The sequence below is a fragment of the Pholcus phalangioides genome, unplaced genomic scaffold (genome assembly GCF_987345545.1).
Source record: "Pholcus phalangioides strain wild (caught in Gottingen) unplaced genomic scaffold, Ppha-v1.0 ptg000028l_1, whole genome shotgun sequence".
Taxonomy (NCBI): Eukaryota; Metazoa; Arthropoda; class Arachnida; order Araneae; family Pholcidae; genus Pholcus; species Pholcus phalangioides.
Genome location: NW_028301618.1, coordinates 11578193 through 11636595, shown reverse-complemented (window position 1 = coordinate 11636595; position 58403 = coordinate 11578193). Strand labels below are relative to the sequence as shown.

At 40.0% G+C, this 58403-nt stretch overlaps 1 protein-coding gene across 2 annotated transcripts; it reads left to right on the top strand.

The window, feature by feature from the left end:
* Window positions 1–23426: 23426 nt before the first annotated feature.
* LOC149067964 (uncharacterized) lies at window positions 23427–39960 on the top strand. Of its 2 annotated transcripts, none has more exons than XM_089252293.1 (2): window positions 23427–23673; window positions 37642–39960. In XM_089252293.1, the coding sequence occupies exon 2, from the start codon at window positions 37684–37686 to the stop codon at window positions 39850–39852; it is 2169 nt and encodes a 722-aa protein (XP_089108419.1). In that variant the 5' UTR covers window positions 23427–23673; window positions 37642–37683; the 3' UTR covers window positions 39853–39960. The 2 variants fall into 2 exon arrangements, with proteins under 2 accessions (XP_089108419.1, XP_089108420.1); XM_089252294.1 differs by lacking the exon at window positions 23427–23673 and adding an exon at window positions 25053–25439.
* The last annotated feature ends 18443 nt before the right edge of the window (window positions 39961–58403 follow it).

Below are 58403 nucleotides of genomic sequence, written 5' to 3'. Positions count from 1 at the left end.
GTTGGTAAGCGTAATATGTATCATTCTGGAAAAAACCGGTTCTCAGGCGTAATTGTTCTTTCGTGTTCGGTTTCAAGTCTATCAATAGGTTTCCATGCATCGTTAAAAACCTCTTGAAAAAATGCCTGTCTACCCGGATACATCTGCCTAGTTAAATGTTGAACTTGGCTTCTATCTCGCGGATTTTTGAACAATACGAGATAATGTGCATTCAAAGATATTTCTCGTATCTGACTGCCTTTATGAAAGAAATTTTGAACGATGAATATCACGGAAAGGTTTCTGTGGTGGCTTCCGCGATTAAACAAATTAGTTAATCGCTTGTCGTTGCCTAGCTCGGACATCAGATCATCGATAACAAATAACGTTCGCGAACCTATGTAAGATTCGTAATCTGTAGGTAAACCTTCTACGAATGTGACACCTGAAATCTGTTCATAAAACGATTGATAAATACCATAGAACCAGACAATTTCCGTAGGAAATGGATCAATCATTTTTTCGGCTATGAGTCTCGAAACAAATCGAGTTTTTCCCGAAGAAGTCGGTCCAGACACTATACATCCAAAAGGATGTTTAAGCTTTAGCTCCTCCATCGCAAATGACAGTTAATTCTGTTTGCATAACATTAAATACCAAAAAAACACACAAGAACGAGAGTAACAAAAATAAATAATTTATTCATGAAATAGGCGTATTTACATAAGGGACTTTGCGGTAAGAAACATGTTCTGACGTGAAAAAAAATTAATACTCATAAGGCAGCGTCGTGAAATCGAGCAGAAGAACCCTCTTGTCGTATACAAGACCGTATTTTTTCTCCTCTCGTCTGGTCAGTATCCGCCTTCTCATAGCCTCCCTCACTATCTTGTGGGTATCGACGATAGCGATCTTCGTTGCAAAATCCATGGACTGGACCAGGGCCTTCATCGTGTCGTAGTTGAGCTCTAGCGAGTTTTTGAAGTTGAGTGTGAAGCCTCGAATCTTACAGAAAGTCCTGCCATCTGACCTCCTATAGGCATAATTCTTGGCTCCACCTGAAAATAAGCATTTTTTCAAAAACAAATATATAATGAGAAACGTCTCAACCTGTGAAATTAAAGGATGAATTAAAGTTTGATAATGAGAAAAATACCTGACACAAACTCCGTAATGTGATGACCATCGAGCTGATCTGTGAATTGGCCCAAGAAATCGCCCAATGGTGGATCGTTGGTCCCATTGCTAGCATAGATGATTCTGAAATTTAAAAAACCAATAAGTCAAGTGATAAAACATTGAAAAATTAAATGAAACAAAAAAAAAAAAATTCTGCGAACTTACGAGTCGGTGTCAAAATAGAGCAAGGCATCGCCTAGCTTCTCCATCTCGGAGTACAACTTCAAACAGGCCCATGTTGTCGTGAAGGCAGCCAGAAAAACGTTGGTCCGGTCGGTCTGGGGTATGAAATCTGTTTTGTAGTGCCATTCTATTGCAGCTATGTTGTCACTGGGGAGATACAAATCCTTGACCTGAAAAATAAATTGTTTTTTAGTTTGATGAAATCAAATATTATTTAAAAAAAAAAAAAGTACCTCAATAGAAGGATCGTCCATCATTTTGTGAAAATCGGAAGTTTTAGTGACGTACGACAGTTGCGTCTTGTTTTCCTGCATACCCCAGCGACCCCAGAAGCTGGAAAAAAAGCGATCATTGAGTATATATGAACGTTTAGTATATACGGTCATTAAAAATCATAAAAAAGCATGGGTTTTCAAAAATTTTCAATCGTTAAAAATGATAATTACCTATTCAGACAAAGTTTCGCCACTTGACGTCGACCTGGATATTTCCAGGCTCCAATTTTATGCCTTCAACTTGCTGATACCGCTTCAGGTACGAGTCTTTATCATTATTCGTGACGCAGTTTGACGGCCATCCCGAGGACTCTTGCTTGATCTTGAGGAAAGCATTGATGTATGGAGCAAAAAGACCCTCTCTAGATTCAGCGAAATGATAAACCTAGAAAAAACAATCCTAATTAAAAACAAAAGTAATCGTAGAAAACACCAAAATAATTATGGATTAGAAAAAAAATACCTCGTATATTTTTTCCACCACATAGCCTTTTTCTATAGCCTTCTTGAGTTCCTCAGTCACCCAGGTGCCTGTGATACATCTTTCCTCGTCGTTGTGATGACATTGTCTCGAGCGTGTTTCCACACACGAACGAAACAGGGGAAAGGTCAATTTTCCACCGGATCTATAAAAAATGAAATATTTTATGATAAAAATAATAAAAAAATTTTATGAAAAAATATGTCAGATTGGAAATACGTGAAGATCACTTTATAAGAAATTATAATAATACCTGTATGGGAGAACGGGTAGGTATAATGCTCTTGGTGGCAGAACTTTGCATTTAATGATGCCAAAATATGAATTCAACTGTCCAAAGTTCTCGGTAATTACTTGGGGATGTCCAACCGGATATCTGCAATAACAAAAACTTGTGAAAAAAAGTAATGGTAGCCATATTTTTTAAGTTATATAAATTTTAAAGCACTTACTTGCAGTATTTATTGACCCACGGATACAAAGACGTGAAGTCGGTGTATTTTGCGGTGCCTTGATAGAAAAGTTTAGTGGCATTAGTTCTTCCGCCATAGAAAGCATCCCGTGAATTGAGCCTATCGACATAGTGGAAGTCCACCAGGAAGCATTTGAGAGCTTGATCCGTTTTCTTCAGAGCATTGAAATCATGTTCCCACATGACTTCGAGATTGTATCCGCCTTGACGAATCTTTTGTTCTAGCTCTAGTGTCTTCTTGTGAAGCTCCCACATGCATGTCTGGGTGCTGGGGTTCACCATATCTTTCTCGAAACACTGCGGGCAGCCGTGCCAATAACATCCTGAAAAAAAGAAACAAAACATATATAAATAAAATCACGGAACATAAAAATAATAATATATTAATTCAAAAATAATAATCGATGACGCTTACCGTGAAATAAAAACACGGTGTTTGTTTCCTCACAAAACCCGTCCACGCTGAGACCAAGCACTCTCTTTTCTCCGGTCCCGTTTCTGGAACGTTGAATGTTCAGTCCTAAGTATGACAGCCATTCAATGCTAAGACGACTGCTATTGGTGTTGTTGACGTAACCATTAATGGGCACCATCCCAATAATGCCTTCATCGATGTATTTTGACCTGTAGGTCGCCATACAGGCCGAGGCAATGGTGAGGTACTGGAATGGGTCGACGCCGGTTAATCCCAAGAACTCTTTCCGAAACTGCAAGCAGCATCGACGAAGAATATCAACGTCTGACCTAAAAACATTAAACATAGTGAAGAAATGTTAAAAGAATGGAAAAAATAATCTAAACGAATAAAACAATAATGAATAAAATATACTCAATATGGAGGAGAAAACAACTTACTTGCAGTATTCGTACATTTCGTCTTGGAAGACGAAACTCTCGTTTTTCTTCTGCTCGTACCACTTGTCGAATTTCGCCTTCGTTTCGACGGTGAAAGCTTCCGGATTAAAGAAGTTCATGGAAGGGAGGGGTCCATTGTAGTCTTGGTTTTCCGGTCGGTTGAAGAGATGGGGAAAGAAACCCTTCTTCAACTCATCTAAACCGAATGTTTTCGGCAGTTTGGACAGAGCCATCGGGAGAAAGTTAAGGCTGTCGATAACCCGGATGTTGACGGTGTCCACCCGCAAAGCCATTATTTTGGATCCACACGGGACAACAGAAGGTTTGACTCCTTGCTCTAGGAGATATCTGTAAAGAAAAAAAAAATACATATATTATAAAATTACAAAATGCATGCATAATAAAACAGTAACATGCTATTTATGTAAACATTTTCAAAAAAACTTACTTGAGCAGGAACTGGCCATCGAACCCCTTCATGTTGTGTGCGATGGCGGTGTACCCATTTGTCGTGTGACACATATGGATCCACGTTCAGAAATTTACAAGATAACGAAACTTTCCCAAGTAACTGAATATATACAAATTTAGGGACATAAATTTCGAATAATAATAATATAAAATACTTCTGTGCCATATGAGTATAAACATCATTTTACGATACAAGAATATACAACTCAAGCTGTCTGTACAAAACCAGCAGCATCACGTGGTCTCACATTATATGCTACTTCCCTTTGACTTGAACTTGTGTAACTAATCCCTTCACTGTCAGGAGGTTGACTATTTAACTGAGAATTGTCCATAGATGATGTGTTATATATATATAGGAATTCGTATTATTCGGTCAACATGAACTCTAAGCTTCTTCGTGGGATCACCTACAAGTGCAATTTCGTAGTTGACCGGACCAAATTTGCGAAGAATGACGTAGGGACCCTTATTTGGTTTATTGAATTTTTGAGAGGCATTAGGGCCAATATGAGGAGTATTCAACAAAACCAGGTCACCAATATTGAGATTTTTGACTTTTGCTACCTTTAATCTGGCATTTTCCTGAAGTTCTGCAGATTTTATTAAATTTTCTTTCACCAGTTTAAATGATGTTGATAGTCTATAATGTAAGTCCTGCACAAATTCCTGTGTGTCTGAGTATGAACGAGAAGGAGGCTGAGTTAACAATTGATGGGGAATATTCAGGTCTCTTCCGTACGTTAAGAATGCAGGTGTTTCACCTGTGTATTGAAACACGGTAGGCCAAAAAAGCAGTCATTTACAGTTTGGTTGAGTCGTTCCAGTCGGAATGAGTTTGGTTGACCAAATGGCTTAACGAATTTATGAGTTTGGCATTCGTGCGTTCACAAACAGCATTACTTCGAGGTCGATAAGCGGTGGGGGTTAATTTATGAATTACCAATTTCTCGTATACTTTTTGCATAGCCTCACAAATGAAATTTGCGCCACGGTCAGTGACAATGGACTCGGGTGCACAGTGAGTGCAAATATATTTTTCTAAAATCTCAACCACAGTGGCTGAATCAATAGACTTCACCGCATACGCCTCTGGATATTTGGTGAAAGCATCACAGAAGCATAAAATGTACTTATTACCATTTGGTGTCACTGGGAGTGGCCGATTGCATCGAACCCAACCCTTTGATTAGGCCGCTCACAAACTTCTAGGCGCTGAAGTGGTGCCATGGGATTGGTCACATGTCCTCGCATTTATAAACAAAAGATTTAATTTGAAAATACACATCCCCTGCCAAAAGTATGATTTTATCCTAGATAGTGTTTTGGTTAAACCCAAATGAGTTACATCTGGCGAAGAATGATTCATATCCAAAATATGTTTGGTCAGTTCTGAAGGAACGACAATTTTTGTTAATCGGTCCAACCTATTTTTAGTTTTCCTAGCAGTACAATATAAACAATTGTATTGGATGAAAAACAACATCTTGTTTGGTTTCGGTGTTTTTCCAGACTTCAAATCGTCCATAATTCTGGAACATTTGGCATCGGAAAATTGTAAGTTAATAATTCTTTGTCGCAAGATATGTTCGACTTCAATGTTAGTGATATTTATATTATTAACTTCTCTTGACAAGTAATCTGCCGCAGTATTCAGCTTACCGGGGTGGTGGACTATTTCGTAGTCGAATTGTGCCAAAGCCATGATCCAACGAGCAATTCTACTAGTGGGATCTCGCAAATGTAAGGTTTTACTGAGGGATGCTTGATCCGAAATAACTGAATTTTCGTGCCATCAAATAGTATTTAAAGTGATAACAAGCCCAAACCACAGCGAGCATCTCTTTCTCAAAGGTGGAATAATTGAGTTAGGCGCCCTTTAACTTCCTACTAGCATACGCTATAGGGTGTAAGTGACCCAACGCATCTGGTTGTGATAGAATCGCACCTAAAGTGTGTTGAGAGGCGTCGGTTGTCAGTGTGAAATTCTTTGTGAAATCTGGTAACATGAGTACTGGTTCTTTCACACAAGAGTGCTTCCTTCAAGGTTTCGAATGCGTTTTGAGCTTCTTCGTTCCAATTGAAGGAAGTCGTTTGTTTTGTTAAATTGGTCAAGGGCAAGGCTTTTTCTGTATAGTTTACTATAAATTTTCGATAAAAATTGGTAAAACCGAGGAAATTGTCTTACTTGTTTCTTAGTTTCGGGGCATTTAAAAGCTTGTATAACTGAATATTGGTTGGCCTTATCTGGGGACACCTCACCCTTAGAAATATGAAACCCCAAAAATGTAATATTTTGTTTCGCATGGATGCACTTGGAAGGCTTTAATTTTAGCTTGTGTAGTGTAAGTCTGTCGAATAAGATCTTGAGCTTTTCGAGATGGGATGACGATATCATCTAAATAGCAAGCAATTTTGAATGAAGACAAATTCGCTTAAATATTGTCTTCTCAATCGAATACACATCGTTTCAATGGTAACCAATCACTTTTATTCATTATAATTAAATCAGTGTTGGGGTAATTAATTGACAACAACTACATATTCGTAAAGAACATATTTCCATGTTTCGAGTGGGGTTATTCATCTCTCTCTGACGCCCACTCACACAAAGGGAAAACATTCTCCCTTTCTTTCCAAGGTTGCCAAAGCAACTTTCTGTCGAGATTGGTGTGGTGGTGCGTCTTCTGTAGCGATTCACCACAAATTCTTCTTTCTCGAACAACTATGCGAGACATGACCCAGGTATCCACACGAAAAACATCTGGGCTCTCAGTCTTGCCGCGTATTGTCTCTCGGAATCATTGCCCTGACATGTTTTCCCTCGCCGTCACGCACAACTTCACTCATACGAGGTTGATTGTTCCAGTTCAAGGTCCTTTCCATCATCGTGCTCTCCTTGGATCCACGTGCACAATTCTATCCTGAGCAACAGTTCATCGGAAAACATCTACTTTTCGATCATCCCAAAACCCGGATCTTCGTTCATCAGTCCCGGCGATGTTGTGACTTTTCACATCCTTGATCTTGGATCTCACGCTTTCATATGCATCGAGCTTCTTCGCCAATTCTTCAGGGTCGACAAAGCTAGACCACTGATCGGTGAAATGTTATTTATTTATTTATACAATATTGTTGGCCCTTGGGCCTATACAAGAGGATGTGATTGAAAATGACAAAGATATTGTTTAATATCCGACAAAAAACTAGTGATAGTGGGAGATTCAACAATAGAGCTTGGGAGTTTGTTCCATTCACCAATGGTATGAGGAAAGAAGCTGTATTTAAAGTAATCAGTGGAAGAAAAAATAGGTTTCATTTTAAGGGAATGGTTGAGTCTTCTAGAGATGTAGGATGGTTTGGCTAAGATATCAGAAGTATCTATGTTGAATTGACCAAGCAAAATTTTATAGAACAATGTTAATCGGGAAATGAGACGCGAAGAGTAGAGAGAGGGAGGAGATAAAAGTTCGTTTTTAAGTTCGGACACAAACGAAAGGTGACCAGCAGTCGTGAACAAATCGGGCGGATTTATTTTGGATTGATTCGAGTTTGTCTATATTAGTGGAGGTGTAGAGATCCCAAATTTCAGCGGCGTAGGAAAGGACGTGGGAGATATAAGTTCGGTAACAGAGAAGTCTGATATCCCGAGTGGAGTGTTTAAGATTGCGGCGGAGGAAGAAAAGTTAAGACACCTCTAGTAAACGTAGTCAACGTGTTTGTTCCAACGTAGGTCGGCTGAAATTATGACACAGAGGTATTTGGTATGTGAAACTTGGGATAACGTTAAATTATTGATGGAGTAATTTACGGGTAACTTTCATGTGGATGGTTTTTGAGATATTGATTGGCATTTGCCATAAAGAACACCAGTCAGCGATGGAAACCAGGTTATGTTGGAGAACTTCTTGATCAGATTGATGGTGAATGATACGGTAAATTACACAGTCATCAGTAAATAGTCTAGTGGTGCAGTTGAGGGATTGTGGAAGGTCATTGATGTAAATTAAGAAAAGTAACGGGGAGAGGACCGATCCTTGAGGGGTCCCAGACTTTACGAGGGCGGATGGTGAGTTATGATGATTAAAATGGACAAACTGTTTGCGGTGTTTTAAGAAAGCCTCCATCCAATTAAGTAATTGTACGTTAAGGCCAAGGCATGAGAGTTTGAGAAGTTTATCATGGGGAACTTTATCAAAGGCTTTAGAGAAATCTAGGAAAACGATATCAGTTTGTAGGTTTTATCAATGGCTCCTGTGAGAGGTCGTGGATGAAGAGGGCCAATTGGGAGGTAGTAGAGAGAGATTGTCTAAAGCCGTGTTGGTTGGGGAAAAAAGTTGATGGAGTCCAGAGTGGATACGGATTTCCTTTGCTACAATATGTTCGAAGATTTTGCAGCAGGAGGAGGTGATTGCTATTGGCCTGAAGTTAAGGGGATTGGAAAGTGAACCCGATTTGTGGATAGGGATGATTTTATTGATTTTCCAGTCGTTCGGGAGGATAGCAGAATTTAGTGAAACATTGAACAGGATCAAAAGATAGTCGGCGATTTCATCAGCACAGAATTTAAGAATAAAAATTTGGGATGTCGTTGGGCCGACAAAATAGGGTTTCAGTTTTTTCAATAGTTTTATGATACCTTGTTTGGAGAAGGATATTGGGGATGAGTTGTGGATAGAATAAAAAAAAAGTATTGGGGAGGAGAGGGGTCTATTGAGAAGACTGAGCAGAACGCTAAATTGAATTCGGCAGCTATCTCTGAAGGAGAAGATGTATATTTATTTGAACTTCTGAGGGAAGTGGGACCAACAGATTTAGGTCTAAGGTAACTCCAGAATTTTGTTGGATTAGTTTTTAAGTAATGGGGTAGAGAATGAGAGAGGTATCTGGACTTAAGGACGGAAATGAGGTTTCTGAGGTCTCGGGTGGAGGCTGAAATTACGGATTTGAGTGAATTGGATTTGTTGGTTTTATATTTGAAAGCGATACGGCGAATTATCTTCTTTAGATGAATAATGTCTCTGGTGATCCACGGATTAAAAAAATACTCAGAAGAAACTTTTTTAATTGATACTGTAGCTAAGCATTTGTCTATTATACATTTAAAAGAGGTCCAGAGGATGTGAATATTGATAGAAGAAGATATGGATAGGAAATCATTGAAGTGAGAGCGAAGAATATTTTGCATAAGTGGATAATTTGCTTTGTTGAAATTACGTTTAGGGGCGAGTGTGGAGGAGGGAAAAGTTAATGACTGGGATTTTATGGTCGGAGCAATCCTCAAAGATGGAAGTAGAAAGGATTGAAATTCGATTGGAGGTAGCGATGAGATCTAAGGTAGAGCTGACGTCATTGTTTTTGCATATTTGTACTCATACCCTTCACTTTCAATAGCCCAGATTACATTATAATTTCTGCACACTTTTCAGTTCTTGTCTAACGTCGTGTTCGATCCTGTATAGATAATGTGTTTGTCTTGTATGTGCAACCGCTCATTGTGGGCCCCGCATGTTCACACAGGTGGGGAGGGGTTCTTCCAAATGGGGCATTGCCTCTAGCTTATACCCTATCTGCGACGCTGTCTACTCGCGTGTTTGCGGAAAGGCAGAAGATGGGGATGTACATGGATGGCGTCAACAATCAACAAATAGCTCGTGAATGACAAAGGCCAAATGTTGGCCGAATCTAGTGGTACTCGCCGAAAACTAGACCGGAATAAATATAAAGACCTTGAACTGTCTAATTCTACTCAATTTATGGCCAACATAATTCAATGGAACATTCGTGGTCTTAGATCCAACTATGAAGATCTCAAGTATTTGATCAATCGTTATCATCCTGCTTGCGTGGCACTCCAGGAAACTTTTACGAAGCCCTCGGAGACATGGGACATCAGGCGACATTCCCTGTTCCGTATTGATTACGATGACGGGAGTAGGGCTTGCCGCGGTGTTGCTCTGCTGGTTCCACATCATGTGTCGTCGCGCGTTTTAACGCTGCTCTCGAACCTGCGAGACATCGCAGTAGATCTCTACACGATTATGAATTACCATCTGTTCTATTTATTTGTCACAAAATGACACCACATTACAGAGAGATCCAGAAGATTAGAAGATTTGATCAGCAAGTGGGCTCATGATAACGACTGTCGCTGAGCAATTTTATCGGTGTAGAGACCTTCATGATGACCCATAGATACTTTGCAACAACAATTTAATAAAGTAGAAAACACAAAATTCCTCAGCATTACATTTGAAGGGAAACTTACAAACTTCATATTGCATAGTTAATAGCTCGTTACATGAAGACTATGAACCTCTTGAAAGCCATCTCTTTTACATCATGGGGGAGCGAACCGTAAATCACTCCTTCACTTATATGAAGCTCTAGTGAGCTCGAAGCTTGACTATAGCTTCATTGTATACGAGTCAGCATCTCGAAGCTATCTGTATTTGCTTTACCCAGTCCATCATCCCGCCCTCCGGATTTTGCTCTGGAGCCTTCCGGACGTCTCGAATGAAGAGCATGTCGAATGCAATGAGCCATCACTGATGTCACGGTGCGCCAGCAACTTTCCCAAATGAAGTCTTTACCAGATCATCCACTTCATCGTGTCATTTTTAATCCCTCATTTCATAGACTTTTTGCTGCTCCCCTTCATGTGTTCCATCTTACGGTCTTCGTATGAGGGCACTTGTGGAAGAACTACAATTAGACATTAGTCGTGTGGCCCCAGTTGCTTGGTAACTGACACCATGGGAGCAGTCTCTGCCAGATGTCTCTCTTTCATTATCATCATATCCTAGAGCCACCACAGCAGAGGTCGTATATCGACAGATATTCTTTAGGCACAAGGGTAAGTATAACAGGTACTTCCCCATATATACCGACGGCTCTAAGAGCCTTAGGCATGTCGATTGTGCCCACGTCTGCTGTGAGGAGACATCTTTTAAACTATCAGAGTCATCCTGTACCTATTCGGTGGAACTGTACGCTATCCTTCTGGCTCTCCGTCAGCTACGACGCAAACACCACCGGCATTGTATCATTTATAGTGACTCTCTCATCGCATTGCAAGCATTGTGTTCCTTCACTTATCACATTCACTCAATTATTCATGCTATTTTTTAATGAACTGCATCACCTCATCCATCACAGTAAAGTTTTACTGATACCAGGTCATGTTGGTACTGGTCATGTTGAATACTGGGCAATGAAAGAGCAGACGCCGCAGCTCGAACAGCAACCAACATTTACAATAGCCTTTTTGTACCTGCCAGTAACAACTTCTCAATCCCCCGGAAATTATGCATCGCCGCTGGCAGGATCATGGAACAATCAAATTAATAACAAACTACATGCTATCAAGCCCACTATCGGCCATTGGCGTTCGAGCTGCAGGACTGACCGAAAGGAGGAAGTTCTGCTTGCCCGGTTACGCATAGAAAACAGTCGCCTCACACAATAATATTTGTTATTACGAGAGAGTCAACTGGAATGCGCTCATTGTCAAAGTCCATTGCTCATTCTTTTACGTGTTCATATCATCATGTCATCTTTCACTTTATGACATTTTAAATGACCATAGCGATGCATCTCGCATTTTTAAATTCATTAATGGCATTGGTTTTTATAACAAATTATAGATTTTTACAATTCATGTCATTGTTTTACATTTCAATTGAACAAAGTCTAACAGTACCATCTTTGTTGGCCACACTCACAATAGGGTACGCAATCTCAGCTCTAGATGGTTCAATTACACCCCTATCCAACAACTCTCCAATCTGGCGTTCTACTTGAGATTTCAGTGCTTCCGACTGTTTCCTTGTTATTCCCGGTTTCAGCTGGATTAAGTGAGACCCGACTTTAGCACGTTTTATTTCCCCTTCAAACGCTGTTTGAAACTTCCCAATGATTTGTGTCAGATCCCTGACCTGTTTTTCATCCAAATGGCTTAATTTTTTCTTTCCGTTAGATTTTTCTAACAACCCGTCTACTTTCCGATGCTCCACGGGGACATGCCGAATTTTGCCAAAGTCATCGTCTTCCTCATAGATTAAACCCACCGCCCGTATCGGCTGTATGTATTTGCGTAATTTGTTTTGGTGTAAATTCCGTACGCTTCCGTCGGGTAACCTAACAAAATATGAATGGGGAATTCTGATGTCTAGGGGTGTAATGTGATAGGCCTCCTCGTGGTGCACCCTGGGTAATGCTAAATCTATCACACGTCATTGTCATCGCTTATTTGTGCTCATATCCTTCACTTTCAATAGCCAAGATTACATGTTTTTTCTACACAACTTACAGTACTTGTCTTGCGTCTTGTTTTGTCCTGTATATGTTTATGTCTTGTGTCCAACCCCTCATTGTGGACCCCGCTTAGGCGGGGAGGGGTCCTCCCAGACGGGGCATTGCTTCTAGCGTATGCTCTGTCTGGGACGCTGTCTACCTGCGTGTTTGCCGTGCGTGGAGACCCGTAAGGCTGGAGATGGGGATCCTGGTTAGCCTGATGCGCTAGCTTTGGCCTCGGATTCAGCCGAAACGGGAGGCTTGGATTAGCCCCGTCCAGGTCAATCGGCTGTGGTCGCCTCGGTGGCTGAAGGGGTTACACTACTGGGCAGGTAGAGGGGCCGGGCCTGCCGGACGTCGTTGAGGTTTGTTGGTGCTGCTTCACGACGATCTTGGATCTTGAACGCGTCTGCTCGCCTGCTTTGGTGGTGTATAGCTCCCACCTAACCTGACGTTGCTACTAACTTTCACCGGTTACGTGTGCGCGTCCCCTCGTAGGGCTCCATGGTGGGCATGGTGGGTGGGAGTGGAACAATACCCATTCAAATATGGGAAAAAATCAAAATGCACCAAAACGTCAAAGAACTGCTTCAAACCAAACACATGTCACTGTAACTGCTTCAATTTCATCAACTGTCTCATTTTTCTTTCTGCACTCTTCAGATAACGAAAAACCGCTGGCCAAAGTATCACCATTTGTAATAGATAAAGCTCTCTATGGCACAGTTGGTACCTTAAAATCGGTGAAGGCCCTTCGTTCAGGAGACCTTCTCATCGAAACTAACACACCTAAACAATCCGAACTCGTTCAAAAGCTCACATCTCTCGGAGACATTCCAATAACAGTCAAAATCCATCCCACGTTGAATTATTCACGTGGTGTCATTTCAGATAATAACTTAATTAACATGGATGAAGAAGAACTAACACAAGAGCTGGCGTCTCAAGGCGTAACATCTGCCAAACATATTATGAGCCGCAAAGATGGCAATCCAGCTCCCACACGAAACATAATTCTCACATTCTCATCACCAACATTGCCGAAAGATATCAAAATAGGTTATTATAACCTCAAAATCCGGCCATACATTCCTAACCCTGTTCGATGCTTTAACTGCCAAAAATACGGCCACTCACGAACGGCGTGCCGCAGCCAACCCACCTGCGCAAAATGCGGTGAGAAGGACCACATTTCGGACAACTGCACTAATTCACCATTCAAGTGCGTCAATTGCGGTGGCGACCACCCCGCATTTGACAGAAAGTGTCCGAAATGGAATGAAGAAAAAGAGATCCAGAAGATCAAGGTCCTCAATAACATCTCATATATCGAAGCACGCCGTCGTATAACCTCTAACCAAACTCCAATAGGTAATAGATCATATTCTAATATGGTAACAAATCCATTATCAGCTAATATGACTAACAATGTCACCAAAGCATCCGTAACAACTCAGACTGAACCAATAGCTGATACATCAACTCAAACATCATCTAACCAACCGTGTAATAGTTGTGGCTGCTGTTGCTCCGCTGGTTTCCGGAGGGAGTCCACTACCTCCGAAGAAGAAGCGGGAAAAGCAACGGCTAACACATTCAAAATAACTACAGATACTAAACCAAAAATCAACTCTGCAAACAAATCGAAAAAGAAACCATTCAAGACCGGATATTCACGAAAAGCTGTACAGAGAGCGCTCAAATGTCCATCCATGAAGAATGTGTCATTAATTGATGACACATCAATTGGTGACATGGACCTTGACAATAGATCAGATTCCGGTACTACTCGCCGTAAACTAGACCGGAATAAATTTAAAGATCTTGAACCGTCTACTTCTACTTAATTTATGGCCAACATAATTCAATGGAACATTCGTGGTCTTAGATCCAATTATGAAGATCTCAAGGATTTGATCAATCACTATCATCCTGTTTGCGTGGCACTCCAGGAAACTTTCACGAAGCCCTCGGAGACATGGAACATCAGGCGACATTCCCTGTTCCGTATCAATTACGATGACGGGAGTAGAGCTTGCCGCGGTGTTGCTCTCCTGGTTCCACATCACGTGTCGTCGCGCGTTCTAACGCTGCGCACGAACCTGCAAGCCATCGCGGTGGAAATTTCTACTGGCCTAAGAATTACCATCTGTTCCATTTATTTGCCACCAAATGACACCATCTTACAGAGAGATCTAGAAGATCTGATTGATCAATTACCTCCACCATTTTTTCTTCTTGGAGACTTCAATGCACATAACATGATATGGGGTTCTAACAGCAACACCCCACGTGGGGAAATGGTTGAACGACTGTTAGATGACATGGACCTTGCCATCATGAATGATGGCAGTTTCACTCATTTCCATGCCCCAAACAATAGTTTCACTGCAATAGATTTATCGTTATGCTCACCTTCACTCTTGCCCAACTGGTCCTGGTCGGTTGATCCGGACCTCCACGGGAGCAATCATTTTCCTCTAGTGGTTAAGTGCCTTGATCGAAGCCATAGCATACCTGAGGGTCCTCCTCGGTGGAAGCTTGTGGCCGCCCGATGGGCAGACTTCACGGTCAAGGCAGAAATCACGGAGGATATGGTTTCGCAACCCGACGTCGACCACTGTGTCGACCTTGTCACCAGTTGTGTCATCTCTGCAGCAAATGAAACAATACCGAAAGTCTCCTCGAAACTTCCTAAATTTCCTAAACCTTGGTGGAACCACGAATGTAATCTGACTATTAAAGCACAAAAGAAAGCATGGAGTAGGTTCCGGCGGTATCCTACCCATGACAACAAGTTGGCATTTTTAAAAGCAAAGGCGATGGCGAGAAGAACCAGGCGCCAGGCTCAACGCGAGTCCTGGCAAAAGTTTACCACGGGAATCAATTCATCTACTTCATCGAAAGTCATTTGGGACCGGATCCGAAAAATCAATGGTCATTATCAGTCTCATCCAATCACCATTTTAAACACCAATGGCACTATCATCAGCGATGTGAGGGATATTGCGGATACCATCGCCGCCCATTTCGCCACTGTCTCCAGTGATGCGAATTATCTCCCATCGTTTCATCCCATTAAATCATCGGCCGAACGTACATCGTACACCTTCCGGCCTTTTACACCGGAGGGGTACAATTCATTGTTCACCCTTCATGAACTGACGACGGCCTTGCAGCGAAGTCCTGACTCAGCTGTAGGGCCCGATGCTATTCATTATTCCATGATTCGGCATCTATCACCAGAATCACTGTCACATTTACTCATATTATTCAATCGGATCTGGGTCAGCCATTCATTTCCTGACACCTGGCGAGCAGCCATTGTTCTTGCATTCCCGAAGCCTGGCAAAAATCCTCAGCAACCTAACAGTTACAGACCTATTGCTTTGACCAGTTGTCTATGTAAGCTCATGGAACGCATGGTCAACTATCGCCTTATGCACTACCTTGAGGTTAACAATATTTTATCGAAACATCAAAGCGGCTTTAGACGGTTCAGGTCCACAACATGCAATATGTTACGCCTTGAGACATCAATAAGACAAGCATTCGTAAAGAGGGAGCATATGCTAGCCATATTTTTCGACATAGAAAAGGCCTACGACCGTACTTGGAGGCACGGAATTCTTTCCGACCTCTATAATAGCGGCTTGCGGGGCAACTTGCCCATTTTCATTAAGAACTTTCTCGCTCGCCGCATCTTCCAGGTACGGATCGGAAGCACATTATCAGCTCCCCAAATTCAAGAACAAGGTGTACCTCAAGGTAGCATTTTAAGTGTTACACTTTTTATTTTAAGACTCAACGGGGTGTTGAACCAACTCCCGTTGTCTGTCACTGGCGCACTTTACGTGGATGATCTCTTGATATCATATCAATCAGTGAATATGAGGACAGCCGAGAGACAATTGCAAACCGCACTCAACAAGATCAGCAAGTGGGCACATAATAACGGCTTCTCATTCTCCGCTGACAAAACTGTCGCTATGCACTTTTGTCGGCGTCGAGACCTACATGATGACCCACAATTGTTTCTAAACAATAGTCAAATACCAATAGTAGAAAATACAAAATTCCTCGGCATCACATTGGATAAAAAGCTTACTTTCAAACCTCATATTGCACAATTGAGAGCTCGTTGCATGAAGACGATGAACCTCTTGAAGGTCATCTCGTCTACATCATGGGGAGCAGACCGTAAGTCACTCATTCACTTGTATAAAACTCTAATAAGATCAAAGCTTGACTACGGCTCCATTGTATACGGGTCAGCACCTCGGAGTTATCTGAGTGTGCTCGACCCAATTCATCATCTCGCTCTCCGCATTTGCTCTGGAGCTTTCCGAACTTCTCCCATGGAAAGCCTCTATGTCGAATGCAACGAGCCATCACTGACATCAAGACGCCAGCAACTTTCCTTGAAATATTATTTCAAAATGAAGTCTTTACCAGATCATCCACTTCATCGTGTAATTTTTAATCCCTCATTTCATAGACTATTTGCTGCTCGCCCTTCATGTGTTCCATCTTACGGTCTTCGTATGAGGGCACTTGTGGAAGAACTAGAATTAGACATCAGTCGTGTGGCCCCAGTTGCTTGGCAACTGGCACCATGGGAGCAGTCTCTGCCAGATGTCTCTCTTTCATTATCATTATACCCTAGAGCCACCACAGCAGATGTCATATATCGACAGATATTCTTTAGGCACAGGGGTAGGTACAACAGGTACTTTCCCATATATACCGACGGCTCTAAGAGCCCTGGGCATGTCGGTTGTGCCTACATCTGCTGTGAGGAGACATCTTTCAAACTTCCCGACATATTTTCTATTTACTCGGCAGAGCTGTACGCAATCCTTCAGGCTCTACGTCATATACGACGCAAACGCCACCGACGATGCATCATTTATAGCGACTCTGTTAGCTCATTGCAAGCATTGTGTTCTTTTACTTTTCACATTCATCCATTTATTCATGCCATTTTTCATGAACTGCATCACCTCATTCATCACGGTACCACAGTAAAATTTTACTGGGTACCAAGTCATGTAGGAATACCGGGCAACGAAAAAGCAGACAACGCAGCTCGAACAACAACTAACATTGACAATAGCCTTTTGGTACCTGCCAGTGACCACTTCTCAATCCTCCGGGAAGTGATGCATCGCCACTGGCAGGATCATTGGAACAATCAAGTTAATAATAAACTTCATGCCATCAAGCCCACACTTGGCCACTGGCGTTCGAGCTGCAGGACTAACCGAAAGGAGGAAGTCCTGCTTGCCCGGTTGCGCATAGGACACAGTCGCCTCACACAATCATATTTATTATTACGAGAGAGTCAACCAGAGTGCCCTCATTGTCAAAGTCCATTGACCATTGCTCATGCTTTTACGTGTTCACATCATCGTCATCATTTTACGACCGCTTTTGGTCATAGTCATCTTTCACTTCATGACATTTTAAATGACAATAGCGATGCATCTCGCATTTTTAAATTCATCAAAGCCATTGGTTTATACGACAAATTATAGTTTTTACAATTTATGTCATTGTTTTACGTTCCATGTTCCGTTTTATATGTTTTAGTTTTTTGACATGACAGAATGACATTTTTCTCATTTTTATGTCTTGCTTTGGCGCAGTTTGACCAAATTGGTCCTTGCGCCAATAAATTGAAAATCCAATCCAATTCTGATGTCTACGATCTCTCCTGGACCACTCCATTTCGAACAAAGCTTGTGTGTTGAATCTGGCCACCTCATCACCCACTTCGAATCTTTCATCCTTAGATCGCGAATTATAATGATGTACATACTTTTCTTGTTGTTTATTAACAGTTGCAGGCACGAATTGTTCTGCTTCTGCTATATTTTCCCGAAGGGATCGCAAATAATGTGACACTGAACCTCCAACACCCTGTGGCAAAACCTCATCGTCCTCCCAACTAGACCTTAGTATGGCCAAAGGACTTATTGGCATATGACCATGCACAAGCAAAAATGGGGGTACTCCGGTCGTTGAATTGGGAACTTCTCGGTAAGCCCACAGTAAAAACGGTAATTGTTTATCTCATGCTCTTCCATGACTATGAATCGCGTGATGCAGCATGTTTTTCATCGTTCCAACGAAACGCTCAACCAGCCCATTCGACTGTGGACAACCCGGAGTAGAGAACTTAAGGCAGCACCCTAGTCTACTCAAAAATTCCTGTGTGAGACTCGCCGAAAAATTTGTAGCATTATCCATCGCTTTAATTGTCGGTATTCCCGTCCGCATGAAAACTTGGATAAAAGCGTCGCAAGTAGCCTTAGCAGTTAAACTATACCCTCTTGATGACTTAGGCTCGATGGGCCCTAACGCATCCGCGTTGACTACCTGAAATGGTAACTCTGGCATTCCTACAGCTTCGATGGGTGCTCTATCATTAATCTTCACTCTCCGACGCATCTGACAATTATGACATGACTCACACAATTTTTTAACATCAGCTGACAAGCCATCCCACCAAAACGACAAGGCAATTCTGTCTCTGGTCTTCCTATAACCCAGATGACCCCCCACGAAGTTTCGTGAGCCAATTTGAGAATTTCCTTACTCCGGGATTTCGGAATCACCAACTGACTATATCTCTGGCCAGCTACGGACCCTGTATGATACAATATATCAGTCTGCAAATAATATCCATTCTTTCCCCGCCTGGCTTCCTCAAACGCTCTCTTCAAGGTTTCGCATTCTGCTTGTTCTTGCCTAAACTTCGGAGTCTGAGATAATGGGTTATTATTACCTCCTTCTCTCTTCCGGTGTACCTCAATACTTTCGCTTGCCACTGGACAGGAACTACCAGCCCGGCATCAGCGGTTTACGGAAAATTCACCGCCATGCAATTCACCGCTAGGAAAATTCACCGCCATGCAATTCAACATTAGGAAAATTCACCGACAACAGTTCGATGCGAGTCAGCGTGGGAGTGAGCGATTGAGTTACCGAGTCAGTGAGCGAGGGATTGAGCGAGTGAGTGATTGAGTGAGCGAGCGAGCTACTGAGTGGATGAGTGACCTAGTGAGAAGACTCCAGAAATCTCCTGGAATTTTATTTCCATATATAGTATTTACATTTTATATGAACAATCCATGTTCATTTACACAAAAATATTTTTTTCACAGCATGTATATCTGTATAGAATCTATATCACGTTCAGGTGCATGACATGTAAGACATTGAGGGGGCGACATCATGATTAATTTTAAACATTTCTTTTTCTTTATTGTTTATCAGATCACTCGGGGTCGGTTGAGTCGTCCTCTGATGTTGACTGAATTCGGGCGACTGGTCTCTGGCGTCTTGATCTTGTGATGAATTTTTCCTGGTTGTCCTCCAGCTCTTTTATTAGTCTGTCAATCTTCAACATTCTGCCTGGGTGTTCCAGAAGTTTCTGCCTCCATGTACCGAAGTTATTTTCTGATGGCGTACCGAAATGGAAGTTGTTTGTTATCTGGCATTTGGTGGCGTAGTGAGTTGGAGTACCTTTGTGGCCACATTTGTAGTTGTCGCTGCTGATTATTTTGAACCGTTCTAGGTATGATGGGAAGGGCCCATGTTCTGAGAAAAAGATTATCATACCCCTTGTCCAGTTTCGGTCTTTTTGTTTGACTTTTGGTAGTACTTGGTGAATTTTTCTTCCTGTTTTTATTTCTGTGTCCCAGCGGTTCTGCCATTTGAAAATCATTTCTTTTCTGAATTTGTCTAGGACCCAGGATGTGGGGAATGGGAGGTGATGGTCTATGTCTTGGTTGCTTGTTGTTGTTTTAGCTAGCTTATCTGCCTCCTCATTCCCCCAGTTTCCCTCATGGGCCCTACCCCAAGACAGGCAAATTCTTGGTGTTTTGATGAGCGTTTCTCTGATGATCCTGGCTGATTTGTGGCTTGAGAGTGGATCTGCTATTGATTGTAATGATGATCTTGAGTCGGTATGTATTTTAACTTTGGTTCCTGTATGCATTGTTGCTTCTTTAACTGCTTCTTCTAATGCATATAGTTCTGCCTGGAAAACTGATGCTTTGTTGTTTAATTTCTTTGACCATTTGTGGCATATGGTTTTCCCTCTTGTGAGTATGTATGCTGCTGCAGTTCCCGTATCCATTTTTGAACCGTCTGTATACATCTCTATTTCTGCTGGTGTGTTATTCGGTTTTAGAGAAATCTGGTTGCTCTTGATGTCATTTGCTGGGTGACTGGAGAATCCCTTCTGATTTATTTAGATCTGTGTTGGTTGGAGATTATCTATGGCATTCCTCAGTCTTGTCAGGAGTCCTGTTTTGGCTTCAAATTGTACACCACACTGGTCGGATATCACAATCGAAAATCGCCAACTATCCATAGTTATTTCCCGATGTTGAATCACTGATCCCATCCATCACCATCACCACATACGATCGCTGACCATCCCGTTGACGAAACCACACTCGTCGCGCATCAAACAACCATCAAGCCTAGTGCGTCTTTCTCCCTGGAAATGGAAGCCATGACACCGGAAATTCGCTACGAAGATACAGCGTTCTCACACATTGCGATTGCGACACTATGAGAACTCCTTTCTCCATCAACTACCAACATATCCTTGAACAAAAGTAACTCCACTCATATTTGTGAAAACAAACAATATTCTCTCTCGAGCACATACATAAGAAAGAAAAACCCTCCGGCATTCGTCACCAGAGAAGCATCCCCCTACGTCTCTTCTTCTTTTCCTCTTCCTTCGGGCCCCCCCAACAAGAATTCACTCCCCCGCTGTCTCTTTTTTCCCGATCAGTTCTTTCCTATAAGACCCCTAGGCATGACACAACCCATCTTATTTTTCTTTTCTCATTTGATTTATCAGATGTTGTCATCAGATTGGAATCTTCTATTTCTCCCTCTTCCATTTCCTTACTCTGATTTTCTGTATTGTCTCTATTACATTGGTTTCTTCAACCGATATTTCTATGTTTCGTTGATCATTGTTTTTCCTCTTACTCTCTTGTCTTTGCTTCTCTGTGTCAAATCTTCTCCCTATCCTTTGAGGTTTGGGAGTCTCAACTCTTTGTTCGATGATACTCTCTGTCGGTTGATTTTCTTCAGTTGATGATCGGGTCTCGCCACAGAGAGCAACAGGCCTAGAATGATTAATTATTCAATCATTACACTTCACTCATAGTTAGAAAAACTGGTGGCAGATGGCAGCACTACACATAACAAGCATTACACAGAAACAAGCTTCACGTCAGGTTGCACTACACGTACACACATGTACCAATTCGTTAGAGGTTCCGCAGAGGAATATGAACGAGGTACATGTGTGGTGTAGTAGTAGTAGTTGATGATTGGTGTATCCTGTCTTTTGAATTCTGTTTTCGTCCTCCTGGGAGATCTTGTGTTATACTTTTTGCTCTCGCACCTTTTCTTTCCCAGTCCTCCTCGTTGGTCTCTTCATTTCCCTTTTCCTCTATATCAGTTTCTGTCTGCATCATATTTTTCTTTATCGGATCTATCATCTCCAATCTATCTAATTTTTCCATATGATGGGATTGAATAGTAAGTTCCAAGATCCTTTCTGTCTCTTTGTGGTTAGTCTCTGCTTCTCTTTCTTGTAGATACTCAATTGTTTCAGTTTGAGTACCTTGACTTTTATTTTTTGGTATTATTCTTGTTTGTATAGCAACATTCATTCTTGTTTTTTTCGTTTGTTATCTGTCTTCAATTCCATCCTTTCCGCTATGTGTGTCTGATTTGTTCCCCAGACAGCTGGAAGGTTCAACAGGAGATATTTTTCCGTTTGATTTGTTGATGATTGACTTTTGGAGGCACGGGAGTAGTCTTTTTTCAAGTCCTGAAGTTTATTCACAATTGAAGAATTCTGTCCCTCATCCCCGCTTATCCAGATGGTATTCATTGTGTTGTAATTGTTATCAGTATCTCTTGTTGCTTCTGGGATTCTGGAGAAGTTTCTTCCGAGAGAGGCAACCTCTTCCTCTTATTGGCGTACTTGGCATTTTTTCCGTCTCTCCATTGTTATTTGCTTGCACAATAATTTCTTCAATTAGCTCTTTTAAGTGCTCATGTCGTTTCTGTGGCAGCCGGTATTTGCTGTTGATTCCATTACCCGTTTTTTGTGATTATTCTCCATAGCTCTTTCGCCTGCTTCTCCCACGATTTCTCTTATGGGTCTCTTAATTTGCTAAAATTGGCCATATTTCTTCGGGAAAAATACAGGACATCACCAGTTATCGCCAAAAATGATGCCATAGGTTGGCAAAGTTGCCAATTATTTCTAAAACCCCAGCAAAATCGCCAATGCCATGAAACGAAGCACTATGAGGCTTTTTGGGATCACGTGATATTTCCCTTTTTTTTTTTTTGAGGGACATACAAGGTAACCAATATGGCGACTTCCTGTGCGATTCATGAAAGAAACACATCTAAATTAAAGAAACATAGAAATGAATCGTTTTTTCTTCTTTTTAATGGGAGCTAGAACTTTCGAATTTTTTTTTTAACTTCAAGTTATCGATCTGCCTGTTTCTCCTTCAAAAAATGCTTGATTAAAGCTGCGGTTCTTCGATGTAATTTATATGGGCCCATAATTAATTTAAAACCATCCTAAACCATGTGGATTGATGTAATTGGATAATATAAGATAATACGGAGACATTAATTCTCATTTTCCCGCTTGAGAAGATATAAATAAAAATTTGAAATCAATGTTATTGCATGAATATCCACCTCAAAAGTGGGTGTGGCTCATTATTTTATATTTAATTTTCTAGGCTTCGTATCTCTAAGCAAGCTCAATATTTCAAAAACCAAAGATTTAATTTAATTTTTAAAATTATTGATGTGACGGAAAATCCCACTAAATTTCCGCATTTCTACGCTAAAGTCCGCAATTTTAACGTTGATCTTTATGGGGATTATCCAGTATATGTCCCTCAGGAGTGATTTTGATGATTATGACGTCTATTCGAAAAGTCTCATTGCAAATTGCTGCGAATTGAAATGAATATCATTAAATAAAACGTCTCAACATTACAAACATGTGGGTTTATATTCGTTATATGAAATGAAATATAATTTCAATCCTTGATTTTCAATACAGAATAAAAATTTAAGTAGGCTTCGTTCGTGGGGAATACTTCAATTGGGAACCGAACTGAATAAAACAATGAGAATCTTCCACCAACAGCAGTTTGTGACGTCACATGTCATAGCTATATGATGAAGTTATGATTTTATTCGTATCTCGGTATGGTGTGAGAATCTCGCGTAATAGTATCTGCAACGATATTGGTTGTGGTATCTTCTGCGGTATTGTGCTGATGACTCTCGATTATTAGATAATTCTTAGCAAAGTGGCTCGAGATTTAATACAGCTTTAATTTTATTTAATCTTTAATACAGCTTTGGTTCTTTGTTTATCGGAGTTCAAGACTTTTGATTTGAAAGTGAGTAAACCACGTTCATAATTACCATTTAAATAATAATAATAAAAGCGATGTTTCACATATTGATAATTGCGCTGTGAAGGAACTGAAATTCATTGGCTTTTCTTTTGTTTAGCTTACAAATCGTACTTTAAAAGGTAAAATATTGAAATTAATCTCATAGATTTACATTAATAGGAAAGTAAATCAATGGTTGTGGAGAATTAGATGCCACGTGGGAATTAGTAGGTTTTCAAATTGCGTGTACAGGAATGTGTGAAACTGGTTCCCAACCTGGGGCCAAGAGGTCCTGGGATATTCTTGGCTGGGGGCACTGATGGAAAGCAAGTGCCACGGGAGCCATGGCTGATTGTTAGGGGACGCCCTACAGAGAGCTGTGAGAAAATGGAAGCTGCTTTGTGTAACATGGTAAGGAAAAGTTTACAATCCATCATAAATCCAGTTAAAAAGTCTCGCCACAGAGAACAGCAGTCCTACAAACAGTACAAATATTCAGTCCCTACACATCACTCACTTAACTTCTGAGATATAGATGGCAGCACTGAAAAATCATACACAACACTAGATAGGCACTCAGACTGTAGGTAGTAAATTGCCACTGACGATAGACCTGAATTGTGCTCGGTTTGAAAAAAGAAAAAAAAATCCATCGTAAATGCTGCTGTGGTGGTCGAGTGGTCATAGTGCGCCGATCTCCCATTCAAAAAGTCTCGCCACAGAGAGCACCAGACCTACAAACAGCACAAATGTAATTCAATCATCACTCACTTCACTTCTGCAGTATAGATGGCAGCACTGAAAAGTCAAACACAACACTACATACGCGTTCAGACCGTTAGGTACACACACAGTTACATTTCCGGCACAACTCACTAGGTAGTAAATTGCCCATGGCGATAGACCTGAGTTGTACTCAGTTTAAAAAAAAAAAATCCATCATAAATAAGCGCCAAGACTCTACCACCCACAGCTTCGTGGTAGTCTTATTACGAGAATTATGTAAATAGTCTATATTTATCATTTATTATGTCATTCTTTGCCTGAAAATAGCAATTACCTTTGTAATTATCTTTGTAATATCGCCAAATTGATGAACTTGGTAAATTTAACGACAGCTTCCTTCAATGATATCACGACGCCAAGGGAAAGAAGTGGATCTTGCGAGAATGAGAAAACTTTCCAGAACCTTTCTTTTGCCTATTTAAAAGGCCACCACAGTGGAACTAAGCAGTTTGTAACGACAAGAAGTACACACACAGAGAAATAATTTGAAAGATATTTTGAATTTTTAACAAAAGTAAATTTAATAACAATTTTAACAGGAGTTATCAGGGTTATGATTGAGCTAACATTAAAAGACTTGTCGAAATTCCTACCAGTCCCCATGCAAGTCTGATGAAATATCACAGTATATCCTGGCAGTTGAAGCTTGACGATCCGCGATGTCATTGACCTTGATGGGAGTGAGCGAGGTCATGATGAGCGGAGATGACAATCAACACCAAGAGTGGGAGCGATGATTAACATCAAGCAAGACTGCGGATGACTAGGACAGATGACAAGAGCCAGGACGGCAATCTACTGATCCACATCAAGTGTGATAGCAAATGACTAGAACTGTTGAGGAGTAATGAACATGAGAAGACATGATGGTCTGAAATCAGCCAGCGACATGCTGAGCACCCGTGAATTAGATATTTTTCCAGTCTATGAATAATGAAAATAACACAAATCTTAACTAACCGTGCATATAGTCAAATAAGAAGGTAAGACAATTTGTATAAAAAATGACTAAATTTGAACTATTTTCCGCTGGGGGGTTTATGGCTATGTTGCAAGTTGAGTTTTTACCAGGGTTGGTAAAAAAACCAAAAAACAGGGGTTTTTTTGGTTTAAACCGTTTTTTTTGTTTTAAATAGTATTAACATTAAAAACTATAAAATTTCTGAAAAATCATTCAAACTTCTAATAATTAACTAAAATAAAATGTTTATTAATGTAATTAACACTATTCCCATGCTAATTAATCAACAAATATTTATTAGATTTTAACAAAAACCAACTTTTGCAATTTAATTATTTTTTGCTTAACTCAATGGATTACTGTGTGTTTGAAAATTCTTTTAATGTTATTATTAATCATATAATATATAAAGGTTTTTCTCCAGTTACTTTCAGTATGCTTAATCAGGAAGCTATTTTGCAAAAAGTAATAAAAATTAGGTGAATATAATGTATTTAATGAAGCATAAATAATGCAGATTAATTAGCAATGATTTACGATATACAGGGTGATTATAACTAAGGTTCTGATTTCAAAACACTGTAAAAAAAGAATGATTGTCAAAATGACTTGAAAATTGACATGAATATTCCTGAAAAAATTCAATTTTATTTGATAAAGGGGAAAAAAATACTTAAAAATGTAAAATTAATGACATCATCCAACATGTTGGAAATTTGCTCGCAGAATGAAAACGATAGCCAGTCATGGCAAAATGATACCTTAATTATAGCATTCCAAGATTTCATAATTCATGGAAACATCACAAAAAACGAAGTAATTGAACAAATAACTACAACTTACTTAAGAAATGTTAAATATGTTGTCCAACCTGAGGTTGAAAGCACAAAAATTGTTGTTCAACAACAGAATTGGAGTATGCCATGGTCATGATGTGGATGTGCTTGCAATTCAGCTTCATTAAACCAAACGCACCCCCCATGTTAATATTCCTGAGGAACTTCTAACATATAGGGAATGTGCTGGAGATTGCAATTCACCAAATTTTGCAATCTGACCACTGTTTATGGCATTTTGAGGTACCCCCCACAGCCAGAAGTTAAAAGGGTTAAGTTGCATTCTGTCAAGGTTTTCAGCAGCTGCTTTGCTGGTATTGCAATGTGCATCTTGATAGAAGTTCTATCCACACACTGATGCTGTGGAAGTGCCAAAACGATGTGGTTGCACAAAATAGATTATACTGCTGGCCAAGTACAGCATCATCTACCTGCACATTTTGCACTACTTGTATTTTTTTTTCCTTTTGCGAAAGAAACTTCCATTGCTTCAGGAATATTCATGTAAATTTTCAAGTCATTCTGACCAGTAGTTCTTATTGAATAGTCATGGAATCAAAACTTCAAATTATAATCACCCTGTATATAGCTGATTATTTTCATAAATCTGTTATTATTCAGTAGAACCCTGATTAACTGGGCTTAACAGTGTGAAAGTATAAAAAAAACTACTATTGAATATTAAGACTGGGAGATATACAGTAGGAGACGTGCTACTTCTTATGGGAAAGAAAATGAAAATGTATGTGAGGTAATGTAACTACTAGTACACTGGTCTTTGTCCTTTAAGGACAGCTGATGTCTTTATTGGATTATAGGACCACCTGGCCCTGGCATGAAGGTGTCACTACTGTAGCTGCTTCTTTTGTGAAGGGAAAAAGAAACCCTGTGAGATAATACACCACTACATTTAGATGTGTGATGCAATCCTTATTCATGAATTCGCTAAAGATAGAGCATCAGAATGTAGCCAAAGGTTAGAAAATGTTGTAAGAATGAGAAATTTTGGCTTTTGTATATAACTTTAAATAACTAAGATACTTCATATGAAAAATATATATATATTCTGGCCACTTTTATGAGACTTTTTGAAAAAAACCGCTTATAAAATCTTATGTCATTTAAAGATATACCATCAGAATGTACCCCAAGGATATAAAATGTGATAAAAATGAAACATTTTGGCTAATAATGAACCAATATGATATTTTTCAAGGAAAAAAATTATATTTAGGCAACTTTTATTTGATTTTTTGAAAAAACCACTTGGTGAAAACCATGGTTTAAACCAAACAACCCTGGTTTTTACAATATGAAATCTCTTGTACATGAAAGAAGTCGCTCTCTGTTTATCAAATCGTTGCTTGTGAATATGTGTACATATCTGTTCTGTAAAATAAATTGGTATTGTCTTTCGAATTGCTTAGTGCTTTGCTATCTCGAGTGCTTGCGATTATCAGTCTGAACACTGATCCAGTGTTATGTCTGAGTTTTCAGTGCTGCCGCCTATATTTCAAATTGTGCAGAAGGTGCAATGAGTGAATATTTGTACCATTGTAGGTCTGTTGCTCTTTGTGGCAACACGTTTTAATTGAGAGAAGCTCGCACATTCGTGCCTGTGAGTTAGGAACTGCTGAAAACAAACTTCAGCTGACCACCACTGTGGGCGCCGATACGGTGGGTGCTCGTACTGCACTTCCCAGCTCCAACGGCACTGTATGAACCACACCTGGTAAATATAAATACCTTCAAACTCAAATATTGTTAAGTGCTGTGGTGCATTATAAATACCCTGTGCATTGAGTCACTATGGCATGGTACCTGTGGGGCTCGAACTTTAATTCTTTCAATGCGAGTCCACCACTATGATCACGCACGACCACATAATTTTTTTTTTAATCTGGCAAAAACTGCATGACTCGGGGCCGCATATATATAGAAGGTCTGGAACAGCCATCTCATATTCCTTTTGGAAATGTGTTAGCAATTTTTTTTTTTGTAAGAAAAGGGTCTGAAAACGTGAAAAGTAGCTAACAATAAAACGGATGCAGCCGAAGGGAAATGGAAAAAAGATGTTGAAAATAAACGCATTTTGAAGACCAGTTTCCTTAACTTTTTGTTCCATTATCCTTTCATCAGAAATTTTTTTCATCCCCCCCTCCCACTTGAGCGAACCCATAGGATCCTATGTTATACCTGTAGGTTCTATCGGTTTAACAAATCAAAAATGTATTTGGGTGCTGGCCCAATTTCGGATGGCATGCAGTTTAAACCCCTGTAGAAAGTGTCCAACTATGGCACCTCGGAAACACATTTGTTTATTTTTGCTGTGCTTGCCTGCTTTAACTGGATTAAACTGTCAGGACTTGAATCCTGCGTAGTGAAATAATATTGAAATGTTTCCGGTTATGAAAAACAGAGTGGATATTTTCAGACATGACCGTAGAGCTAGGAAAATTCTAATTCCGAACCTACCAATAAAGATCACAAATTCCATTTAATACATGGCACTTTTACATTGTTGGGAGGCCACACAAAATCACTTCGTGGGTCAGTTGTTGGCCACCCCTGCTCTAGAACATACATGCTCAGCCTATGGCCAGCGACAAAGAACCAAACTACTCATCTTTTCCGTGGCACATATTCGGATCACTTGACCCATGGCACAGTTACAGAGCATTTAAGTGGCCTGTGGCACATTCTCAGATCACTGAAGTAGGCCTCAAAGATCACTTGAGTAACCCACAACACAGTTCCAGAACTAAACGACCCAGAATCTGTCACGAAGCTGGGGTGGAAGATATCTCGGCAACAGGATAAGTACAGTGACAAAGTTCTGGCGTTCACTCAGAACTAAATGATCTGTGGCACATTTAGAGATCTCTTGAGTGACATGTGCCACATTTTTAGAGCACTTAAGCGGCTCCTAGTGCAGTTCTACATCACTCAAGTTACCCACGAAACATTTCCAGATTACTTAAGTAATGTGTGGCACAGTTCCAGCGCACTTGAAGGATCCGTGAAACATTTAGTAATCACTGAAGTGGCTCTGTAGGGGACTTATCACTAGGGAGAATGTTAGTTCAGGTGCCCAATAACTATCTAAAGATTTTTCTGTTTTTGACTCACCAAATAAGATGCCATTAAGAATATTTAATATCTTCATAAAGGGTGGTTGAGATGACATAAGCATCATCCAAACCCCCTTTTCTCCCCTTGTCAGCCAATCGGAAACCCCCTCCCCTCATTGATATTGATGTAATACTTGAATGATCCCTATGAGATGCATGTAGGGTTAAGCAGTAGTCTTCACGATTCAGTAAGCTCTGCTTGGAGTTTTTTTTCATACGCAAACACAAAGGCTGGTAAAGCAAGAGCATTACTATCTGAGCTCGACACATTCCAAGTAAACTGGTTCTTGTGCATGCATACTTGTTTTGTGTGGTGAGGGAAGAGAAAATAGTGAACATGCTTGTACGAAATATTTTATGCAACCCGCGTGGTTGCAGTTATGTGTGTACACAGTAATGAAAAAAAACATGAAAAAAAAAACTAGTATTTCCATCTTTACTACAGAAGATAGATGGGAGCATGAACACACACACACGAAACAAACGTAACTCAACAACATAAATACATCGGGGCCACACATACACCCAGAACACACATTCAGGCATGTGTCGATTTGTTAGAAATTTTAGAGGAATGTATATGGTTTAGTAGTTGTGTGTAGCCACCTTAACCCTAGAATATTAACTGAAAAAAAAGCTGATAAAAAACTGTATGTGAACGTTTCTTAGACGGTGAGTTAGTATTTCAGGATTAAGTGGCAAAAATGCTTGTTCACTGTAGAGGTTTCGATGGATAAATGCAAAGCAAAACATGTCCACATTAATATAAATTTGAATAGAAATAATTTGATCTAAGTCGATTTTTCAAGGCAAAACTTTTTAGTTCAAGAGAATTTTGTCTTCAAACTACATTTCATAATGCAACAAAAACATTTCAAATTGGCAACAAAACAAGTTGATTGTCAAGTTCAATATTTGATTTTATTTCTGGCTGTAATTCAATCCTAGGAAAGTTCCCCATAACTTCTGGCAATAATTCTGGAAATGAAAAGAAAAATAAAACATAATATTATGGATTGACGTCCACATACATGCATGTTTCTGTGAGAAATAATGTGTCAAGAAGAACTAAAAAAATGAAGGGGATGATGAATTATGGTGGTGTTAACTCGGTGAGGAAAGCTGACTAAAAACAAAAAACAAAGCAAGAATTAATTTTTGGACTAGTCGATAGGGAGAAGTACATTTTAAACATTATCTTTATTAAACATATTAGAGGAAGTTGATAGATGAACAAATACTTGGATGCACATTGATATGACATTCGCCATGCTATGGCACAAAATAAAATTCAAAGCAACAAGGTACAGGTACAATATTAAATGCAAGAAATATTAAAGAATTAACGAGAGGTATATTTAGGCTCTGCTGTATTACTCATTAACGTTTAAAAAACTTATGCACAAGAATAAAACAAAAAAGAAGGGGGGGGGGGAATGGAATTTGATGCGTATCATGAAGATAATTTGTATCGGTACCTGAGAGTGTCCATTGTAGTCACCTTGTGAGTGGCGGTTCCTGGGACTGAGGAGTTTCAATGTAAAGTTCAGCTATTCAGATCGGTTTAACCATTGCTTTCCGACACACAGCAACGCTGACACGATGTAAGAATCCATGGAGATATGAAGACATTCTTCATATCTCCATGATATGAAGAATGTCTTCATCACTGTCCTTCATCTTGCCCTTGACATAGCTGCCAAGTCTCCCGAATTTCAGCTTCATCGCTCGACCTCCCGAAAAGTTATTAAATCTTTTGAATTTTCACAAAAATCCCTAATTGTCCCCTACTTCATTAAAAAAATCCCCGCTTATGAAAACAATCCCTAAGGAATTTCTTGTGGAGCATGAAACCTTTTTTTTCCCCCTTTGACGTCACGCATCGTAAATGGGGAAATTCCCTTTTTAAGGAAGTTACCCTCTGATGGTAACAAGATGTAACATGTTTGTCGTATCATGCAGGGAAATGGCTTAGCAGCCGATAGTCCTGGATAATAATTCAAGATTATAGTAACGCGCATGTGGTCAAAATTTCTTATGTTGAAGTTACATATGTGCAATATAACAAAGCATGAATACTGATAAGCAAAAACATATTTAATCAATTTTAAAGATACTTATTCCGATGAATTTCCTTTTATCAAACGTTCCAGAAGAGGGCAGGCTTTTCCTTTTTGTACAAGTAGTGTTATGGACATAAACATCGGTCATGGAAGACTGCCATCATCACTCGTGAAATGAAAAAAAAAAACATCAAGCAAGTGTTACAAAAAGTCAGTGTTCTTTAAAAATTTACGGTGTTTTCCTTCATCTTCCGCTGATTTAGGGTCATTCTCGCAGAATGTTTGTTCACAGCGTTTCTGATTGAACACAATATTTATTTTTACATCATTGAAGTTTTGGCCTTCAATTTCACTTGTTTTTTGCTTAGGAATTTCATTCCCAAGGGTTTAACTTCCATGTGTGTAAAATCCCTATTTTAATTTGACTTCAGTAGGGATTTTAATCCCTACGCTTTAACTTTTATGTTTGGAAAATCCCTATTTTATTTGGAAAAATCCCTATTGTATTTATTAGGGAGTGGTTTTAGCATAAAGTACGGGTTTGTGCGAAAATCTCCCGAATTTTCATTTTCAAAAGTTGGCAGCTATGCCTTGATCAGAGTTCGTAAAACGTGATTGAGTAGCATCCTTATTAGGGATTTCACAGCACATCGCCGACATCACCTGAGATTTTGTCACTGTTGGTGATACTGAATTTATTCTTTTGATGAAATTGTACAATTAACGATTCACTTTTTCTTTTTAGGATTAACTATTTTTTTGTGTAGATAAAAGAAATTGCTGAAATCTTGCCCAAAGAGGATGAGGCCCCAAGCAGACCTCTCCTGCCGAAAGCTACATCGTTGAGCACAAGAGCAAACTTATTTGAGAGATATTTAAAAAATAAAATAAATCTTTTTTACGCAGAGTCCCGGGAACCCGGAGGTCCCAAAAAACGTGGATCCTCTTTAGCCTCTACATGGTGAAGTCTCCGTGCATTGGCAGAAAAAAAAACTTTACGACGATGCTGTGTTGGTGAATTTGGCGATTTTTTAAACAGGTTTTTCTCATCACGTTTGTCTACGTGACTCACCTTTAGTGTATGGAAGGTCACTTGAAACTATTCAGGACGATCACCACAATGTAGTGTTGGCGCAGTCAGGCATCGGTTTTATCGCCAGCTGTTGGCATGTCTGGGCAGCATCTCCAGTTTGTCGCATTTCATTGTGAAGTTCTTTTGGAAGATACAATGTTGCTCTTAAACTTTGAATGGATTTCCTGGAGTTGTTACTAAAAATAGATTTCTCTATTCTTAGTGCAGAACACACGTTCTTAGGGGAAATGTACGCATCTCTCATTAACAATTGTCAATCCCGAACGTAAGGGGTCGATCAAAAATTGCAAAAAATTATGAGATTCATGCCATAGCATGCCAATATGCATAGCAAAATCAGCTAAGTTGGCCTTGGCTGCTCACAATAACAGGCAATTTTAAACTGGTCTTTGCTGAAGCATCAATAAGTACTCGATCCTTGTGCCAAATTATAGTTTTTTACAATTCATGTCATTTTTTTATGTTTCACGCAACATTGTTTTTTATCATGCATAGTTTTATTTTCTGGACTTGACAAGAATAAGTTTCATCTTATTTTTGATTCATCATTTGTTTTGGCGCATTTTGGCCTTATTGGTCCTTGCACCATTAAACCCAAAATCCAATCCAATCGATCCTTGACAGTTGAATCATTCGAGTTCCATCAATACGTTTATTGTTAATTCATTTGACTTGAGTTGAAAAGCATTTCTTGACTTTCACGTGTCCCCTGCTGTAATGAAATAAGAAACACTTGTGTTATTTCCGGACTTTGATTTAGCAATTATATGGGTTGAAAACTTTAGATGTCAATACAGATTTTCTAGTTGCCTTTGTGGCCTGCAAATTGTCATGCCATGGTATACTGAATAGCATAAAAAAATTTCCTTTCGCTCAAAATAATATGCAAACATGAGTTAGGGTGATATTAATTTTGAAAGAAATTCAGTCATAAATTACCTTGTTGTCCAAATGATTTGCTGTTCTCATGATCCAGAACAAGAGAAAGATTTTCTGAGATTCTTCTGGTACTGGCTTCGTGAATTTTGTTTTCTAGGTGCTTTCTTTACCGATATGAACCTTCTTTATAATTCAATATTCTTATTTGCTGGTATTTTACCTGTGTTGCCAATTGATGATTCTGTTGGCCTACTTTAGAATCTTGTTGCATGAATGATGGGTTGTATCTTTTTCAATTACTTAAAAAATAACTGTGCTTCACTGATTTTTAAATCCCTTAACTGATTTTCTAAATGTTCTCTTATCTTGCTTTTCATATTCTCAAAAGATTGTTCTTTTTCTGATGAGCTGCTGGTGTTATCACTAAGCTTCTCATAATACTTTTTTCACTGTCTTCCACCAGTCAATTCTGACACTTCTGTGCTTTCAGGAATCGGATATTTTGTGCAAGCCAAATGAATATGCTTGCACATATTCCACTGGATACAGTCTATGCATGTGCAGCTGTATCAATGGATGCATACATTGCATTGGCGGCACAGGATCTTGCAGTTGCAATTGACTGCATTTTCTTGGATTAAATAAACCCCTGACCCATCAGTCAAATTGATTACATACCCATTATCAGTTTTCAGAAGTTTCGAAGAAAGAGACTCAATTTATTCCTCTTTCTTAGGAACTTCACCTTATTTCATAGTTTTCCTTTTTGGTAAGCAATCAGCCCATCAAATAATTTATCTCTTATAAATTTCATTACAGCCACTATTGTTTTATCAAATCTTTTCACGTGTTTGCCCTTCAGGTAAATATGCGTGATAGTGTGGTGCATGCTCTCCACATGCATGTTTGTGTTGAGACCTGCGTTTATTCAGTAACAAAACACCCATAATTGGGGATTGTTCCCATAATATCTAGAAAAATATTTTCCAAATGATTGTTTCTACATTCAGTCGCTTTCTGAAGCATAATGATAAAACTGTTTTCATCTTTTTCATAAAGAAGAGTTCTCAAAACTCCTCTTTTGAGAGGCAAACTCCTGCTTTTGCCTGCTTTTTTATTTTCATACATTTTTCCTCCATGCTCTATCAACATGCCAGCAGAAAAAGAGGCGTCTGTTAGGAGTTTCCCATTTCCTCAATCCAAGCATTGTAAAAATTGCTAGCCATATCTGTCATGAAAACCTGTGGTTTTACTGTAACAGCTTCCATTAATGTGGGAAATTTTTTTAAAATGCTGTTTGGTCTGTTCTGTTTGATACCATGAAAGCACATGGAAAGCCTTGATGAAAAACATCTAGGACCATAAGAGTTGGCAGTTGGTAACCATATTCGTTTAGTCCACGAGTGCTGCCTATGGTTACACAATCTGATGAAAATTTTTCTAAATTCTCCAGCTTTCCCTCATTCATTATACTCAGCATGAAATCCTCTGCATCCAATACAGCATGTGTGGTGTCTCGTGCCTTGTAAAATAAAACAGATTTTTTCATTTCATCCAACTGTATCAAAGTCTCCACACTAATCAAGTCATTTGTATGAGTAGAAGTTTAACAGGTCAAGTTTTCAATGTTACGCAAGTCTTGTTTTGTTAATATCTGTATTCCAAAATCAGGACCCACATCATCTCGTATGCCACCTAGAATAGCCTCAAATGGTATCTTAGATGCTATTTTGCTGGCTATAATAGGTTTCTCTTCTTTGGATATAAAAAGATGCCCAAAATCAGTGTCATGTCTAACATGGGTTAAACTGTAAGTGACTTCACACTTGATGTTGAACATATTCACTTTCATGGAAGCAGGACAGTGGGCTTCGATTTTACAACTGCCTTCAACTCATGTACTCCTTTACCATGTGGTGAGTATTCGCCAGAGCGACAGCCTCTATAGTGTCATAACACTAGTGATATTTGTTATTGTTTTTTTTATGAACGTTTTGTATACCTTGATTTCGAAGTCTTCCAGTTATCAAAGTCTTGAAAAGTTTCGAACTGGAGTTCTTGGGTGTCAAGTCTAATGTCATGTGCATCATGTAGATGTGCATCCATGTCTTCCTTATGAAACTGTTCTACACATTTTGGACACTTATATGTCGTCTTACAGCTTTGTAATGTAATAGAATGTGTGGTTTTCAAATGATACCCCAGATTTTTGAGAGCATTGAATTGGGATGTGCAAAAATCACAAGAGTGAGTGAAGTTCATTCTCAATTCTCCAACAGCTGACGGGTGGGACAGTTTAATGTGTTTACTGAAATTAACACCAATTGAAAAATTCTTCTGGCAGACAGAACGGGTTCTCTTCACAGAGAGCTCTAGGGCTGAAAAGGGCTTTTTGAGTGACAAAGACATAAGGAGTGTTTAGCAAGAAAGAGCTTAAAATTTTTGAGAATAAGAAAATTACAACTATTGATTATATATAGGGTCAGGTGGGGTAAAATGGTCATACTGAACATAAAATGGCATAACTTCTGAATTTCAATTGATATTGCTACCAAATTTCTGTTTTAACTTTCACTTGCCAGCAGCAAAGTCTTTCACTTAAAATTTTATGCTAAGCAACATACAGTGGTAATAAACAGTTTTTTTTCCCGCACTATATCACGGCATGAAGTTCGGTGTTCCGAACAGGTTCCGAAGTTTCCTGACGAAATCAAGAGAAGGTGTTGCTTTTCTAAGTTTAAGGCCTGGTATATTTTCAGGGCAAGGCCCCCTTTAACGCCAGAGGAGTAAAGCCGTTTGCACGCCACGCGCGGAACTTCGACCTACAGGTGTAGCTACTAATAAAGTTGTCTGAAATGTTTTTTTTTGCGTATATATTACATTATATGCACGAAAATATATATTTGCAATGTACATTGTATTGTGGTATTAATTTTTTTTTAAATTATTATTTGGAGTTGAGGCGTAATGTCGTCGTGATCCTGTTGCCTACGGGTTGATTAGTGGCCAGACCGGCTACCCTTGGACGTCCGCCTCCAGTTTCCTACACAGTGACTGACCTGTAGCATCAACGGATATTTCAAGACACAAAACCGTCTGACCCTGGTGTCAGGTGTCTCCTGCCGTGGTGTAGAGAAGGCCACTGATTGACTGAGACGTCTTGGAGTGTCGTGTGGGCGATGTGAACTAATACGCGAACTGATCCTTATATCATCTAATATTAAAATGGCAAAATATTGTAATGTTTGCTTTTAATTTGAGAGATTCCAAACCAAAAAAATTGACAAAAATCTTAACATGAAGGTTGAAAATTAATGGTGTGATCTATATTTACGTATTACCTATCTAATACTTTGGAATGCAACTTCTTGGCACTGACTTAACACTAAAACTCAATTCCATCATCATAATTGGTAAAAGGGAATAATCATTATCGATAAGGGGAGTAGCATTTACCCACTCCTACTTATCTTATTGTATCACACGCACTATGATCAGGCTGTCCCTTCAGGGGTACATTCTTCGATCATACCTCCTCACGATGTGAAGCTGGATACGCCTTCTTCAAGAGAATGGACCGTTCCTTTTTTTCACATAAACTTGCCATTAGATGGCGCTCAGCAAATATATTGCAAAAAATTACTTTTTACACCCACCATGGCAATTTCTGCACAACTGTAAAAATAATTTTGATTGATATTGGTTTTATTGATATTTATTTCTAACCTTTTTGTCTAATTAAAAGGAAAACAACGTATTCCAGAGGTAAAATAAGTAGTTTTAAGTATTTCACCTTTGTGAAGTGAGTTAAGATTCTGAGAACTTGCTTCATGAAAGTAAAAGTTCAGTTTTTGAATGCTTTTAACTTTTTCCACTGGCAAAAATATGTCAAAAATATTCTGTGTGGTTTTTTCCACTATGGCAAAAACTTGCCAACAATGAATGTAATATGGTTTCATGATTTTCTTAATGCCCAGTTGTTTGAAATTTTTTTACTAATACAATATTCATGACTAAAGCACTTTTATTTTGACAAATCTTTACCCCTTCTTCTCAGCAATCTAAATTTATAATGATTCATACTAATTTAATATAATTTAAATAAATTTATATTTGTGATGATTGAACTAACTGTAGTTTAAAACCTTAGCTCTTCATTTTATGCTTTTTCTCTGTGGTTGCGTACTCGACCAAAATGAATGAAATTTGGTTTTTTTTTCAGAGTTGATCCTCTTTGTCATGAAGTTTTGAGAATCCTCAAAGGATGGATGCAGGAGAATCTGGAGACTCGAGCAGTGATGAGAGTCTTCCACTTTTTAACTTCCCTCAAGAAGCCAATTTTAGGTGCAAGTTCTGCAACCAGTCATTCTCCAGCCAGAGCACTCTCGTTCGTCACGAGAGGACACATACGGGAGAGAGACCCGGTCAGAACGAACTGTCTCAGCCTGAGGAAGCTGAATTCTCTTGTGAGGTTTGTTCCAAGTCGTTTGATTCTGAGAGCGCTCTCACAAAACATTGGAATGCTCACCCTGACGAGGAGCTGTTCAGGTGCAACCTCTGCGACATGCGTTTTTCTCAATCCTGCCAACTCAGGAAGCACAAGAACACCCATGCCGTACCTGAAAACCACAGGTGTGAGTACTGCAATAGATGTTTCACTAGCGGCCCTAACCTCGCAAGACACAAGATCATGCACCCTGAATACCGTCGCAGCATCGGCGCCAAACCAGCCAGGTGCAGGCGTTGCAATAAGCGGTTTTCCAGACAGGACTATCTCAAGAGACACCTCAGGCTGCATTGCGTTGACAAGCCGTTTCAGTGCAAAATCTGTCTTAAGAGTTTTACTTCTGAGTCTAGCCTCTCGGAACACCAGATGAAACACTCAGAGAGTCCAGACAAAACAGATCAACCAAAAGATATCAAATGTGAGGTGTGTTCAAAGACTTTCACTCGATGGAGGAGTCTGGATATGCATGTTAGATTGCAACATTCTGGGGCGCAGGTCCATAAATGTGAGCATTGTGACAAGACCTTCGCTTATTCTTATAATCTCTCAAGGCATAGGAAGCAGCATTTCACAGAGAAGAAAAAGTCGTTCCCGTGCGAGGATTGCCACAGGTCTTATTCTCGAAGAGATTCTCTCATGAATCACCGCAAGATACATCTGGGCCTCATGAGGTATCGGTGCGATAGATGCTCTGTGTTGTTTGAACATGAGGACCAGCTGGATCGGCACAAACAGAAACACGTGGGTGAACCGCCCCGGCAACAGCGGCCTGTCGCAAAGCCTGTCATCGTGGAAGTTAAAGAATCGGATCTAGAGGATGGGAAGTCTCACCAGTGCAAGCATTGTCCGATGTCTTTCAAGCGCAAGATGGATCTCCAGAGACACGATAAGGCTCACCGCATCCATAACGTCAAGATATCCATTAGGCCGACGGAATCCAGTGACGATAAACCATTCGAATTTTTCCACCCGAATGACGAAGATTATGACTTTACCCTGAACACTGAACTGGTGCAGGTGGATCAGGATCTGACCCTGCCATACACCGAACACCTGGGTCTTATAAAGTATCGGTGCGACAGATGCTCCATGTTGTTTGAACACGAGGGCCAGTTAAATCTGCACAAACAGAAGCACACCGACGAATTGCCCCAGCAACAGAGACCTGTCACAAAACACCTACTCCCAGAAGTTGAAGAATCAGATCCTGATGATGGGAAGTCTTACCAGTGCAAGCATTGTCCAATGTCTTTCAAGTGCAAGGTGGATCTTGAGAGACATGATGTGGCCCACAGCATCCCTAAAGTCAAGATATTCATTGGGTCGACGGAATCCAGTGACGAGACTAACGATAAACCACTGGAAGACTCCCACTCGAATGATGAGGATTATGACTTTACCCTGAACACAGAACTGGGGCAGGTGGAGCATGATCTGAACCTGCCAGACACTGAACGATCTGTGCCAGCCAAACCACAGCAGGCCTCCTCCCTGCAAACAGGATCTGTGTTGGCAGTGGGACGTCACCCAGTTGATAATGTGCAGAATGATCTGATCAAAGTTAAACTGGAGCCGGAAGTTCTCCTAAAAGAGTTTGAGATCAAGAAGGAACCTGTGGATGACATTGAGGAAGTTTATGCCAGTCCTGTCCTTGTTGATGAAAAACCAGCGCAGCAGGTCTCCTGTGATGTGAAACCAACACTACCAATTTCTGGAACGTCTTCTGGGACTGCTGTGGAGCAATCAAATAAGAAAGCAATTTCCCAGAAGGTCATGAACGGAGGACTGGATCGGGCTAAGAAATCTAGCAATTCTTCCGTGACGCAACTGACTAGAATAAGCATGAAAGCACCAAGATCTTATATTTCTTTCAGGCATGGACGTAAGTACGCACAGTTCAGTATATTCAAGACAAGTGAGACTTGACTGTGTGGCCACGACGAACCTATACATTCTGTTGACCCCAGGTCTGTATTGTACTGCAATATTCTGGAGTTTGTCTAGTGTATTAAAATAAAACTTATTTAAATTGTTTTTTTTTTCATTCTGAGATGATTGATTCTTATGACAAGTGGCATCTTGGATGTTATAGATGGCAATAGAATTTGTTGATTTGTTGCTATTGGGGCCCTAATTTTACAGATTGATGAATTTGTCATTCTCGCTGGTCACATGTGCTTGATCAGCATTAAGGATAGTGTCAGGCCAGGTACTGGTCCATGTCTACTTCTCTTGGCTTCCTGTAGCCTTAAAATCGGGAAACTGCCATAAAGTTGACTGCCATCATCAACCTTTCCTGACATCGTGATGGTTCCCGACTCCCCAAGTGGAGTCCACCGACGAATGGAGAAACACTAAACTGTTGCTGATCAAGATTGCTAATGAATTTTAAATATGCCTTGACAATCTCAGTCATGCCTTATATGTGAAAGGTTGCTGCTGATGCAACGGCAATCACAGCGAATCGTATTTCATTAGCATATCCTCCAGAATGTCACCACAATGCCATGTTGTTCAACATAAACAACGACGATATCTTTGTTTGATAGCCTCCAATTGGTCTTGGATTATGCAACTTGGAATAACAGGAGAATTTATTAATTGACAAAAAACATCAAATTCATAAATATGAAAGTACATATTTTTGAATGGGGTGATCACTCGTCTCAGTCCTGTAATGGTAAAACTGGAAATTGAAAAAACAAACATCCAGAAAACAAAGTCACCTCAGCAAGCAGCAGAAGCAACCAGGGTTCCCCATTATGCCAAATCATTACAAAATGTTTCATTTTAAGAACAAAAGAGCTATTCTGTCAAATAACGAGTGTTAAATCACCAAATGGGTATAGGAATATTCAAGAAGTTTTCCTTTGGGTATGTGAGTCACTTTTCAATAGACTGCTGTTATTCGAATGCTGATTGGATGCCAAACCGAAACATGATTCATTGCTGAAAACTATAATCAGCGTCTGACCAGATTTGACATTCCTCACATTGATATGATTCATATTTCCTCATGTTCAATCCTTGAACTAAATATTTAATTTTAAACCTTATCGCTGATGAAGCACATAATGGGACCAGTCAAGATGACGAATCCATCAGTTTGCAAAACCAGAGGCCCAATAGCAAAAATCGTGAAGAAGGCTTCAGACCAATGCACAGTACCAGAGATTATAACTATAAAACCTTTCAAGGAAACAGTTATTTCCCGGATATTATGCTGAGGTGAACTCGGAAAGAAAAGTCATTGCATCTCCGCCGAGACTCTAACCCAGGCCCTCTAGCATACCGGCGGAGACACGATGATTTTTCTTTTCGAGTTCACCTCAGCATAATATCCGGGAAATAACTGTTTCCTTGATATCTTAGATGACTTTTTCTCAAGCCCATCTCTCTATAAAACCCTTCGTTCCAGTATTGTGATCAATGCCGAATACAAACTAAGTTTCATTTTAAATTCAAAACCTTTTTCTTGGTGTTTATGTTCAGAAGCAACTCTGAGAAGGCATTCAAGCAACTATTTGCTTTGTAATACAATCGCAAGGACCTATCTGACTCCCAGTTTTTTAGTATTTGGGGGCAACCATTTGCACACTTTCCAATATACCAAATACAGTCGTCCATTGGTGTTCGCAGGAGTTATGTTCCAGGGGTGACCGCAAATACAGAAAATCTTTGAATACGTAATACTTCGGTTTTTGTCGATAATCTGTTCTGAAACAGACGAAATCCGAAACCAACGAATTCGGAGGCTATTACTTCCAGGGGTGTAATGTGTTAGGCCTCCTCGTGGTGCACCCTTGGTAATGCTAAATGTATCACACGTCATTGTCATCGCTTATTTGTGCTCATATCCTTCACTTTCAATAGCCCAGATTACATGTTTTTTCTACACAACTTCAGTACTTGTCTTGCGTCTCGTTTTGTCTTGTTTATGTCCTTGTCTTATGTGTGCAACCCCTCATTGTGGGCCTCGCTCAGGCGGGGAGGGGTCTTCCCGGATGGGGCATTGCTTCTAGCGTATGCCCCATCCGGGACGCTGTTTGCCATGCGTGGAGACCCGTAAGGCTGGAGATGGGGATCCTGGTTAGCCTGATAAGTTAGCTTTGGCCTCGGATTCAGCCGAAACGGGAGGCCTGGATTAGCCCCGTCTGGGTCAATCGGCTGGTCGCCTCGGTGGCTGAAGGGGTTACACTACTGGGCAGGTAGAGGGGCCGGGCCTGCCGGACGTCGTTGAGGTTTGTTGGTGCTGCTTCACGACGATCTTGAACGCGTCTGCTCGCCTGTTTCGGTGGTGGTTCCTACCGAACCTGACGTTGCTACTAACCTTCACCGGTTACGTGTGCGCGTCCCCTCGTAGGGCTCCATGGTGGGCATGGTCGGTAGGGGCCGAGCAAACTACCTCCAAAATGGGGAAAAATTCAAATGCACCAAAACGTCAAAGAACTGCCATGAGTGAAACAATTGTTACTGAACCGGATCCTATCATTTCATTTTTCTTCTTGCATTCTTCAGATACTGATAAACCGCTGGCAAAAGTGTCACCATTCGTAATAGACAAAGCTCTCTATGGCGCAATAGGCACATTAAAATCAGTGAAGGCTCTTCGTTCAGGAGACCTTCTCATTGAAACTAACACACCTAAACAATCCGAACTCGTTCGAAAGCTCACATCTCTTGCGAATATGCCATAACAGTCAAAATCCATCCCACGTTGAATTATTCACGTGGTGTGATTTCACGTATGTGATTAATATGGATGAAGAACTACTAACAGAGGAGCTGGCGTCTGAAGGCGTAACATCTGACAAACATATCATGAGCCGCAAAGATGGCAATCCAGCTCCATCACGTAACATAATTCTGACATTCTCATCACCGACATTGCCGAAAGATATTAAGATCGGTTATTATAGCCTCAAAATCCGCCCATACATACCTAACCCCGTAAGATGTTTCAACTGCCAGAAATTCGGTCACTCACGAACGGCGTGCCGAAGTCAACTCACCTGCGCAAAATGCGGTAGAAGGACCACATTTCGGACAACTGCACGTCAACATCATTCAAGTGCGTCAATTGCGGTGGCAATCACCCCGCATTTGACAGGAAGTGTCCGAAATGGAATGAAGAAAAAGAGATCCAGAAGATCAAGGTCCTTAATAACATCTCGTATATCGAAGCACGTCGTCGCATAACATCTAATCAAGCTCCAATAGTTGGTAAATCATACGCCAATACGACTTCACAATCACCGACTACTAACAAGATTAACAGTGTAACAAAAGTTTCTATTACAACTCAGACCGAACCAATTGCTAACTCATCCAATCAACCATGCAATAGTTTTGGCTGCTGTTGCTCCGCTGGATTCCACTACCTCCGAAGAAGAAGCGGGAAAAGCAACAGCGAACACATTCAAAATATCTACTGGTACCAAACCGAAAATTAGTTCTGGAAATAAAACCTAAAAGAAACCTTTCAAGACGGGGTATTCCAAAAAAGCCATACAGAGAGCTTTGACACATCCCACCGTTAAAAATGTGTCACTTATCGATGAGACATCGATTGGTGACATGGATCTTGACAATCCTACAGAATCCGGTACTACCCGCCGCAAGATTGACCGGAATAAATTTAAGGACCTTGAACTTCTATTTGAAATTGAAATTTATGGCCAACATAATTCAATGGAACATTCGTGGTCTTAGATCCAATTACGAAGATCTCAAGGATTTGATCAATCGATATCATCCTGTTTGCATGGCACTCCAGGGAACTTTCACAAAGCCCTCGGAGACATGGAACATCAGGCGACATTCCCTCTTTCATATTCACTACGATGACGGGAGTAGGGCTTGCCGCGGTGTTGCTCTGCTGGTTCCACATCACGTGTCGTCGCGCGTTTTAACGCTGCGCACGAACCTGCAAGCCATCGCAGTGGAAATCTCTACAGGCCTCAGAATTACCATCTGTTCCATTTATTTGCCACCAAATGACACCATCTTACAGAGAGATCTAGAAGATCTGATTGATCAATTACCTCCACCATTTTTTCTTCTTGGAGACTTCAATGCACATAACATGATATGGGGTTCTAACAGCAACACCCCACGTGGGGAAATGGTTGAACGACTGTTAGATGACATGGACCTTGCCATCATGAATGATGGCAGTTTCACTCATTTCCATGCCCCAAACAATAGTTTCACTGCAATAGATTTATCGTTATGCTCACCTTCACTCTTGCCCAACTGGTCCTGGTCGGTTGATCCGGACCTCCACGGGAGCAATCATTTTCCTCTAGTGGTTAAGTGCCTTGATCGAAGCCATAGCATACCTGAGGGTCCTCCTCGGTGGAAGCTTGTGGCCGCCCGATGGGCAGAAATCACGGAGGATATGGTTTCGCAACCCGACGTCGACCTTGTGACCAGTTGTATCATCTCTGCAGCAAATGAAACAATACCCAAAGTCTCCCCGAAACTTACTAAATTTCCTAAACCTTGGTGGAACCACGAATGTAATCTTACGATGAAAGCATGGAGTAGGTTCCGGCGGTATCCTACCCATGACAACAAGTTGGCATTTTTAAAAGCAAAGGCGATAGCGAGAAGAACCAGGCGCCAGGCTCAACGCGAGTCCTGGCAAAACTTTACAACGGGAATCAATTCATCTACTTCATCTAAAGTCATTTGGGACCGGATCCGAAAAATCAATGGTCATTATCAGTCTCATCCCATCACCATCTTGAATACCAGTGGCACTATCATTAGCGATGTGAGGGATATTGCGGACACCATCGCCGCCCATTTCGCTGCTGTTTCCCGCGATGCGAACTATCCCCCATCGTTTCATCCCATTAAATCATCAGCCGAACGTACATCGTACACCTTCCGGCCTTTTACACCGGAGGGGTGCAATTCATTGTTCACCCTTCATGAACTGACGACGGCCTTGCAGCGAAGTCCTGACTCAGCTGTAGGGCCCGATGCTATTCATTATTCCATGATTCGGCATCTCTCACCAGAATCACTGTCGCATTTACTCATTTTATTTAATCGGATCTGGGTCAGTCATTCATTTCCTGACACCTGGCGAGTAGCCATATTTCTTGCATTCCCGAAGTTTGGCAAAAATCCTCAACAACCGAACAGTTACAGACCTATTGCTTTGACCAGTTGTCTGTGTAAGCTCATGGAACGCATGGCCAACTATCGCCTTATGCACTACCTTGAGGTTAACAATATTTTATTTAAACATCAAAGCGGCTTTAGACGGTTCAGGTCCACAACATGCAATATGTTACGCCTTGAGACATCAATGAGACAAGCATATGATAGCTATATTTTTCGATATAGAAAAAGCCCACGATCGTACTTGGAGGCACGGAATTCTCTCCGACCTCTATAATTGCGGCTTGCGGGACAACTTGCCCATTTTCATTAAGAACTTTCTCGCTCGCCGCATCTTCCAGGTACGGATCGGAAGCACATTATCAGCTCCCCAAATTCAAGAACAAGGTGTACCTCAAGGTAGCATTTTAAGTGTTACACTTTTTATTTTACGACTCAACGGGGTGTTGAACCAACTCCCGTTGTCTCTCGCTGGCGCACTCTACGTGGATGATCTGTTGATATCGTATCAATCAGTGAATATGAGGTCAGTCGAGAGACAATTGCAAACTGCTCTCAACAAGATCAGCAAGTGGGCTCATGATAATGGCTTCTCTTTCTCTGCCGACAAGACTGTCGCTGTGCACTTTTGTCAGCGTCGAGACCTACATGATGACCCACAATTGTTTCTAAACAATAGTCAAATACCAATAGTAGAAAATACAAAATTCCTTGGCGTCACATTCGATAAAAAACTGACTTTCAAACCTCATATTGCGCAATTAAGAGCTCGTTGCATGAAGACGATGAACCTCTTGAAGGTCATCTCGTCTACATCATGGGGAGCAGACCGTAAGTCACTCCTTCACTTGTATAAAGCTCTAATAAGATCAAAGCTCGACTACGGTTCCACTGTATACGGGTCAGCACCTCGGAGCTATCTGTGTGTGCTCGACCCAGTTCATCATCTTGCTCTCCGCATTTGTTCTGGAGCTTTTCGGACTTCCCCTATGGAGAGTCTGTATGTTGAATGCAACGAGCCATCTATTACAACAAGACGCCAACAGCTTTCTTTGAAATATTATATTAAAATGAAATCTTTCCCAGGTCATCCACTTCATAATGTCATTTTCAATCCGTCATTTCATAGACTTTTTGCTGCTCGCCCTTCATGTGTTCCGTCTTACGGTCTTCGTATGAGGGCACTTGTGGAAGAACTAGAATTAGACATCAGTCGTGTGGCCCCAGTTGCTTGGCAACTGGCACCATGGGAGCAGTCTCTGCCAGATGTCTCTCTTTCATTGTACCCTAGAGCCACCACAGCAGATGTCATATATCGACAGATTTTCTTTAGGCACAGGGGTAGGTACAACAGGTACTTCGCCATATATACCGACGGCTCTAAGAGCCCTGGGCATGTCGGTTGTGCCTACATCTGCTGTGAGGAGAAATCTTTCAAACTTCCAGACACATTCACTATATATTCGGCAGAAATAATAAAGTGGAAATCAATCCGCGGTTGATTATATTTGCAGCCACGTTTTTTCGTAGCTCGTAAAAAAAATTCACTTTCTTGAAATTTTGTTGGTTATTTGTGCCGATTCTGCGATTTCCTTGCGTCTAAAGGATTGAACCGAGTGCCTGTCAACAGAAATTGAGAATGTGAACATAAAATTTTGAGAAATCGTCATTTTTCTCGTCTGGGTGGTGGAACTATTTTCCGCTGTGGTTGTTGGTGGCGGATTACCACTGCAGAGAAGAAGTAGTTGCTGGGTATGTAGTGACGTAGACAGCAACTTAAACAGTAAAGAAGGAAAAAGGTAGGCCATTTGTTCTTGAACTGATTATTTGCAATCAACACGAAGGCGCCTGCCCTATTTTTGAGGCATTTTGCGGGACAAGTGTTTTGGTCGATTAGAAATAGGCCAATAAATTTGAAAGATACCGCTGACCAGAACGTGATAAAAGGTGCGGGACATTGCTTTGACCATATAAAATACGGGAAGAAAGGAGGAAAAACGCCTACCATATTGAATTTAGTGATTGAAACGGCTATTCGGAGATGCAATGCCTGAGACAGCGTCACAGACAGACCTTGAGGAAATTAGGGAAGAGACCATAGACAGAACGAAGATTGACATAGAAAACCCCTTTACAGAAGTTAAAGAAATTATTGACGATATTAAGAGAACAACAGCAGGGAGTAAAGCAGCAAAAGTTGAGTTGTTTTCTAAACTTGACTCAATTCTAACAATTTCGAAACATGCTCAGTGCGAAATTAGCAGGTTAAAGAATGAACTAATGCAAAAAGAAGATATAAGGAGAGATAGAAAAGAAATTGAGGAATTAAAGAGAGAATTTAAGGAACTGAGGGAATTTGTTAGAGAGTCACGATCAGACAAGACATATCGAGACGTACTTAAAGAAGGGATACACAGGGTTGGCGAAGTGGAGAAAAGGGATAATAAGCAACCCAGTAAGAGTAGGAGTAGGTCTAGGGTAAAGCCTAGACACATATTGACAATAAAACCAATTGAACCAACACAACCAGAGGAGACAAGACAGGAAATACAAACAAAGTTGAGCCTCTCGAAGAAACCGATACCAATCCACAGAAATTGGACAACTAGACAGGGAAAATTGATAATAGAGACGAAGGAGGAGGAGGACTTGGACAAATTGATTGAGGAATTCAGGAAAGTCGACGAACTTGCAAACAGATATACAATATCTAAGCCTCTGAAAAGGAACCCACAAGTGATCCTGTATCAAGTAGAGAGTACCATTCCAGATGGCGACCTGATAGATGATATCATCTTAAAAAACAGATTGGAAGAGGCAAAGATAGACATTGTTTATAGATATCCTCCCAAGGGAAACAAGACGACTAGTAATATTATTATTGATATTGATCCAAAGAACTTCGACCAAATAATTCGAAGAAGACGAATCTTTGTTGGCTGGACTTCGATCAATTTTAGGGAACACGTTAGAGTAATCCAGTGTTATAATTGTTGGGCCTTTGGCCATATTGGCAAGTACTTCCAAAACAATAAAATCTGCCGAAAGTGTGGCTCTCGAGACCACGTGATACAAGATTGTACAGGTCAGAATAGGTGCAATAATTGCGTCATACATAATTCGAAATTCAAAACAAATTTTGACGTTGATCACCAGGCAACAGACACAAATTGTCGAATCTTTCAAAAAGAGCACGATAAACAAAGAGAGAAAGTTAATTATATAATAAGAGACGAAAATGCCTATAAAAGCAGCCCATTTGAACCTTAATCACGCCATTGGAGCAACGGAACAACTCTCTGCTGATATTTCCACTCTTGATCTTCAATTAATTAGTATAAATGATCCTTATTTGAGAAAACGTAAATTGGTTGGCTATCCCATGGTGTGTCAATTGATGAGGACCCAAAGACTGCTATTATTGTCAATGATAACAGACTCCTAATACAGGTTAACTATTGCACTAAAAATATAGTGGCAATTAATGTAAAAAGTGAAGATATGGAATTTGTCTTCTTGTCGATCTATTGCGAGCCTTCCATTAATATTGAAGATTACTTGAGAGAACTCCAACACTTGTATGAGAGGGATCAAAGACAGAAATATGTCATTTGTGGAGATTTTAACGCAAAATCAAGAGCATGGAGTCCACGACCAACGGATAGCAGGGGTAGAACCTTGTTGGATCATATCAATCTATTTGATTTGATAGTCGTAAATGACCCTGCAAGTAACCCAACATATTCTTCCACAAATGGGATTAGTTGGATCGATCTGACACTTATAAAGAACATACCTACTACTGACATTCTCCATTGGCAGGTTTCGGATCATGAAACGCTTAGTGACCATACACTTATGCTGTTTGAAGTTTCTACTAGTGTCCCAACACCGTACTTCAAGAAAACCTTGAGAATGGTTGACATTGACATTTTGAATTTAAGAATGGAAATCAGCACTCTTGCACATAAACTGCAAGAAATAGAAATAAAGGAGTCGAATATTGACTCATACATAACAGAAGCACAGAATGGCCTTTATGAGGCTGCGATGAAAAGCAAAAGTAAATTTTATAAGAGAAGGAAAGACGCCAAATGGTGGACAATAGACCTAAAGATCAAAAGGAAACAAATAAGAGCCCTTAGGAGGAGATTTCAGAGGGAAAGGGATAGTGATGAAAGAACAAGATTGAAGCTGCTTTATAAACAAGAAAAAACACGATATAAAAGAATGATTATTGACACGAAGCGAGGATCACTTAGGGATTATTTGGAAAAAATATCGGTCAAAGATGCCTTTGGCACCCCATATCGAATCTTAACAAACAAGATAAATAGGCCTACTGTGGCAAGTGGCGTAAGAAGACTAGATGGAACAATTACAAACACATATGAAGAGACATTGGCAGAGTTGGACAGCCATCACTTCAGAAATACAACCTATGATGTTGACGACATGACACCATTCGAAGCTACGACGGTAGATAGAGAGGCCGAAATAACAGGGGTAGAACTAGAGAGTACCATCGAACAAATGAAGATTGGTAAAGCTCCTGGGGCAGATGGAATAACTCTGCAATATACATTTCTTTTATCAACTCCAGACAGAAAAAGATTCTTAGAACTCTTAAACTACTGTGTCAAAAACAGTATCTTTCCAAAACCATGGAAAGTGGCCAGGATAGTTTATATACCCAAAGATGGCAAGGACCTACGGAGACCAGAGTCATACCGTCCAATAAGCCTCCTTCCCGTCTGGGGGAAGATTTTAGATAAATTGTTGACGAGAAGATTAACAAATTACTTGGAGAGGTGCGGAAAATTGAGTCCCCGACAGTATGGTTTTCGAAAAGGCCGGGGTGCTAATAACGCCTTGCATGCTTTGATCCAGAACATAGAGAATAATATACGAAGAGGCTTTTACACATGCCTCATCACTCTGGATGTGAAGAGTGCGTTTAACTCTGTTAGATTGTCTGGAATAAGAAGTCTAATGAACAAATACGAAGTGCCAATACCACTAGCTAACATGGTAATGGATTTCTTAAATGAAAGAAGTATATTTGCAGGAGCTTCGAGAGAAGTTAAATACTATAATATAGGTGTGCCGCAGGGCTCATCTTTAGGCCCTATACTTTGGCTTATATTGATCAACGACCTATTGGAAATGCAGTTAGATGAGCACGAACAAATTCAGGCATTTGCCGATGATGTCATAATTTTACTTAGGTCGACGAATTACAGCATCTTCGAACAACTATCCACTCCAATATTAGATAGAGTACACACTTGGTGCCAGACCCATGGATTAACTCTTAGCTTTGATAAATGTAAATACGCAATATTCAAACAAGGCCAGGAAGTGAGACGTTATCCTCCCATAAGACTAATGGGAAACAGTATCCCCCATGTCAATAAGATAAATTATTTGGGTGTCTTGCTGTCACATAATATGAACTTCACAGACCATTTAGATATGAAATTAGATAAAGTGAATGGTTATATTCAAAAGCTAAGAAGAATTGTTAAGGCCACATGGGGCTTATCTCCAATAGTGGTGAAAGAGATATACATTACTTGCGTGGAAAAGATGGTACTCTATGGAGCAGAAGTATGGTTCAAGGAACTACAATACTTGGAATCAAAACTTGAACAGCAGTTCAAGCAATCGAAACTTGATCAGGATTTTGACGAACCGTGGAAAATGACAATTCTAAACTACGACAGAAGAGAGGAAATATACACTAACAGATACACAGATGGATCAAAAACAGACTTTGGGACTGGCCTGGCCTATATCATATTTGAAGCAGAGAACATTTTATATCAAGATAAAATAAAATTGTCAGATAATACTTCAGTTTTTATGGCAGAATTGCTTGCAATAAAGCTGACAATTGAAAAAGCAATTGAGATAGGATTATCTCAAATCGACATCTACAGCGACTCGATGTCAGCCTTAGAAAAATTGAAATCATTAAAGAAGACAGATAATGTTATCAAAAATATTAGACAACTGCAAGAAAAGATCAGAATAAGATTACATTGGGTAAAAGCCCATGTAGGCAACCCTCGCAATGAACTTGTAGACAGACTGGCTAAAGAAAGTACAACGAAGACTACCATCGATATTCACTGTAAATATTCAAAGTTCCAGATACGAACTTTATTAAATCGCGATAACATGATCCAGTGGCAAAACCTATGGGACAACTCTACTAAAGGTCGTGCTACATATTACTTATACCCGAAGGTAAGCTGTGGCAGGATTAAAGGCAACTTTTATGTTAACCAGATACTGACCGAACACGGCGCTTTTGGTTATTATCAAGGGTGGAGACACCAGAAAGATGACTCTTGTGTATTTTGTGGTGAAAGGTGTGCAAGAAGAAGACATTACCTGTACGATTGTCGTTACTGGAAAAGTGAAAGAGAGATAATCATACCTCCGGATAAAAGAAATCTCGACATATTAACTCTTTTAAGAAACAAGGAAATTTATGAATTTTACATAGGAGTCATCAGAAAATCAATGGAGATATATCTCGAATATTGGTAGGGAATAGTAAAAAAAAAAAAAAAAAAAAAAATGGAGGAGAGAACTTTTCCTAACTATATTGCGAATAATGTGTGAATACTGAAGTTTGTGTCATTTTGATTTGAGTTTTATATTTTTAAGTTATCCCATGAGATTATGGGCATATATTTCGTATTTATTTTTACAGAGTGAAGTTGTTGTTTTGCATAGTGGATAATCTTTCTTTTCTTTATAAAACCCCAAAAGCTGAGGGGATTGTTATTATTTTTATGTATTTTATTATTTTATTTATTTATTTTTCCTCGCGAACAGGCTGTTCGCTTTGATGGTGTTTTTGTAACCGTATAGAGTCTCGTGTGATCTTTCGTATCTTTAATATTGTTTCCGGCGATTTGTTAATTGGAAGCTCCGGTCCGGAATTATGATCTATATTTTGTCGAAGCCTTGATTTTCATATTCCCCCATTCTTTGTTATTTATTTTTATTTATTTACTTGTTTTGCTTATTGTTGTGCAATTGATTTGGATGTAATTATACTTTTATTCGTTGTTTTTTGATATAGAGTTGAAGTAAACGGAAAGGGGGGGGGGAATGGAATAAATGGGAAGCTTAAATAGCCAAAAAAAAAAAAAATATATATATATATATATATATGTATATATGTGTGTGTGTGTATGTATGTATTTTTAGACATCTCTGAGAAAATTGGACTCTTTGTGCTGAGAGGGATTGATTGAAATATTGAACTTCAGAACCCGCTGTATGCCTCTAGGGGCGGGACAGCAATATATATGATTGATATATTCGGCAGAACTGTACGCAATCCTTCAGGCTCTACGTCATATACGACGCAAACGCCACCGACGATGCATCATCTATAGCGACTCTCTCAGCTCATTACAAGCACTGTATTCCTGTACGTTTCACATTCATCCATGCCATTTTTCATGAACTACATTACCTCACTCATCATGGTACCACAGTAAAATTTTACTGGGTACCAGGTCATGTTGGAATACCGGGCAATGAGAAAGCAGACAGCGCAGCTCGAACAACAATTAACATTGATAATAGCCTTTTGATACCTGCCAGTGACCACTTCTCAATCCTCCGGGAAGTGATGCATCACCGCTGGCAGGACCATTGGAACAATCAAATTAATAACAAATTACATGCCATCAAGCCCACACTTCGGCATTGGCGTTCGAGCTGCAGGACTAACCGAAAGGAGGAAGTTCTGCTTGCCCGGTTGCGTATAGGACACAGTCGCCTCACACAATCATATTTGTTATTACGAGAGAGTCAACCAGAGTGCCCTCATTGTCAAAGTCCATTGACCATTGCTCATGCTTTTACTTGTTCACATCATCGTCATCATTTTACGACCGCTTTTGGTCGGAGTCATCTTTCACTTCGTGACATTTTATCTGACCATAGCGATGCATCTCGCATTTTTAAATTCATCAAAGCCATTGGTTTATACGACAAATTATAGTTTTTACAATTTATGTCATTGTTTTATGTTTCATGTTCCTTTTTATGTTTTAGTTTTTTGACATGACAAAAGGACATTTTTCTTATTTTTATGTCAGGCTTTGGCGCAGTTTGGCCAAATTGGTCCTTGCGCCAATAAATTGAAAATCCAATCCAAAGCCGTTGGCAGGATCATTTGAATATTCAAATAATAAACTACATGGCATTTAGCCCACTCTTTTGCCATTTGCATTCGAGCTGCAGGACTAACCGAAAAGAGGTCTTGCTCGCCCAGTTGCCTTACACAATCATCTTTTACTACGAGAGAGAGAACTGGAGTGCCCTCGTTATCAGTCAATTTAAATGACCATTACGATGCGTCTCGCATTTTTAAATTCATCAAAGCCTTTAGTTTTTACAATAAAATATAGTTTACAATCCACGTCATTGTTTTACGTTCCTTTTTATCATGCGTAGTTTTACTTTCTTGACATGCGAAGGAAAATTTTTATGTACTCTTTTTTTTTTTTGGCGCAGTTTGACCAAATTGGTGCTTGCACCAATAAGTCCAAAATCTAATCCAATCAATTTATACTTTCCCTGTGCGCTCTAATTGGAAGTTGGAGCACACGGGGACCGTATAAATATTTAACTTTTGATTTTGTTACGAAGTTGTTGTCTTGTCCCTCCTGATGCCAACAAAAAATTCCACATTTCTAATTGCAATATTCAGAGATATTTGAATTCGAAAATCAGAGGAAAGTGCGAAACAATAGCGTTGAATACGGGTACAACGATTTTTCCGTTTACCACAAACCGGTCTGGTGGCATCATAAAACACAGAGGCACTTTGCATCTGATTTATTGGGAAAAAAAGCTCTTGGGCAACCTGCTGCTCCGAATTAGTCTACTGCGAGCATAGTGAATAAATGAAAGTCGTACCATATGTGCTGTAATCCTGACACGTTGTAATGAGAGACTATCAAAACTTAAGTGTCTTCATAATTGACTTCTTTCATAGTTCTTTATGGTATAACATTGGATAGTTTTCCATTTTCTCTACCACATGTCGATACTTGCTCCGGCTTTTGAGTGGAACCGTTTTCCAGCAAAAATGTCAAACTCCTGTTGGATGGTCTTTTTTTGGTGATTAAATGTTTCCTCTCCAGTACTGAAACTAATGAGTTTGATATCATCTAGTGTTTTGTCGAGGGAGACCACCTTTAATTTTATCTGGAAAAAAATTGTAAAAACACTAAGCAAGCAGATATGTGATAATAGCACTGCTTAAGTCATTTCACTAATGCATGGATAATTATGGGTTGCTGATTCTAAATCTGGCATTAGTTTTGTAAAATTGGTTCTCTAGTTTTTGAGATAAAGTGAAAATTATAAAGAAATAATTGTTTTTAATTACCGTGTTTTACTGGCGGAGTGCCGCTGGTTACGTATAATCCATTGTCTTGCAAATCAACGGATTGACGTCATAGTTTTCCCGATACGCCAAGACGATGAACCTCTTGAAGGTCATCTATTCTACATCACTGGGAGCAGACCGTGTCATTCCTGCACATATATAAAGCTCGACTACGGTTCCATTGTATACGGGTCAGCACCTCGAAGCTATCCGAGTGTGCTCGACCCAGTTCATTTCGCCCTCCTGATTTGTTCAGGAGCTTTCTGAACTTCTCCCATGGAAAGTCTATACGTAGAATGCAACGAGCCTTCATGACGCCAGCAACTTTCGCTTAGATATTATATTAAAATAAAGTCTACCAGATCGTGTAATTTCATAGACTCGTTGCTGCTTGCCCTTCGTGTGAGGGAACCCCCTACAAGAGCTACAAATAGATATCAGTCGCGTGGCCACAATTGCCCGACAACTGGTACCACGTGAACAGTGTCTGCCAGATGCCTATCATTATATTACAGATCCACCGCAGCAGATGTCGTATATCGGCAGATTTTCTTTAGGCATAGGGGTAGGTACAACAGGTACTTCCCCATATATACCGACGGCTCTAAGAGCCTAGCCATGCCGGTTGTGCCTACATCTTCGAAACTATCCGATATATTTTCCGTTTATTCAGCGGAACTACACTATTCTTCAGGCTCTCCGTCAATGTAAGAATCAAACGCCACCGACGATGCATGATCTATTGCAACTTAATTGTTCCTTAACATTTCACATTCATCCTTCGTGAAATAAATTATCGCAGTTAAATTTTGCTGGGTACCGGGTAATGAGAAAGCGCAACTCGAGCAACATTTATAACAGCCTTTTGGTACCTGCGAGTGACCACTTCTCAATCCTCCGGGAAGTATGCATCGCCGCTGGCAGGAGCATGGGAATAATAAAGTACATGCCATTAAGCCTGCACTTGGCCATTGGCGTTCGAGCTGTAGGACTAACGTAAAGGAGGAAGTCTTGCTCGCCCGGTTGCGCATAGGATATAGTTGTCTTTTAGTACGAGAGTCAGCCAGAGTGCCCCATAGTCTGCTCATGCTTTTACTTGTTCACATCATTTTACGACCGCTTTTGGTCAAAGTCATCTTGCACTTCGTGGCATTTTATCTGACCATTGCGATGCATCTCGCATTTTTAAATTTATTAAAGCCATCGGTTTTTACGACAATTTATAGTATTTTACAATGTACGTCATTGTTTTACGCAAGATTGTTTAATTGAAATACATTTTACTTCCTTTACCTGACAAGAACAAATTTTGTTATTTTTATATGGTCATTTGTTTGACCAAATTGATCCTTGCGCCAATAAATCCAAAATCCAATCGTTTGTCTTGCAGATTTTTTTGTACCAATAAGTGCTTCTCGTAATAAAAAAAAATTATGTCAAAGGAAAGTGTGTGTATGCCATATCATTCGTTCTGGTTACTAGGCTAACTACTCAATCAAATTCATATGATTGTGTGAGAAATGGCTTTCTGTAGCCCAGAAAAGTATGCCAAAGTAGTTTAAGGGTTATCTTGTTCACTAGCAGTGAAATTCATGCCCGAAGTTTCTGGACTTTAGGACATATTCATGTGCAAGCTAAACCTATACAGTACAACACGAAATGAATAAATTATTGTCTTAAGATGATACAGTGAAAGCTTCAGAAACCAAAGCAGCCGAATATTACTAATTGAACAAGAATCTGACAAAATCTGAGATTGTCTCTGGTTTTTTGAGATAAAATGAAAAATTTCAGTGGTGGTAGCATACACACCATGCAAACTGCGTTATTAACAAAAATAATAAATCATACTATTTATTTTTATTACGTAAATTAATTTATTGATTGTGAATTTGCATTAAATACAAAGACGGACACGTTAAATTAATTGCCACTTTTTTCAAACTTCTGTGAAAGTAACCAGTTATACATAAAAACATTTGTGCAATCTAGTCAAAATACAGGTTTGATCAGCTTCATTTTTTTTTCGCATTCTGTGGTTAAATTTCTTTGCCAATGGTTTACTATCTTCAACTATAATGCACAGTTCCAATGTGATTGGTGTAGGCTACTTATGTATTACCATTGACATTTGATTTCTAATTTATCTTAATAACTAGAGGCATTCTGACAAAACCAATAGATTCAGAAGTGCACTCTACAACCGCTTAAATATCCTTACAAACTGCTAATTCAGCCTTTGAATTAATTAGAAAATAGCTATTTTCATCCCGGAGCAGTAAATTTTTTAAACCAGAGTTATTTTAGTTTGGCTAGGGAAACATTCCCCTGAATTTTCATTAACAAAAATTATGCAGAAATTTTTCTGTAACTGTTGTAGCCACAATCGCGCTCCTTTAATTACGTCAATGGTGTGGAAAGCTGTAGGAATCATTATCATGGGCTTGCAAGAAGTAAGCAGTTAAATAACTCCTCACATAAGCAGAATTAGAAAATGGTAATTTTTCATTCCGTCTGACACCTTTACTGCGCTTTCTACATCTCCAGAAGCTCCAGCATTGCTTTACCATGCAACCACCGACTTGCTAGGAGGCAGGCTAGTTGCATGGGAAGAATGTGTTCCTTTTCTTGCATCTCCGATTCATCTGAAGAAAAGAAGATAATGTATTGGTTCTGAGAAAATTCCACTATTTCCCCTGGAATTTCTGGTTTAGAGCATTTGAAACAAAAGAGAAGTTTACTTACCAAAATCCTTTGCTGTCAGTGTGGTTGGCAAATCGAGGATGGTCTCAGCCATATTCAGGCTACTCAATACGTCTGCTGGACGGATGACCATCTGCTGCTGACGCGGAAGTAGGAACAAATGCTCCCGTCACATGTCGACAGTGGTGGTGACGCGTTTGCAGCCTGAGAGTCCGCAACAAATGTAGCGATGACAGCTTCCGACTGACTACGTTGCCAGCTTAGCCATGGAGAAGCTGGTGCAGAAGTTCACGCTCGTACTGTCGACGTGGAAGACACACAGCTTGGTCCTAATGGCAGGTCTGTAGCAGCGGTTGGTGCTGATGGCGGAAAAAGCTGGAAATAAGCAATTCAAATTACCAGAAAAATTCGAACAAAGGACACAAGGTTTTTTCACTATAGCCATAAGCACACACTAACATTGGGTCCATTAACCTTGCAGCACTTACTATTCTCGTATTATAACACATCATTAATGTATTGAAACCATAGGCCTGCAAACCAACTGATTGTTATCGACAATAAGCAAACGTTGTTTACCACCATTAACCATCGGCAGTCTTAAGGTTATTTCAACAGTAGTCCCTCTCTCAAGTTCAAAGCATTTATGAAAAATTTGTTAAGAAACAATTGGGGACTAGAAGTGATCAGATTTTTCGGTAAACATCATTCAAGAAAAAAAATTGTACGAACGTGATAGGAGCAAGAAACAGTGATGTCGAACACAAAACTGTATGTATTTTGTCTCGCATGTCATACAAATAACACAGAACTCACTAGTTGTTGTCAAAAATGATTAACATCGTACACACAGGGTCTGTTTCTCGATAGTTCAGGAGGCCAAATATGAATTTTTGGCGCCCTTGACTGTTTTTTGAGAAGCGGTGGTGCTATTAACGAAGGCAGACAGTTTTTTGCATGCAAGAAACTGGTCCTGCGTATACTTACACATTACACAATATCTTTTCCCTCAGTTGATGTTACAAAGAGCAAGGTGGTCGACAATCTCAATACACACAACCATACTAACCTGACGTATCGCCGCCTCCTCGAGATGAGTTAAGGGAACTGCCAGAGGTGGGCCGCTTCACATCACTTATTTAGTGCGCCCATGCCTGCACAACAATGAGTTCACTGAAGTTACGATGTTCAAAAGGGTATATAAAAATTTGCG

What these genes read in the sequence shown, in the direction of transcription:
- LOC149067964 (XM_089252293.1), top strand. Translation starts at nt 37,684, where the DNA reads ATGGATGCAGGAGAATCTGGAGACTCGAGCAGTGATGAGAGTCTTCCA.